Here is a 54,072-nt window from a genome sequence, read left to right as displayed (position 1 = left end):
GTCTATACTTCCATCTATACACTACGTCTATACTTCCATCTATACACTACGTCTATACTTCCATCTACAGACTACATAATATACTTCCATCTATACACTACGTCTATATTTCCATCTATACACTACGTCTATACTTCAATCTATACACTACGTCTATACTTCAATCTTTATATAAACGACGTCTATACTTCCATTAATACACTACGTCTATACTTCCATCTACACACTACATCATATACTTCCAGCTATACACTACTTCTATACTTCGATCTATACACTACGTCTATACTTTCATCTATACACTACGTGCATACTTCCATCTATACACTACGTCCATACTTCCATCTATACACTACGTCCATACTTCTATCTACACACTACGTCTATACTCCCATATATACACTACGTCTATACATTCATCTATACACTACGTCTATACTTCCATCTTTACACTACGTCTATACTTCCATCTATAAACTACGTCCATAATTCCATCTATACACTAGGTCCATGCTTCCATATATACACTACATAATATACTCCCATCTATACACTACGTCTATACTTCCATCTGTACACTACGTCTATACTTCCACCTATACACTACGTCTATACTTCCATCTATACGCTACGTCGATACTTATATATATACACTACATCATATACCCCCATCTATACACTACGTCTATACTTCCATCTATACACTACGTCTATACTTCCATCTATACACTACGTCTATACTTCCATCTATACACTACGTCTATACTTCCATCTATACACTACGTCTATACTTCCATCTATACACTACGTCTATACTTCCATCTATACACTACGTCTATACTTCCATCTGTACACTACGTCTATACTTCCACCTATACACTACGTCTATACTTCCATCTATACGCTACGTCCATACTTATATCTATACACTACATCATATACCCCCATCTATACACTACGTCCATACTTCCATCTATACACTACGTCTATACTTCCATCTATACACTACGTCTATACTTCCATCTATACACTACGTCTATACTTCCATCTATACACTTCGTCTATACTTCCATCTATACACTACGTCTATAATTCCATCTATAAACTACATCAAATACCCCCATCTATACACTACGTCAATATTTCCATCTGTACACTAAGTCTATATTTCCATATATACACTACATCCATACTTCCAAATATACACTACATCATATACTCCCATCTATACACTACGTCTATATTTCCATCTATACACTACGTCTATACTTCAATCTATACACTACGTCTATACTTTTATCTACACACTACGTCCATACTTCCATCTAACACAACGTCTATACTTCCATCTATACACTACGTGCATACTTCCATCTATACACTACGTCCATACATCCATCTATACACTATGTCCATACGTCTATCTATACACTACGTCTATACTTCCATATATACACTTCGTATATACTTTCATCTATACACTACGTCTATACTTCCATCTTTACACTACGTCTATACTTCCATCTATACACTACGTCCATACTTCCATCTATACACTATGTCCATGCTTCCGTATATACACTACATCATATACTCCCATCTATACACTACGTCTATACTTCCGTCTGTATACTACGTCTATACTTCCATCTATGCACTACGTCTATACTTCCATCTACACACTACGTCTATACTTCCATCTATACGCTACGTCCTATACACTACATCATATACCCCCATGTATACACTACGTCTATACTTCCATCTGTACACTAAATCTATATTTCCAGCTATACACTACGTCCATACTTCCATGTATACACTACATCATATACTCCCATCTATATACTACGTCTATACTTCCATCTATACACTACGTCTATACTTTCATCTACAAACTACGTCCATACTTCCATCTATATACTACGTGCATACTTCCATCTATACACTACGTCCGTACTTCCATCTATACACTACGTCCATACTTCTATCTACACACTACGTCTATACTTCCATCTGTACACTAAATCTATATTTCCATCTATACACTACGTCCATACTTCCATGTATACACTACATCATATACTCCCATCTATACACTACGTCTATACTTCCATCTATACACTACGTCTATACTTCCATCTATACACTACGTCTATACTTCCATCTGTACACTAAGTCTATATTTTCATTTATACACTACGTCTATACTTCCATCTATACACATCATATACTCCCATCTATACACTACGTCTATACGTCCATCTATACACTACGTCCATACTTCCATCTATACACTACGTATATACATCAATCTATTCACTGCGTCTATACTTTCATCTATACACTGCGTCTATACTTCCGTCTATACACTACGTCTATACTTCCATCTATACACTACGTCCATACTTCCATCTACAAACTACGTCTATACTTCCATCTATATACTTCGTCTATACTTTCATCTATACACTACGTCTATAGTTCCATCTTTACACTACGTCCATACTTCCATCTACACACTACATCCATACTTCCATCTATACACTACGTCCATGCTTCCATATGTACACTACATCATATACTTGCATCTATACACTACGTCTATACTTCAATCTTTATATAAACGACGTCTATACTTCCATTAATACACTACGTCTATACTTCCATCTACACACTACATCATATACTTCCAGCTATACACTACGTCTATACTTCGATCTATACACTACGTCTATACTTTCATCTACACACTACGTCTATACTTCCATATATACACTACGTATATACTTCCATCTATACACTACGTGCATACTTCCATCTATACACTACGTCCATACTTCCATCTAAACACTACGTCCATACTTCTATCTACACACTACGTCTATACTCCCATATATACACTACGTCTATACATTCATCTATACACTACGTCTATACTTCCATCTTTACACTACGTCTATACTTCCATCTATAAACTACGTCCATAATTCCATCTATACACTAGGTCCATGCTTCCATATATACACTACATAATATACTCCCATCTATACACTACGTCTATACTTCCATCTATACACTACGTCTATACTTCCATCTATACACTACGTCTATACTTCCATCTATACACTACGTCTATACTTGCATCTATACACTACGTCTATACTTCCATCTGTACACTACGTCTATACTTCCACCTATACACTACGTCTATACTTCCATCTATACGCTACGTCCATACTTATATCTATACACTACATCATATACCCCCATATATACACTACGTCTATACTTCCATCTATACACTACGTCTATACTTCCATCTATACACTACGTCTATACTTCCATCTACAGACTACATAATATACTTCCATCTATACACTACGTCTATATTTCCATCTATACACTACGTCTATACTTCAATCTATACACTACGTCTATACTTCAATCTTTATATAAACGACGTCTATACTTCCATTAATACACTACGTCTATACTTCCATCTATACACTACGTCTATACTTTCATCTACACACTACGTCTATACTTCCATATATACACTACGTATATACTTCCATCTATACACTACGTGCATACTTCCATCTATACACTACGTCCATACTTCCATCTATACACTACGTCCATACTTCTATCTACACACTACGTCTATACTCCCATATATACACTACGTCTATACATTCATCTATACACTACGTCTATACTTCCATCTTTACACTACGTCTATACTTCCATCTATAAACTACGTCCATAATTCCATCTATACACTAGGTCCATGCTTCCATATATACACTACATAATATACTCCCATCTATACACTACGTCTATACTTCCATCTGTACACTACGTCTATACTTCCACCTATACACTACGTCTATACTTCCATCTATACGCTACGTCCATACTTATATCTATACACTACATCATATACCCCCATCTATACACTACGTCTATACTTCCATCTATACACTACGTCTATACTTCCATCTATACACTACGTCTATACTTCCATCTATACACTACGTCTATACTTCCATCTATACACTACGTCTATACTTCCATCTATACACTACGTCTATACTTCCATCTATACACTACGTCTATACTTCCATCTATACGCTACGTCCATACTTATATCTATACACTACATCATATACCCCCATCTATACACTACGTCTATACTTCCATCTATACACTACGTCTATACTTCCATCTATACACTACGTCTATACTTCCATCTATACACTACGTCTATACTTCCATCTATACACTTCGTCTATACTTCCATCTATACACTACGTCTATAATTCCATCTATAAACTACATCATATACCCCCATCTATACACTACGTCAATATTTACATCTGTACACTAAGTCTATATTTCCATATATACACTACATCCATACTTCCAAATATACACTACATCATATACTCCCATCTATACACTACGTCTATATTTCCATCTATACACTACGTCTATACTTCAATCTATACACTACGTCTATACTTTTATCTACACACTACGTCCATACTTCCATCTATACACAACGTCTATACTTCCATCTATACACTACGTGCATACTTCCATCTATACACTACGTCCATACATCCATCTATACACTATGTCCATACTTCTATCTATACACTACGTCTATACTTCCATATATACACTTCGTATATACTTTCATCTATACACTACGTCTATACTTCCATCTTTACACTACGTCTATACTTCCATCTATACACTACGTCCATACTTCCATCTATACACTATGTCCATGCTTCCGTATATACACTACATCATATACTCCCATCTATACACTACGTCTATACTTCCATCTGTATACTACGTCTATACTTCCATCTATGCACTACGTCTATACTTCCATCTACACACTACGTCTATACTTCCATCTATACGCTACGTCCTATACACTACATCATATACCCCCATGTATACACTACGTCTATACTTCCATCTGTACACTAAATCTATATTTCCATCTATACACTACGTCCATACTTCCATGTATACACTACATCATATACTCCCATCTATACACTACGTCTATACTTCCATCTATACACTACGTCTATACTTTCATCTACAAACTACGTCTATACTTCCATCTATATACTACGTGCATACTTCCATCTATACACTACGTCCGTACTTCCATCTATACACTACGTCCATACTTCTATCTACACACTACGTCTATACTTCCATCTGTACACTAAATCTATATTTCCATCTATACACTACGTCCATACTTCCATGTATACACTACATCATATACTCCCATCTATACACTACGTCTATACTTCCATCTATACACTACGTCTATACTTTCATCTACACACTACGTCTATACTTCCATCTATATACTACGTGCATACTTCCATCTATACACTACGTCCGTACTTCCATCTATACACTACGTCCATACTTCTATCTACACACTACGTCTATACTTCCATCTATACACTACGCCTATCCTTCCATCAATACACTACGTCTATACTTTCATATATACACTGCATCTATACTTCCATCTTTACACTACGTCTATACTTCCATCTATACACTACGTCCATACTTCCATCTAAGGACTACGTCCATGCTTCCATATATACACTACATCATATACTCCCATCTATACACTACGTCTATACTTCCATCTGTACACTACGTCTATACTTCCATCTATACACTACGTCTATACTTCCATCTATACACTACGTCTATACTTCCATCTATACGCTACGTCCATACTTCCATCTATACACTACATCATATACCCCCATCTATACACTACGGCTATACTTCCATCTATACGCTACGTCCATACTTCCATCTATTCACTACATCATATACCCCCATCTATACACTACGTCTATACTTCCATCTGTACACTAAGTCTATATTTTCATTTATACACTACGTCTATACTTCCATCTATACACATCATATACTCCCATCTATACACTACGTCTATACGTCCATCTATACACTACGTCCATACTTCCATCTATACACTACGTATATACATCAATCTATTCACTGCGTCTATACTTTCATCTATACACTGCGTCTATACTTCCGTCTATACACTACGTCTATACTTCCATCTATACACTACGTCCATACTTCCATCTACAAACTACATCTATACTTCCATCTATATACTTCGTCTATACTTTCATCTATACACTACGTCTATAGTTCCATCTTTACACTACGTCCATACTTCCATCTACACACTACATCCATACTTCCATCTATACACTACGTCCATGCTTCCATATGTACACTACATCATATACTTGCATCTATACACTACGTCTATACTTCAATCTTTATATAAACGACGTCTATACTTCCATTAATACACTACGTCTATACTTCCATCTACACACTACATCATATACTTCCAGCTATACACTACGTCTATACTTCGATCTATACACTACGTCTATACTTTCATCTACACACTACGTCTATACTTCCATATATACACTACGTATATACTTCCATCTATACACTACGTGCATACTTCCATCTATACACTACGTCCATACTTCCATCTATACACTACGTCCATTCTTCTATCTACACACTACGTCTATACTCCCATATATACACTACGTCTATACATTCATCTATACACTACGTCTATACTTCCATCTTTACACTACGTCTATACTTCCATCTATAAACTACGTCCATAATTCCATCTATACACTAGGTCCATGCTTCCATATATACACTACATAATATACTCCCATCTATACACTACGTCTATACTTCCATCTGTACACTACGTCTATACTTCCACCTATACACTACGTCTATACTTCCATCTATACGCTACGTCCATACTTATATCTATACACTACATCATATACCCCCATCTATACACTACGTCTATACTTCCATCTATACACTACGTCTATACTTCCATCTATACACTACGTCTATACTTCCATCTATACACTACGTCTATACTTCCATCTATACACTACGTCTATACTTCCATCTATACACTACGTCTATACTTCCATCTGTACACTACGTCTATACTTCCACCTATACACTACGTCTATACTTCCATCTATACGCTACGTCCATACTTATATCTATACACTACATCATATACCCCCATATATACACTACGTCTATACTTCCATCTATACACTACGTCTATACTTCCATCTACAGACTACATAATATACTTCCATCTATACACTACGTCTATATTTCCATCTATACACTACGTCTATACTTCAATCTATACACTACGTCTATACTTCAATCTTTATATAAACGACGTCTATACTTCCATTAATACACTACGTCTATACTTCGATCTATACACTACGTCTATACTTTCATCTACACACTACGTCTATACTTCCATATATACACTACGTATATACTTCCATCTATACTCTACGTGCATACTTCCATCTATACACTACGTCCATACTTCCATCTATACACTACGTCCATACTTCTATCTACACACTACGTCTATACTCCCATATATACACTACGTCTATACATTCATCTATACACTACGTCTATACTTCCATCTTTACACTACGTCTATACTTCCATCTATAAACTACGTCCATAATTCCATCTATACACTAGGTCCATGCTTCCATATATACACTACATAATATACTCCCATCTATACACTACGTCTATACTTCCATCTGTACACTACGTCTATACTTCCACCTATACACTACGTCTATACTTCCATCTATACGCTACGTCCATACTTATATCTATACACTACATCATATACCCCCATCTATACACTACGTCTATACTTCCATCTATACACTACGTCTATACTTCCATCTATACACTACGTCTATACTTCCATCTATACACTACGTCTATACTTCCATCTATACACTACGTCTATACTTCCATCTATACACTACGTCTATACTTCCATCTATACACTACGTCTATACTTCCATCTGTACACTACGTCTATACTTCCACCTATACACTACGTCTATACTTCCATCTATACGCTACGTCCATACTTATATCTATACACTACATCATATACCCCCATCTATACACTACGTCTATACTTCCATCTATACACTACGTCTATACTTCCATCTATACACTACGTCTATACTTCCATCTATACACTACGTCTATACTTCCATCTATACACTACGTCTATACTTCCATCTATACACTTCGTCTATACTTCCATCTATACACTACGTCTATAATTCCATCTATAAACTACATCATATACCCCCATCTATACACTACGTCAATATTTACATCTGTACACTAAGTCTATATTTCCATATATACACTACATCCATACTTCCAAATATACACTACATCATATACTCCCATATATACACTACGTCTATATTTCCATCTATACACTACGTCTATACTTCAATCTATACACTACGTCTATACTTTTATCTACACACTACGTCCATACTTCCATCTATACACAACGTCTATACTTCCATCTATACACTACGTGCATACTTCCATCTATACACTACGTCCATACATCCATCTATACACTATGTCCATACTTCTATCTATACACTACGTCTATACTTCCATATATACACTTCGTATATACTTTCATCTATACACTACGTCTATACTTCCATCTTTACACTACGTCTATACTTCCATCTATACACTACGTCCATACTTCCATCTATACACTATGTCCATGCTTCCGTATATACACTACATCATATACTCCCATCTATACACTACGTCTATACTTCCATCTGTATACTACGTCTATACTTCCATCTATGCACTACGTCTATACTTCCATCTACACACTACGTCTATACTTCCATCTATACGCTACGTCCTATACACTACATCATATACCCCAATGTATACACTACGTCTATACTTCCATCTGTACACTAAATCTATATTTCCATCTATACACTACGTCCATACTTCCATGTATACACTACATCATATACTCCCATCTATACACTACGTCTATACTTCCATCTATACACTACGTCTATACTTTCATCTACAAACTACGTCTATACTTCCATCTATATACTACGTGCATACTTCCATCTATACACTACGTCCGTACTTCCATCTATACACTACGTCCATACTTCTATCTACACACTACGTCTATACTTCCATCTGTACACTAAATCTATATTTCCATCTATACACTACGTCCATACTTCCATGTATACACTACATCATATACTCCCATCTATACACTACGTCTATACTTCCATCTATACACTACTTCTATACTTTCATCTACACACTACGTCTATACTTCCATCTATATACTACGTGCATACTTCCATCTATACACTACGTCCGTACTTCCATCTATACACTACGTCCATACTTCTATCTACACACTACGTCTATACTTCCATCTATACACTACGCCTATCCTTCCATCTATACACTACGTCTATACTTTCATATATACACTACATCTATACTTCCATCTTTACACTACGTCTATACTTCCATCTATACACTACGTCCATACTTCCATCTAAGGACTACGTCCATGCTTCCATATATACACTACATCATATACTCCCATCTATACACTACGTCTATACTTCCATCTGTACACTACGTCTATACTTCCATCTATACACAACGTCTATACTTCCATCTATACACTACGTCTATACTTCCATCTATAAGCTACGTCCATACTTCCATATATACACTACATCATATACCCCCATCTATACACTACGTCTATACTTCCATCTGTACACTACGTCTATACTTCCATCTATACACTACGTCTATACTTCCATCTATACACTATGTATATACTTCCATCTATACGCTACGTCCATACTTCCATCTATTCACTACATCATATACCCCCATCTATACACTACGTCTATACTTCCATCTGTACACTAAGTCTATATTTTCATTTATACACTACGTCTATACTTCCATCTATACACATCATATACTCCCATCTATACACTACGTCTATACGTCCATCTATACACTACGTCCATACTTCCATCTATACACTACGTATATACATCAATCTATTCACTGCGTCTATACTTTCATCTATACACTGCGTCTATACTTCCGTCTATACACTACGTCTATACTTCCATCTATACACTACGTCCATACTTCCATCTACAAACTACGTCTATACTTCCATCTATATACTTCGTCTATACTTTCATCTATACACTACGTCTATACTTCCGTCTTTACACTACGTCCATACTTCCATCTACACACTACATCCATACTTCCATCTATACACTACGTCCATGCTTCCATATGTACACTACATCATATACTTGCATCTATACACTACGTCTATACTTCCATCTTTACACTACATCCATACTTCCATCTACACACTACATCCATACTTCCATCTATACACTACGTCCATGCTTCCATATGTACACTACATCATATACTTGCATCTATACACTACGTCCATACTTCCATCTACACACTACATCCATACTTCCATCTATACACTACGTCCATGCTTCCATATGTACACTACATCATATACTTGCATCTATACACTACGTCTATACTTCCATCTGTACACTACGTATATACTTCCATCTATACATTACGTCCATACTTCCATTTATACACTACATCATATACTCCCGTCTATACACTACGTCTATACTTCCATATGTACTCTACGTCTATACTTCCATCTATACACTACGTCTATACTTCCGTCTCTACTCTACATCTATTCTTCCATGTATACACTACGTATATACTTCCATATATACACTACGTAATACTTCCATCTATACACTACGTCTATACTTCCATCTATACACTACGTCTATACTTCCATCTACACACTACGTCTATACTTCCATATATACGCTACGTCCATACTTCCATCTATACACTACGTCTATACTTCCATCTAAGGACTACGTCCATGCTTCCATATATACACTACATCATATACTCCCATCTATACACTACGTTTATACTTCCATCTGTACACAACGTCTATACTTCCATCTATACACTACGTCTATCCTTCCATCTATACGCTACGTCCATACTTCCATCTATACACTACATCATATACCGCCATCTATACACTACGTCTATACTTCCATCTGTACACTACGTCTATACTTCCATTTATACACTACGTCTATACTTCTATCTTTACACTACGTCTATACTTCCTTATATACGCTACGTCCATACTTCCATCTATACACTACGTCTATACTTCAATATATACACTGCGTCTATACTTTCATCTATACACTGCGTCTATACTTCCATCTATACTCTACGTCTATACTTCCATATATACACTACATATATACTTCCATATATACACCACGTCTATACTTCCATCTATACACTACGTCTATACTTACATCTATACACTACGTCTATACTTCCATATATACATTATGTCCATACTTCCATCTATAGACTACGTCTATACTTCCATCTATACACTACGTCTATACTTCCATGTGTACACTACGTCTATACTTCCATCTATACACTACGTCTATACTTCCATCTATACACTACGTCTATACTTCCATCTATACACTACGTCTATACTTCCATCTATACACTACGTCTATACTTCCATCTATACACTACGTCTATACTTCCGTCTATACACTACGTCTATACTTCCGTCTATACACTACGTCTATACTTCCATCTATACACTACGTCTATACTTCCATCTATACACTACGTCTATACTTCCATCTATACACTACGTCTATACTTCCATCTATACACCACGTCTATACTTCCATCTATAAACTACGTCTATACTTCCATCTATACACCACGTCTATACTTCCATCTATACACTACGTTCATACGTCCATCTGCACACTATGTGTTGCAGAAGCTATTGGCTGTCACCCATTTCTACATCCTGGAACTATGAGTTACCATCATTGCATACTTTCCTAGGCAATCCCCTATTTTCGTGACTCTGTTCATTGTATTTGTCTGTGCTTTGTTTATTGTAGTTATTTTAAGAGGTAATAAAGCTAAGAGCTTTAACTTGATATTTTGGTGTATGTGTATGTGTATTTCATTTCCAGTACTATTGTCTTGTCTACCCCATACTAGCAGTGAAAGAACCCCTGTCCAGTGTGGGTTATGCGGGTCCCCTTCACAATAGCAATAAGCAGGCATTCTATTCTGACAAACTTAAAGGTTTTAAATAGATGGATGTACAAGAAATGAGATTCAAAGAAACTGAGGTATCTAAATTGGTAAACGGTTAAAAAATAACTTCAATCCCAACGAGACTGTCACACGCAACGTAATATTACCGTAATTGGTATAGTACAGGTGTGATGGTTCAAATACCAAAATGGCAACAGTAACAGAAAGACTTCCCTGGCGGCGATGATAACATACGAACACGGAGCCAACAGATGAGGTTTCAACTGGTACTGGTATTATTATACTCTGCAGACATCAAGTACAAAAACGCGGTAAAACTCCACTACTCCAATAACTAGATACTTAAACTCCAATACAATTCAACGAGATCTCCGGTCTGATCTCAGTGCTGAACAACTCCCCTATATATACCCCCACTGTCTATAAATAGACCATTACATCAGCATACATAATGAGTCTGGAACTTACTACAATTTTCTAGAATGTTCCATTACATTATATTGCCTCCTACAGTGTTCTATTACCTATTCAACCAGTTTCTAAAAAAAATATATAGAATATTCCACCCAGACACAGTACGGTTCTAGAACATTCTCAGTGACGCGGAAGTGGTAAATAAGTCGTATGCGACAGAGACTCTTAACCTGAATAAGATTATGTTACTAATGGAAAGGAACTATGCAATTGATAGCAGATGGTAGTGGCACTCCAAAAAAGTAAGTAATTGTTGCTGAGTAGTGTCTCAATTTATTTTCTGCAGACACTACGTAGCATTGCCCTTTCCTTTCACTTCATCAGTCAGCGGTCGATGTTATTAAGAAAATGCGATGTTCTTCTTTATAAGCAGCAAACCAAGTTGCCCTAGCAATTGCATCCGTCAGTGTATGTAATCTTTTGAAACAGAAAACATGACTAAACTTTTAAAAAGTTATGTATTTATAAGATCTGTAATGAATAAGATCTGCAAATGACAAACATAATATTTTGCTATACTCGTCAACAGTATCTTTCAATGTATATTCAATTACAAAGTGCAATAAAAACTCACATTACCTTGGTGAGACCCAAATACAGATGCTATGGCACCCGAAGTACGATAATATAAACTTTAGACATGCGATCTTGTGGGAATTATCACGTCATTTACCACACTCATCATCCGAACAGACAATTTATGTTTACCTCGTCAGTTCTAATTTCTGAAATCGATTGTATTTGAAATGAACAGCTGACCCATACGTAGCCCTTATGGTGTCGCGGCTTTCTCATTCAGAGCATGCAGTTATTTCCGACTACAGATATGTCTTAACATTTTAGAAGATATAAATTGATACTGATTCAAAAAATGCAATTACGTCGTGATTTGTTCTGCAAATTTCAAAAACTCATTTGATATTCTCGTCAGCGGTATCTTTCAATATATGTCCAATATGCATTGATAGATAGAGTGTACTAAACGAATTTAGTGAAATAAGACGCAAAACACGTGACATCATGGTAAGGGCTAACATGTTTAAATGTACTCCGTGACCACGACCCTGGATTTTGTAACTGTTATTCCTATCACGCATTTTAGCAAAACGTCTGAAGTTAATAATATTTGACTTGACCAAGCTAACCAGAAATAAAATGTCCAAGTGTCTACTAATGAAGTATACATATCTTATTTAGCTTTTTTATATAATGATGCTTGGTTCATTATTTGTGGGTTTTATGATGCTTAAAGCGGGTGAGTCGTCATCTGCGCATGTGTCAGATGGTCATAGCGTGTCATTGTTTACAAACGAGCGTCTACCCATGAGCCTTTGCGTTTTTAGCGTGTGTTGCTATCGTCGCTGGGACTCAATTCCCGCGCGTGCGCAGGTGACGACCCTCCCGCTTTAAAGTATTCGTCGTTGACGACGCCAAAAACAACTTTCCATGTGGTATTGTTATGATGCGCATATTTTATATTGGTTGAAGTGGGCACTATAATATTATACTGTAGTCATACGTTTGCCAAGATTATAATCGACAGAGTGTGACTTGAATATTTAATTTTTATTTCACAAACGAATTTTGGTCAGATGATCAACGTCACCATGACAACTTATTTATACACTGAAATAAACATATTCCAATTCTATTCAAAATCAGCAAAAATAACCAATTATTGAATTCTACAAACAAAACAATCAAGTGTTAACCTTGACTTTTTAAGTGTGGTTATGTTCAACAATAACCTACAATACGCGAAAGACAATATTTAGTCTGTCTGGGATTGCGCAATAATACTTGGGGGTTGATTTTTGTAAAAATGTTACAAGCATAATTTCATGAAACAGATATGTAAAAAAATAAGATACACATTTCATGAAAGAAAATGCAACGTTAAAGCAATGTCATTCTGAAAAGTAGTCTGGCTCAGAGCTGAACAAGATAATTTAAATCCGTGCCCAATCGCGGCAATCGCAAAAATGTCGGGAAGATTAATTATCGCCTAACGCACCCTTCACCCCTTTCAGTGTTTTGAACATCAGTTAAACAAATATCAATACGCGCCCGATTACTCGTTCTGTAAATGTCTGTTCTAATTAGGACATCGCAAACTATCGGCTTGTATCTGTTATATGAACAATAAACAACGTCCACTAATGTGCATTGTAGGCCTATGGGTGAACAATTTCAGTTGTCGAAAGAATCGATATTACGTATATCACAGCATAAGCCCTTGACGCCTTCGAGTCTTCAAGCTTTCAAGCATGGTTTATGCGCCCTCGCCGACAAAACCAGACACAACCTGGGACTGACACCGTTTGTACTCTGATTGCTGATGCAAATACGTATTCCATGTCCCAGAATGTATTTTGTCTGAGCGTCGGGAAATAATAACGATAATATAAAACTGAGGTATGTCCAATTATTTACTCAAATATCAATCCGAAACAACAACAAATATACGTTTGGTAGAAATAAGTGAAGGCACTACTTATCGATAATATATGATGGTTGAGGGTATGTCACTTAAGATTCAGAAATGAAATTAAACCCGAATCCTTAGAGTTGCACGACAAAGTTGTTACAGGTGACAGACCATCCGTCCAAATTGACCAATATATTTTGAAAAATTATTCGTAAACCTGAAAAGTACCGAATGTTTTTATTAGTAGCGTTAGTTGTAATTTTGTGAATATCAATTACCAATTTTTTTATATTAGCACAACAATCATGGTAGATAATCAATCGGTACAATGGTCAACAACAGATGAAATACACAACAGAAATGATATCCTACTTTTTTTCAAAATGTTCTTCTAGTCGGCACCATCATGAGTTAGTGAATTGCGAGTAATTTGTGTTATCGAGATAGAAATAGCAATAACGTAGCAATAAAAACGGCACCGTCGCACGATTCGTACCTCTTGCTTAGATGTATCTTATGTAGAGTGTACACATATGAATGAGTGGAACACACCAATTTATCAAGTTGGATAATATTTTATCTCGAGAAGCCCAATGCGTGAGTACTAAGTTAATGCAATAAAGGGATAGTCACTGACAAGGGAATATATAATATTACACTTGAACAAGTTCCAACATTAACAATTCAATTTCATTTTCCCCGCATACCGATTTTTTAATTGTTATTGACTTGATCTATTATTGCTAATGGATTAATTTATTATATTGTGAAACGGCATACCATTCGTGAATCTCAATAGTCACATTTTTCAAAGTCGTAAGTGCTATTTGGCAGTTGATGGGATTAGGGGTTTATTTATGATCTATGGACCATCCAACTCAATTCACTTATGGCGTTACAGAATACAGTATTGCAAAGTAATTCGCGTGTTTTACGTGCTTGTGTGACCAATTATTTTTGCCAGTTTTCCATTTCATTAAGCAATTCCATTCGTTTACAGGAATGAGCGCATTGAATTATTTTGAATAGTCGGAACACAGTGAACGAAGTGATCAATTAACAGAATCTGCCCAAAATCAGGTATATTTCACATTAGAAGCGCTCGCTGTTCCGTTTCTATATATATATATATTTAATATGCACATTTCTTAAAACTCAGACCACAGTGATAATTACTATCATACATCTGTCACCGTAACGCCATAAGTTACAGCGTGCCGTAATTTTGCGGTATTTTACGAGGTATTTTCATTCTACCATGCGAATTCCAAACATGGCTGCCACCAGGGTTTGACCGGACTCCACACAAAGTAGTTCGCTGATTCTGTTCAAAACATTTTGAATTTTGGCATTCTCATGGTGTAAAGACCGTTAGTATTGTGATCACGTTTTCTAGTCTTTGTAATTCGTCGAATAGGTGTATTTGTTGCAAGAGCACGTATATATATATATATATATATATGACGTCGCTGTGGCATGAATAGCTCTAAAAGTACCTATCAGTATATCACAGGTGTAGTCAAAACATCAATAAACTAGGAAATAACGCAGTCTCGTCGTAATAAAAAGGGTAATAAAATAAAATAGTAACTGCTGTGTGCACTATAAGTAAGATTGAGTCTTACAAGCTGACACGACTATGGTGCAAATCAAGCGTTTTATGTGGATCTGATGATAAGGACAAATATGTGATGACATTTCGCCAGTCATTCATTTTGAATCCGATCTGAAAGACAAAATGACGTGCATCAAGGTCCCATAATGTCCAATTTATGTACCAAGTAAACATCCGAGATCCAATTCCGGAATGCCAGAAATGATTGATTTCGACGATTTTTCAGCACAAAAATGGCCGTCATTCGGACATCTTGAATTACATCGTGAAACAAATTGATTTGCATATGTATAATATTATAAAGACGTATGTGTGAAATTTGAATGTAATCGGTCCAGGCATGTTTAACACATAAGTTCGGACGCACACACACCCACACACACGCGCGCGGACACACGCACAGAGGTCAATCCGAACGGGGACTAAAACTCGCTCGGCATTTTTCGTTCTTTATACGAGATGACAACCGTTAATTATTATAATAAAAAACTGTAATTGAAACATATTGTGTTCGAGGCTCGCAATAACCGTGTGACATATCAATAAATTGGAACTGCTGTAATCAAATCCATTGTTATCAGTTTCACTTTCAAAACACAGATTAAAAAATATATAATGTCCCTCCCCCCATAATAAATTATAACCTTGTTACCTATGTATTTCGTCTAATTTTTATTATTTTATTCAAATTACTACTTGTAGTTTTGCTATTGTATTTTTGATGTTATTATGATGAATATATTATTTTTATCTTCAGTATATATTTTCTTTTTTTCTTTCTGGACCAGGGATGTAGACACGACAAACCTAACTTTTACTTTCCAGTCATATCTCCATTATATTATATATCTGTAATGTAAACTTTGATAATTGTATTTATTTAGATATATATATATAGAATTAAAGTTGCATAAACATTGTATGTTTAAGCACGTCATACAATAATGGAAACTTTGGAGGGGTGCTGCATGAACTTGTCATAGGGACACCAAACGGGACAGTGTCATGCTGAAACTAAATCATTAACAAAAGACTATTAAAAGATACAAATTCACTTGGCGTCAGGAAGGACAGTGTGGAGTCGTCACCGTATCTAGTGTACAATGGTCAGTAGCCGCCATCGTGTTTCATACTGCGTTGATGGAGAAGCGTACTATGAATACGGGTACTGAACGAGTAGTGGCTGTGCAAATACGGGCTTGGCAAGCAAATATCCAGCTGGGACATTCTCAACTCGGTTATAAAGAACACTTAATTCAATTCCCCACAACAGCGGTTGTATTTTACTACCTATTCTCACGGTCCATGATATAATGGATTGGAAGTCTGAATGCATTCTTTGGTTTCCGATTAAAAAGTTGTGTTATAAAAAAGTAAATTATGTTGGCTACAATGATTTTTATTTCAATGTTAGGACGCATACTACTTTCACATATTTTACAGATTCCGTTTTAGCGGGGTTGTATAAACGATAAATGTATGATGAATGTAATATGTCATGTTATAGCGTTTTAATGTTATATTATTATTTTATAGCGTATTCTCAGCCCATTGTCGGGTATCCTGTTATCATGACTACGTAATAAGACGGTTTTGTTGGAAAACATTCAATAAATCAACCGCTTCGTATTATAAAAGCTACTATAACAAACAGGAACTGCTAAGTGTTAACTACAAATAATATTTAGTCTGACAAGCTGATGAGTCCATTAATGCATTTTAAGAAGCTAAAATATTACAATAGATTGGAGTTTATATATCTGAAAGGATTTACCGCCAGTTTCGTTTCAGTGGCTGGAATTAGAACGCCACATATCGTTGAAAATATTATTTTGTTTGACACATTAATGATCTAATACACATAGCAATTTCCATGGTTACACTGTCAGATTCTGTTCAAATGGTGTATAAAATGATCCATTAATCTCAAATTAATTGGATTCTTCATATACAAATACTTTAATTTGATTATAAATTCACTGGTGTTCTCGTATATTATTGACAGTATCCTTAAATAATATACATTCATATCAATTTCCGCCCGGTACTGTTTCCATAACGATATTTGCCAGAATAATCAATAGCCGACCATTAAAGTATATACTTTAAATTGGTATATATCTACGCATATCGCTAATGTATGTATATAAGTGCCATGATAACTAACAGGTGGCGAGTTTATCCGAAATCGAGAAAAATGCAAACATTTTGATATGTTAGGAATGTAAATCTGTTACACCAAACCATTTAATTATGTAAGTTTAGTTTATATTTAACCACAGCGTAGCTAGTAATACAAACCAATATAGTTGTTATAAATATATGTAGAGATATTGACCCTAGTGTTACAACCTCTAATTGAATTGATCAATATGACTATAGTTTCACCCTGGTTTAAGAACAAAAATATAATGAATACTTTTATCGTATTCTTTCTTAAAAGCCTGTGCAAAAAAAAATATCACAATAATATATACAATTGTCTCAATCGAAATAATTTGTTATGCATTAAGTAATCTGGGGTTTTGTTTTAGTACTAGACACTCCTCATACCATAGTGCATTTTCACACAGAGTGACAACGTTCAGTGAGAAATATCACTAGCATTATATATTATATATACTCGCCGAATGTTACCAGTTTCTGTATGCTCGAACTTTACGTTGATAGAAACACATTGCACGACAATTACATTATTACTGCTGCGATTTAAAACAAACAATAACCAATCGCATGGTTCAATGATAATCAATCAAAATAATAAAGACTGAAAGTTTATTTAGAATAAAATAAAGCTCTACTATATGAACTGCCTGACCGACATCAAGAAGCGAAGTTGTTCATGCATTTCCCTTATCCGGTAATAAACGTGGCTACGTGCGTGGGTGGAATAATATAATAGCTCAAACGCAAAAATAATTAATATCATTACTATATCAAGCTGCACTATATATAGTTTCCCTGCTGTATGTCATTTGCATACAGTACCCTTTTCCTTTTATAGAAAATGTAATCACGTTGTATTACCGTTCATTTTCCCATCGCGTAGTGGAGGCGGCAATGACGATGACATACCTATACCATTGGGAGTTGTTTATTGAGTGATTTCATTATTTAGTTCGACAAAACAGCCTTGAACACACTACTGATGAGATGAGACGTGATTAGATGACTATTCATCTATTCATCGGTAGTCTCTTCTAGCATATATAGACACGATATCAAACGAATATGCTTTGGGTGATTACGTGTATATTTATACCGCCTTGTGCAACAATGTAAGTTATTTATTTGCATTGATTCACCCAACAAAGACGATACTTACCCTGGATGTGCTACATATTAATAGAAAGGCCAATTTCACTGGCCTAGATTGAGTTATGTTAATATTGGAGAACCATGGTTAAGATTCATAACTGCCTTGGACCGGACCTGGTTGACGAAAGGATAGCGCATTAAATTGCTATTTTATAGAAAGCCCTGATATTGCACTGTATGTAGTACTCGTATTCGCAAGTTGCAAATAAAGTCAGAACAACAGTGACGTTCAATGTTCGAAACTGTCGCCTGTGGAAACAACTTTATCAGAAACTAGACAACACTCCCAACTCAGAGGACAGAAAAGATTGCAGTGGGCGAGATGATTTTGCTAATATTGGAAATTAGTCTTGCAAATGTGGATTATTACTAATTCAGTGCAATCGTCTTCAGCGCCAGAAAAACTCTGGTTAGGTAAATATACTTTCAAAATACCGCACTACCCGTGTTTGTGGTGAAAATAAGCATAAACCCATTGGACAAATATAAAAGTGAAAGATGAATAAAATAGAATAAATGGGAATGGAATATAGTAAATGTATTTCTAGGGACCATGTTTCTCTAAAATTAATGATTTTTTTATTTGTTCCACTTTTTTACAGGAATTTGATGTGCTCGGGGGACTGCATTCGTGATAGCAATACATCACGGGGGAAGAGATTGGATACATCAATGAAGAATGAGTTTAAAGATGATATTGTTTTTATTTAAGTTCATCACTCATTAGTTTTTAAGTGTCAATGTCACCGTCTATCGGGTATTGTTTCTACAGTTCCACGACAGTTTTGAATTTTAATAAACACACTTATTCAGCTGCACATAAGTCGAGGACTCAATTAGTTTTAAAACACTTCTTCATACGATTGTTATTACTTTTTACAAAGCTCATATGTGCGTTATTTTCTTAAATACAAACTTACCTCATTAATTTATATATTTAGTAATAAATAAATAAATAAATAAATAAATAAATAAATAAATAAATAAATAAATAAATAAATAAATAAATAAATAAATAAATAAATAAACAAACAAACAAATAAATAAATAAATAAATAAATAAATAAATAAATAAATAAATAAATAAATAAATAAATAAATAAATAAATAAATAAATAAATAAATAAATAAATAAATAAATGTGATATTTGTTATAGCGCATCATTTGGTACATTTTGCTCATTAACACTTTCCAAAATGATAATGATACTGATTTTTGTTATTTTTTGTTACCAGGTTATCATTTGGAAACATATTTTAAAATGTTACTCGTTCACAAGCACAATAATCAATAATTTCAATAATCTTTATTCAGATTGTGTTTTGCATAACATAAAACACTTTTCAAAGTTTTGCGATGATAAACACTTCTTCAATAAATATTTCTAATAGAATCATTTAACAAAATGTGTGTCTATTCAAATCAGTGTTGCTAAGTCAATGCAATTGGCTTTGAATACCATATCTTATTAAACATTAATGAATCCCCAGTTCCGTGGTAAACATGGGGACACGGGGGACTTCCTTGTTAAATTATCGATGATACTGAATTAAATTATTGACGATACACTGCGTCAACCCCTCCGGGCTGATTCTAAAAAAACGCATCGCATTGGAATGATATTTTTGTTATTTGCCTCGGTCTTGGCATGGAATAAGCGAAGAAAATGTGTATAGTGTATCAGAACCAGTACACTAAAATTAAACATTAAAGCACAATAGTTGATACATAAAACACTACATAACTGTATCTTCAAGATAATTGACTTTGTGACAACATTCTAATTACTCAATCTTACGTGTTTTATTTGAACAATCATGTGACAATTGTATGAATAAATCAATTGTAGTGACTGTTAAACCATTGTACTCATACTGGTGTATTATAAAATCACTACGAAAGGCAGTTCAAGAACAAATGTTACATCAAATACTCATTATTATAAATACTCAGTTTTCGGCATTAACCAAATGTCTGGGTCGAATCTAAGCAATTAATAAAATTGACAGCAGAATTAATAGCAAATATGTTGCAGTTGCGTCATTTACAAATCACATACATAGCACTCGGCATGCGGTTACCCATAAACATATCAGAGTCATGCGTTAACGATTTACGAAGTATTATTAGCCGAACATTAGATTGGAATTTTGATCTCAATGGTTTCAATATATGTGCTACTTGTTCTTATTTACCTCGTCAGCTCAATGATATGTACATTCATAATCTCTCTGCCCTAGACTGCTGGCCGATCAATCGTTGGCGAGGTCACTGACCTACTCTCTTGTGAACTCTACCAGACCCCAAATCCTTTTAATCCGTAAATCACATTATTATTATTTTACATGATATTGGTTATTCTCTGTTACACTCTCCTATAAGTAATAGCGAGAAATAATAAAATATGTTATTCGAGATAAAGGCTACAAAATTTAAGCACTGCTATACCGTTGTCTCACTATGTCATATTGACATGTCATACGTCACCCACTTTATCACGTGGTGTGCCGGTTATATTCAAGTAATTCATTTCAATCCTATTTTTTTACAGATCAACACACTGATATTTGATATTTAATATATTTGATGAAAAAAATATGAAAGTTCACGACATTCATTTCACCACGACGAGACGGCTCATTCCATACGGAATAAGTCGAATGAATAGTGTATGTTTTAATCTTTAGAATCTACTTGTCTTCCAGGAACCGTTGAAATTGAAAAGTTGTTTCTTGTTATTTCACAAATTCGAGGTTTTTGATTACCAGACCACAGATTCACACACTTCTGCGCTTGGCGTACCGTACAGCAGTGTTACCCAATAAGATCGTAACCAATATGACGTCACATACTATACGAGGATAATACAAATGCGTAGACGGGTGTACAGAATATATTCTTCGATTGAGTAAAATGTTTCAAAAACGACATTGTCCTCAACCTACTTACAATATGGGATATATATATTCTTAGATATATAGGCTCAAAAGCTTGACTGATACAAAACACATTCTCTAATTGTACCAGGCCATTCAAAGTTGCATTCAATATTGTAAGACATTCTTTCCTCTGTGCTATTTTATAAATTGCTCGATATTGATGTATTGTCGACATGTACAACTAGTATGTTTCATAGGTTTCATGTTTTCTCTAGAGAAAACGACTATTGCTGGCCTTGTAAAATCCATGAGTGTGATAACTGAGTTGGTTACATCTAGTTTTGAATCGCATCATATCAATCAAAGGTAATCAACGTTGAACGTAACGTTACGTGTGAATACAAACAATTACGGTAGTAGTTTTTTGCGTGTGACTGTATGACATAAATGACAATTATAATTCTACTGTCATCAATTCATCCCTTTACAGCATTATTCAATTCTCCTACATGTAAGGTATATATACATATGCAGCCTTCATAAAGTACATTGTAATTTCTTGCAGATAAAATGAGTTGTTGCTAAATACAATTACTCTGTAACAAAAATGATCTCAGATGACAACAATGCCAATTGTCCAATATAAACAGCAGGGTTTGCACTCAAAAGAAACAAAACATTTGACTGGGATTCAGACTGACACATAGCGGGTGACACACGCAGAAAAAGATGTGTTCACTGTTTTTTTGAAGCGCCTGATAATACGTCATGTATTTCCTGTTACTGATTTGATGTTTAGTTCACGCGTTCACAACTAGGTGGGTTCTTGTCACTTTACAATGCTATAAACATCGCTAACGACGGTGAGAGAACGAAAAAGCGTGATTTAAACAAGGGGGAGACAAGAAAGAGATTTAATTTTATGTTACATAACACAAGGTACACATCAACTTTCAATGCAAAATTCGAAATATTATTGCATCTTTACAGAATATCTCATTACCGATTTTAACATGTGTGATTAATTGCTGATTTACCAGAAGGTAGTTGCAGGTCTATACCGACAACCCTGAATGCTAGTGTAATGTATGCTTTCACCACGACCAATAGGCTTTATTATACATCTGTAACCGTAACCCCATAAGTTACAGCGTGACGTAATTTTGCGGTATTTGATGGGGTATTTTCATTCTACCATATTAGGAAACGCGAATTCCAATTATGGAACGATTACGCGAGTAGGCGTTCTCTAATAATAAAAAGCAAACATGGCTACCCCAATGGTTTTACCGGACCACACACAGTAAAGGTTCGCTGCATCTGTTCTAAACGTTTTGGATTTCGCCATTCCCGTGATGTAATTCCTGTAATAGATGTATAATAATAACGTTATTATGAGGATACTGCAAAGTATGTACCCAGATAGTACGCATGGGCATTAACCTCCGCTGTGCATCGGTCGAAAGTCCCGCTGTACTGTCCTCGTGAATACTTTGCAGTATCCTCGTACTAACCTCATATTATTCTTAGATTTGAAAATACATTTTACTGTTATGTGCGGTGATATTTGTTTAGATTTGAAGAGCTATGTATTCTAATTTACAATAAAAATACATTACTACTGATATTAGCAGTGATTTCTATACTGATATGATTGGTGCCACGCAAATAGGTTCAATTACATTGCGTTTATTTATTTATTTATTTTATTTCAACAATCATGTTTCTACAGCCACCAAATGTAAGTTATAACGAGCCTTTTCAAAATGCGCAAAGAAATATCAACATTTATGCAATACTCGATAACAATCAAAATGGGTGTGTGAATAACGTCAATTAAAGTAATAGTACTTTGTTCCTTCACTAACATAACAAATTTATTTTTTGCTGTTCCAAATTATTAGAATAAAAACGTTACTAGCAATTCTCTCTTCATAATCATGACATCCCGCTCAAATTGTACTTCAATATCCAAGTCAACACAAGGACGAATATCATAAAATGACATTCCGTATCTCAGAAATGCAGATTGATACCATTGAATCAATATTTAGACATACCAAACACTGACAGATGTGTCATTAATAATCGGATAAAAAACTCTGCACGACAACCCGCTCATTAAAATATATGATACACGGGAATATGCAAATCCATTCGCGGTCCACCGAAACATGCCATGCCTATTCGAACGTAGCCACGTTATACTCTCATTCAATTTGTACGAGTCGTGATGAATAATGCACCAACTGGTAGTTGCAGATTACACACATAATATCAAAAATATGATTGCTTATAGATAAACCACCTAGTGTACCCTATTTAAGAGTAATTGTAAGTAATACATTGCAGTGAACAAAGCAAAGAGTGGCAAGATAAAAAGAACCCTGTAATATATTCAGTGGTGCGGAAACATTAATTAGTAATTAGATGACGCATACATGTGAGCAATGAATCTAAAGGAGTAGAAGATGACATATTCTTGACCAACATATGGTATATTAATGTCATGTATACACTGAGCCACGCAAAGTATGCGAATCAGTCACTATTGAGGTAATTTAATTCCGGTGCACATACTACTTAAATAACCCCAACTCCAATGAAGACAAGCCCAATGTATACATTTTTTCACTGGGAGAATTGGTATATATAAGAAACATATATAACAGATTTAATATTACAGTACAGCACGGCAACAATTATCTCTATATATTTTCGATATTTTGAATTGTATATAATAATTATAGCCATATATGTCGGCATTTGTAGCCAAATACTCTCCCTGGTGTAAATCATGCATTATTCTGGTTAAAGGGCGGCGGTCGTACGTTGCGCCGCGCATGTGCGACAATTGTGTGAAAAAATATTGATTTTTCCATAATCCCATGCGCTTTTCTAATTAAATCATGAGTACGAGTTTGGCCCTGGCCACCACTTGCACTAATTACCGCCGGCTACTCCTTCCATACCTTCCAATCACCATAAACGTACCTTGGGAAACTTTCACTTTGTACTAGTTGGGGCGCGCAACAGTCAAAATCGCCATTTTTGTTGATATGAGACCCATATCTCGCGCATGCGCGGAGCGACGACTACGGCCTTTTAAAACTAGGTTATACAAGTACGCGCTTACAACTTTCTCTGAACATCGAGTTATTGGTTGCTAGCTGCGCATATCTACACGTATCTTGCTGATGAGAGTAACGACCTGATTTATATCAAGTTGAAGAATCACCGCAGCTATAAATCGAAAGTTTAAGAGTGTATTTCATTGAAAGGAACCCGTGAGTTAGACTTCAATTTGTAGGTCGTTTCAGTTGTGCTCGAACTTCGTGTGGTGGTACAAGTGGTGACAGATGTCATCATGTAATCCTGCTGTTTGTCCTTCTCGTGACAATTGTCGCAGCATCCAAGAGTGTTGATAAACGCCCGTCTGTATTGTTTGTTCAATATTCCATAAACAATGGGATTCACTGAGGAATTCACCATCGGCAGCCACCGAGCCAGCTCTTCCCATGCCTGGGGCATAATGATTACACTGTTAGGATGTGTTGTGTTGTATAAGTACCCGATGATCAGATCTAAATGATACGGCAATAGGCAAACGAATAACACACCCGCCGTCACCGCTAACATAACCACTATCTGCCGTTGTTGATGAAGCCTCTGTTTCAAATCATGGGCACTAACTGAATATCTCCGCACACTTTTTTGCAGCTCTCTTGTCGTTAACACATTGAGCACAATAATTATTGTGATTACTAAAACGAATGCAATTATCGGCGTCAAACTGTGTAATATGCCATCAAGTGGTGTCCAGACGCCGGCGAAGCAATTGGAATACGACATCTGTAGAGAAATTGTCTCGTTACTTTTCGGCCATATAATACATACAGTGTACCACTTAATATAAAATTTGAAGATCGGAGCGGAGAACACAAGGCCAACAATCCATGTAAGTAAAATAAGTACGAATGTGCGAGACTTAGAACTAATTCTCTCATAAGTAAACGGTTTACAAATTGCCATGTATCGTTCGAAGGTCACCAACACGATGTTAAACTCAGAGACGAAGAGACAAATATCTAGAGCAATGTTCACAATAAAACATCCAACCGGTCCTAGGAAACTTTTATCGTGTACGACATCAGTTGACAACGGTTCACCGACCTGCACTATATAGTATAAGCTTAGAAACATACAGTCTACGATGGCTTGGTTCGATAGATACATATTAGTCAATGTACGCATGGCTGACACTTTGAATACTACGTAGAGAAACAGACAGTTGAGTATGATACCAAACGGACATGTTATCGTAGCTGGAATGATACGGGTTAGCAATATATGCTCGGAATCGTAGAGAAGCTCTGGTGTACCCGGTGCTGTGTAGATATCCGTGAGATTTTTACTTCGTGCATCGATGACACACTGGTTAGTGTCGATCAGATCATTATAATCGCTGCTGGTATTCATTGTCTTTCACATATGATGACCCGAATGGTTATACTGCTGATTTTATCTAGGATAGACAAGAAACAGAAATGAGCAAGTACATATACTGGGTGAGACAACGCGATAACACGGACCGAGCATAACATAACATTTCACGTATAACTGACCGACGCCGTTATATGAACACAGTAACAGAGTGAAAGTCAAGAGTCGTGACTGAGTTTGTCGCCCACCTACCTATACAGCGCCCTCAGATATCACGCGTAATGACAATTATGCCTAACAACAGGGATGCGTTTAAATCAACGCGAAACGCAGCATGCATATGACAATTTTATGCTCCCCGATATATGTGAACCATCTGCGTTTAGTTTTCTACTACAAACATTCACAAGGCAATGAAACCTTAAACATATTATTTTAAGTTGTTTTTCGTGATTATCTTTCCGCCACCCAACGGCACAGCTTATAGTGAATGTAGTTTCCGTTTCCAAATAAAAGTGTGAAGTTGCATCAACTGAAAAGAAGAATGATAATCAACCTGCATCTATGTATGTTATATTTAACAATCTATAAGTAAGGAGTTTTAATGAATATACAAAATACATTAGTAAATTTATAATTATGCTTATGATATTTTTATTAAGCGTGGAACGCGTGTAATGTTGTGAAAACAACCGCCTGATGGCGCTCTGTTAACTACAGTCGGCAGTAATGGCATTTACCATATCACCATATGACCGCATAGATTGATTGGCCTTGTATAATGTTTCCAAAGCCTAGCTCACCACCATTTTAATTTTTATATAATTTGCATTAGAATATTAAGTACTGCAAAACAAATGTCATGATTCACTGGTTACATTGATGTCCGCTATCTAGTGTTACAATGTTGTGTCTTGTCCTTAGTCCAAAACAGACCTCAAATTTAGAAAGCATATAATTGTTGTTCAGCATTTACTAGGACAAATACTCTTTTTTCGTTCCAAACAGTGTCCGCTAATAGGTTTCTTTGATTTCAAAATTGTTGTGTACTAGGTAAGTACTCTTTCTTTATTTCATAATATAACATAATATTTTTTTTACAATCTTACTCACACAAACACATTGACGCATATTCACAAAGTTATCATAATACAATATATTACAGCTTTGTTATTTACGACCTTCAGGCTCTTTTAATAATATTTACCCAATTGCCGTTAATAATGAATGCGAACTTTAAAACATATATCAAACTATTTTCGCCTCACAAAGAGTAAAAAGATCATACCATTCCGGACCGTGACAACTTATCCCGGATGATGAAATCTATTCACACTATCAGCAGGTTACATCATAGCAAGTTGTTGATATCTCAGCAGGGGTGTTTTATTTAAAGAAAAAAAGCACACTATTGTTCTACAAAACAAAGCATATATTACTTAAGTATATATACTTGTTTTGCACAAATTTTCCCAATCACAGAATTGCCCACAAAACGTAATGCAAACTATTGAATATGACGTCATATTGTCAAGTACGTCGTGTACATAGCGCACAGTGTTGCGATAGTGCGGCAGCAAAAGCGTTCATTCGGTTCGTTATTAAGCTATATGTTATAAAATCATCGTAAAATGTGGATCGATGTACTCTTTGAAAGACAATTTTGCTTCATAGTTAGGGATTGGTACCGGGATAGTTTATTATGACAGATCTTGAGTAATATTCAGAGTGCAAAGGTCAATCCATTGACGATAAGCACGGTAACGCAGATACATAATTAGTGAGTTAGGAATCAGAGTGCGCAATTAGCCGTTTAAGTTTCCAGACAGACTGCGTCACGGCGGATATGCCGCCTCCGGAGTCAATAACCTTTACCAATTAGAATATATATTACTTTGTTCAGATCGTGATTTTTTTTTGGAAATAATTACAATTTAAATGAATTCTTACTTGTGTAAACGTAATGAGCTCAATACATTCACCAAGTCTATACAACGCTTTAAGTGAATTTTGTCGCATAAAAATCAATCTCCCCGTCCTTCCGATCCATGATCAAAATTATTAGCAGATTGATCGAGACTGAAAAAGTCTAAGCACAGCGTGACAAACGTTACTTCTTTTAAAATATAGTAGACTGCAAAACCGAATAGCGTGTGTGTGGACGGTTAGGCAATCTATGATTGGATTCATATAAACAGTGCGGACATACGCATGCGCCGTTATACAATTGCTGAGGTACTACGTGCTTAAGTTGCCGCTAAACTTTCACAGAATGTATCTCTATTCATCTGTACGACGGTTACACAGCTACTAGATAAACCTGTATTTTATATAAGTACTGTACAGCTAGACAATATTAATTGACGTCCATTTAGCAAATGTTTAATTCTGTCAGTGTAATAAGGCAAATAGATCTTTTTATCAATCGTTCATTGTCAGTATAATTGTGTTGGTCACGATTGTACATGTTTAATTCCCCTCGCTCAGAGACTGTAAAAAGTATATGAAACCAACATTTATATGAAAATCATTATTTGATATAAAGCACACATAAAAATGTGTCTTACTATTAGAGAGGCAGTTGTCACGTCAAATTAAGATTAATGTTTTCGATCAAAATGTAGACGTTTTATTCAGCGTAAGAAATTAAATATGAGAAAAAAGAACTTTGAACACAAACAAATCATACAATTCCTTTTCATATCACGATAATAATGCATAAACACAAATAAGTCTTATCTAGAAGTCATTGTACCCGAATTATATAACAGCACGAAATAGGTACTTTGAATAAGCATTTAAAAGGTACAAACCAACCAGGCGTGCGTAGTGAGATATATACAATTTTCCAGCACGGTAAGTCCATCATTATGACTTACAACATGTTAAATTATTTACACATTGAAGTGCTGTTAATTGATTGTTAAATATGCCGCGTTATGCGTGAAATCGAACAGGACAACAAAGGTCATAGCGTTATAGTGGCGACAAACATTGCGTCGGGTTCAACAACGCGAAATTAGTTTGGGGATATATTTCCATGCTTAATTAATAATGTGCTGTACACATTTGATGATGGTCAATTTCGTTGAAGTAAGGGTGTTCAGACGCAATATTCCCCTGTCAAAGATCGGCCTTCCGATGTGAGCTAAATAAAGAAAGAGTTCAAAATCAAATAGTTTTGTGGCAGACGTTCGGCGCGCGTCTTTCACGCAACTCAAAAACGCAACGAAAAATCATATTGGTTAGTCTATGAGTGGTTGCTAAAACCATGGCAAATAGAATAAAACGTATTTTACTTTCAGTGATAAGTGATTACAAGACACAAAGACTATTGTTCTGGAGTTTTATAGACATCCAGCTGTCAGTTGTAACAAAAACAAGATTAAAATAATCAAACTAGAAAAAGATTTAAAAGCAATTAAAATGAAAGTTATTGTTACGCGGTACGTTTGGAACAAATGCGATTAACGATATGGTGTGCCAGCTGATGGTGTTTTCAATAGCTTAACTTATTCACTCATTATCGACACGTGTATATCCAATGTCTTCGATTCTTGGGTATGTTGATGGTCTTATGATAGTACATTTTTTCTAGGATTAATATACAATATTGTCATCCGAAATACATTCAGAGCTTGTTTTAGTAGTAATAGTAATATTAGTAATCGTGTACAAATATAATCAAACAATGTCTAATATTAATGCAAATCTTCTTTAAAACTTATGATGTTTCAAATAGCATGGTAAACATCATCGTAATAATTGCTGTGTATTGAATACATATATATAGTACCATGCTCGTTCATATAGTATGATAACAGTTCGTATTTCATGTACACGGATACGATTATCAACCTACTCGAAAAATGTCTCACGGCATTTTGAATGAAATGAATCTTAAAAAAGAATTAATTTCTAATATATGCATATTGACAATATAAGATAAATTAGCCAGCGCTTTGAAACCTGACGCACAATTCCGGTCTCTGATACAAAAACTCAAGATTAATACAATCACCAAATACACTGTCAAGTTATACGCATTTAAAATATTTGCAATTACTCGGTACTCTGACAGTCAGCCTAAATACAAAAAAAATGTTTTTCTTTGTGACTTTGTGAGTTTATATTCATTTATTTTGTGTTCTAAATGCATAAATACTGCCAAACCACCGCTGCAGATGTAGGAAACTGAGAATTGTACGTGCCAACAAACACACAACATAGAACTCGAGATTTGAACTCGCAATCAAGGCTTGCCTCGACACAGCATGCGTTGAGAATGAGAACATTGATGACAAATTATCCCAGGTCAAATGAAAACTGACATACAAATGATTCTAGTTGCATATGTGCTCCTTTGTGTGATTTATGTCACCCGGGTAGTCCGACAACGTGGTGCCAATTGTCAGTAAGCCACTAGTACATTTATCTTCTACCAATAACACTGGCGGTAATATTACGTTAATTTCGATCCACTGTATGTAAACAGTCACCCAACCATCATCAATAATATTAACGACAAAATGGCAGTTATCTCCTTCATTTTTTTTTATATTGCATTGCAGTGTTTTGCTCATATAAGTATCATATCTGCTATGCAAATCACCTATGCAATTTCGAAAAAAGCCCCAAAACAACAATCACAAATGAAATTGAAATTACCTGTATATTGATTTATGTTTCTAATTATGACTATTAATCTCATGTTTATTGTTGTTGTATAATCCAACGTTCTATTCCATTCAAGCTGATATGTGGGATCAAGCTTATATGTGGGATCTTCGTTTCCCTGGTCTCAAATTAGCGAAATCATATATAATTTTGACAATTATATAGATCATTTGTATTACCCGGGCCCTTTTAAGCTAATGAACTTAATTACCTCTGCCGAAAAGGTTATGTTTTTGGTGGCATTGGTTTGTTGGCTGGTTTATTGGATTGTGTGTTAGCAAGACAATTCTCATGAAATCATTAAGAGGGATTGCCCTTGACACAAACAAAAATTTCATTAAATTTGTGTACAGTACAATGAGTACGCCTACCACAAAAACAGAATTTCGGGAATGATTTTTTCAATTATAACTATATTATTGAAGGAATTTCATGAAAACATCTTAAAAGGTGTCATTCACATGGGGAGAACTTTGTTACATGTATAGGTACATTTTTTTATTCATATTTATATACTTTATATTTATATGATGTGAGAATGAATTCTCAAGATATTCTCAGCAGGGGCACCAATCGGTAAAAGGTTCGTAGCCAAATAACTGATAAGGTTAATAAAACTATCCTGTATTTTAAAGAAGAGGTTGTTTTTCAATAGAAATAGATTAGATAAATAGAGTAGATTTCAGGAAATAAATGGTTCGTAATTTTAAGTGATTCTCCTTCATTGTCTGATAAGTTAATTTCTTGAGTTAACAAACATATTGATAATGGTATACGACAGAACAGAGGTTGGGTAGTTCGGTATGCAATTATCATTTATGGTGGAGAATTGCGCTCTCCGAGTTTCTCCTAATTTGTCCGCCACATTCACCTATATCTTAGAATGAAACGAATGCCAATCCACAAAAAAATAGTTACTGCATTAAAAACAATGCTGCTTGTCTATCTGCAATGTGCATTTTTAGAAAAACAATTTTGAAACTTCCAATATCACAGTAATCTACTCCTGCAAATGATTGAATGATGTGTAATGTGCTAAATACGAAACACGAAACATGAAGTCGATTACTCAAAATGCTGCAGTGTGATCATAATATATCAACAAATTCGATTCATGCACATTGAAAATAAACAAATCATTGTTTAAGTCTTTTTATTTTTATTTTTGTATCGGAATCCTCAACTAATCTTAGTACGTTTTTTTTCAGAATGTCAGAAAACACCTAGTCTTTTGACACAAGTTTTAAAATAACTGAACGCCAATGCAATGTAAACAATTAAACGAGTACAATTCAAATACATCGATATATTACAGGGATCGTTTTCGCTGAATATATATTCTAATCAATACCAATACTCTAATGTATTTATAAGAAGCTATTGCAATCAACATACCTTCATCGACATTACGTTGTCTATTCCATGAGATGTCTGGAATGTCTGGTTTCTGGCTGATACGGACAATTTATTATATTCATTTTCCCCGAGCATGCGTACAAGCTAAATGGGCTGCGGGAGTACAAAACTACAGAGACAGGTACTCGTGGGAAAACGAGCACTGACTACTATATTAACGATATAATATTTTGCATCTACAGAAATTAGAACCGCAAAATTATGCTAGTAATTTTCATATGTTCCAAGATTAATTACACTCACGAATTTTTATATTCTGCTTATCACATGTTCATACATCAATGCGTTTTGTCAATGCGCGCGTCATAGGCTTCTTCTTAACGCGTTCTATTTAATTATATGCGCGCACGCGCGTTTCTTGGTCGTATGTTTCGGCCAGTTTGTCGGCTGCGATTATAGATTTATTATTAGAAACTCTAGTCCACTCTTTTTAACCTATTACTGTATTTACCGTTATATAATTACATTGATAAACTTTTATCTAAATTGCGGACTAGTTTTATCAGCGATCTACGTGCATTTAGAGGCGGTTCAGCGAAGAAAACGAATCCTGTGCCAAACCACTGTAAGGTTTGGAGAATTGGAGACGGCGAATCTTTGAGAAACGATAGAACACGAAATATCATATTGATGAATACTTGCAACTATTGGTATACAGTGGTACATTTATGTTGGTCGCATTTCAAAAAGTTACCACACACTATTTTGGATAATATCTAAACAATCTTCCTGCGTCTGCATGGTTGGTGGCGCCAACATTTAAATTTGCGTGCAAGGACCACGTAATTTTACTGCTTAGGTGTGTGTAATATACAAATGCTTTTCCATCGATCTGCAATGTCTATATCATCAGATATGTTTGAGTTAGTTCATAAGTGAGTATGTGCCAAATATCAGCCAGATTAACTAGATATATAACAATGATATTATTGACAACTTTAAGATTACTTGTTTGTATAGTGACAAACCGAATGATAAACCTAGGAACAATTAAGATGAGATAACACATACAAATAAAGGCAATGATATATAACACATTTTTCATGCAAATCAAATTTACAAATATAATATTGCATATTTACTGCGTGCTTAGGGACAGCCTCGTGGCAGATATCTCGCAATAACATGTAACAAATGATAGTACATGTTGTTACGTTGTTTTATTTTGAGACGTTTACGTTTGCCACTGCCTCACCACTGGGGGTGGTAGATAAAATACAAATGAACAGACATTGCATCACAAAAGTTATATTCCTGATTGGGAACGCATTAAAACGTTCTGTGTCAGATATATTTTCAAACTTTTACTATGATTCGTCAATATATAAAACGTAGTTCTGACTAGTTATTAAACATTATATATCCATATATCTTATCATTACTACAACAAGCAACCAATGTTGAAAAACTGGCGAATTCAATGTTCACATATTCTAATATAATTTTCCCCACGGTTTGCTAATGAATAAACTTCCATAACGTCCGGCTAGTGCGTGTTATTTAATATTGTACCTAAATTCAAGTAGAAAATTGTTGGTCAAGATAATTTTTTAATGAATATATGAAATTACCGCTAATTGGTGTTAGAAATATTTCGTATCAGCAATGATTCCACATTTGACACGTTCAGAGATTTATACGTGCGATTGTCACGTGTGATTACTCAAGGGATGTTTGCAGTGAAGTTTATGTCGTAAAACATTACATCCCAGGTTGTCATATTACCAAGCGATAATTGCAACATAAAAAATGTGAGTAAACAAATAAAACAATTTTGTCTTGTCATTAGGCAAACACCCAATGCCAATTACCACAATCAATGTTGCGGTCAGCAATAAATATAAAAAATAATATCACTCTCTGTGCGTTATTTTTACGTATATTAAATAGCACCTTGTCGGATACTTTCCTGATTAATGCTTGGTGATATGTTCTCTACATTGTCGTTATGAAAAGAACATGCAATGGAAATTGATTCAATGTAGATACAGAATCACGCATTTCATCAGGGATACCTAGAATCAAAGCTACAGTCTCATATAGGCTATATAACAATTGTATCAATATTATTTAGAATATATACTGTATGATTAGTATCAGATAAATATATATTATCATATAATCAGAAAGAAGATTGTAAAATGTAAATTGCTAATTAATTCAAATGAGACAGTTTGTATGTCAGACGTCTACTGTATTCATGAATAATAGTTTACAAACACTCAGATTCGAGTTTTTTTCGTTAAAATACTCTTAAAATCAACAGAAGTAGGAATACGTGAAACAAGTCATACACATATATGACTGGTTAAATCAGAAAAAATGTCAGATGTTTACTCAATCTAAGAATAATTTTGGTTATGATACACTCGTGATTTGTATGCGGTACATTACTATTGAGAACACATTTTATCAAGATATGTTTCTCAAAATAATTAAGTAGTGATACGTCCTACATATGCAAGAAGACTTTTTAAATTGCCATTTTACACCCAGGATTTATCAAGCCTAGTTTTAAAGATGCTGCCCAGAGCATTTGGGAAATGCAGTGTATATAAGCGGAAATAAAACATGCTCTTTCTGTCTCTTAATAAACCCCATCACATAAATTACTGAGCAAAAAGGATTGTTCATCTACCAACAGGGAACGTGAGCTGGATTTAGACCGTCGTGAGACAGGTTAGTTTACTCTATTGATAAGGTTTTATGCAGGGTGCATGACAGGCGGATCATAATTATACTCCGCCAATATATCACATATGGATTTATTGCAATATGATGATATTTGTGCTATATTTACCGAAGTCGGTTTAAATAACGCTATATACTCATTTAAATTGCATTGGTATCAAGGCATTTTAAATTTTAAGTCAAGTGAACTATTGCCACATGGTATGAATCTAGAATACGAATGATATGTGCTGCACCAGCGTCTTGTAAGGAAATGAACACGGTGAGTTGCATTTACCTTGCGTTGAAAATAAATGAATGTATTAAGAAAAATTTACATTCTAAATTACACTATTGCCAACCGATTGGTTGGGTAATGAATTATGTTACTAGACGTCGTTGTTATCCTTGCGGACGCTCTATTTATGTGCCAGTCGTGACGTATGTAGTCAAATTGGTGATACAATACTTCAAATAGAACGACAGTGTCACATGCATTAATTTCGACGCAAATAAGCGAAACACAAAAACATATCCAATTATTTTTGTTTTAACTTTTATAATGTTAATATTAAACTTATAGCAGGTTCTAGCACGATTAAATCCGATTCAACTATCACATGAGAAGTTACTCTTGCCAACAGATTTGCACGTCTCAACAGTTATTGAGTACTTTACACAATTCGTAAATTGTAGTCTTTCATGCTCGTGTTAAGTGCCTCAGTGGTGTTATTGCATTGGCATACTTAAATCGCGTATTCACTCCTATCGGATATGTTGTTTGTACGGAAAAACATATAAACTATTCTATTTGAATTGAGGACTTTTATAAGCTTTTTGTAAACTCTGCGATTCGTGCACAAATTACACAATTGACCGAGTAACAAAGGTTGCCGATATTTTACCAGTTATTGACTGAGATAGAATCTATCACCCGAAAAATCGCTTTTATTTTGTTATTCTGTAATACCTTCTCATAGAGAACATCAAACCATTTACTCGGTCCTCGGATTGTACACTATGTCACCATCTATCAGTAGTCTGTCTGAATAATTTAGCGAAAACGAAAATTACCCAACTAAATTACATAATTAATTAATATTTAGAAACTTTGGTTGGATGAACCCAGGCACGGAGTTTGACTTGTACGTTAAGTGGTATCTCGAGAGCACATTGTTTAAAAAAACTATTACCGACATTACAGCGTAAACAATAAACATACTTAAGTTCCCAAAATATACAATCATTAAGTGCGCCTAACCGATATGTAGTGTACGTCTTGAAATATATTCTATTGTAATATACGCTATGAGTATGTTTGTTTCCTACTACCTCTAACAAAGAAATAGTAAAAAAATGGCCGCAATCAGAGCTGGAAATCCGGCAATAGTAGGAATAAAATGGACACGGGTACAATCATTTTACAGATGAAAATTTCTGCTTACAACTCTTTCAAGGGAATTTGCATTATAAAACTATCTAAATCATACATTAAGCCAATAAACCTTTGCGTCTAGTCCTGGAATCCTTTGTTAGGTACACCAGCAAATATTCGCACTGGTGTCCAGAGATGGAACAGCCAACAAGCCTTTACGAGTAAATCGTGAAAACGTGATGGATATTACATGTGATATTTTGTTTTGAAGGCTGCTGAATCCAAACAAAGTACACTAAATGAATCGTGCGCTAGAGACATATCTATGCAGAATTTGATTTGCCAGTATTGAATCCAATTTTAACATCTTGGCTCGTCAACTGGCATTGACTGTTTAGCCTATTGATTTAGCTCTTGAGCTGACTGATAACAGACTTACAAAACGCGCACGTTCTATAAAGAATTAAAGAAGAGATGATGCAAGCAGAGATGTTCATAAGTAGCATTTTTAAATTTCATCCCATACAGTTTGACGATCATGATTGGCATTTTGAAAAAGGCGTGTTTTTTTTTTTATCAACACCATCGTCATATTGGATTTCATCTCGATTTTGATATATTGATATAACGTATTTACTGTAATAACTACGTTATGAAATACATTTTTTTAATGCACCGTTCATAATTGCAGCCTCACGGCGAATTTGTCGCAATGCCATGATAATAGTACGTGTTGAAACGTTGTTAATTCTTGACTACTAGATTAATCAATCAATGAGCACCATCTGCAAATGTCATTCCTGTAATCGGTCAGTTTTTAAAATCAATGAAAATGTTGAAAAACTTTCGAAAATTGGATTTTCCCACATTCGATAAAATTATTATTGACAAATCATATATTCATACTATTAGTAATCATATAATGTACACATACATTAAACTAGACTATTCCCGAACGTCCTGCTAGTGCGGGATAATTGACATGGATCCGAATCAAAGAAAGCAGGTGTTAGGTCGACTATAAACTTATCAATGTAAACACACAAATAAAGCTAAGCGGTGTTAGAATCATTTCCTAAAGCAACATAACAAATCTTTCTACTTGTGATTGTCACGTGCGATTACCACCGGGATGATGACAGTAAGATTCATGTAGTGAAAGACAGAGTCTCTTGCCACATTAACAAAGTATAATTGCAACATAAAAAAAGCAATTCCTATTTTCAGAAAATAAATCACGGCATATCGTCGTGTCATTATGTAAACGTCGAATACAGATTATAACAATTACATTTCCAATCGGCAATAAATCACAAAAGTAATATCACTCTCTGTCATATGCGCGTATATTTTACATAAATTAAATATAACCTTGCCGAAATTCTACAGATTAATTTAGAGTTGACATGTTTTCTTATTTGTTAATATGAAAAGAACACGTAAGAGTGATACATTACATCAGTGGTACCTAGAATTCGTAGCTACAGTCATATATATAATATTATACACTATATATCATATAGAATGTTTTGATGTTGTCTCATTATTATAGATATTTTCTTTGATTTATTAGAACAATCATATCAGTAATCTTTGGAATATATACTGTATGCCTAATTTTCAATAAATAGACACTGAAATCACCTCATTAGGAAGACGTTTATAAAATGTAAAATGCTAATAATTTCAATTGAGCCAGTTTGTATGCCAGACGCCCACTTTATGCACGATTAATTTAAGTTATCACACACTCACGATTGAGATTATGTGGCGTTACAATACAATATAAAAATTTAATCAAAATTTGTTTTGAAAAAGTATTTTTAAAAAGTAGATCCATGTGAAGTAATTTATTACCAAGAAGACGTTGTTAGATTTTGTTGAATTTTCTTTAAGATGACAGATTGATTTTATCGAAATAATAATAACCTAGGGCATTGGGAAATATAGTTTATATAAACGGCGGAAATTAACACGTTCTTATTGTACTCTCTACGAAACAAGTAACCGAATAAAAATGATCAAAAGGCGGTAGTCGTTGCGCCACGCATGCGCGAGATATATGGGTCTCATATAATCAAAGATGGCGACTTTGACTGTTGCGAAGAACAACGAGTACAAACTGAGACGTTACCAAGCTTTAATATTTTATTAGATGTTTAGAGGGCATCGAAGGAGCTATGAGCGGTAATTAGTGCTAGTCGCGCACAGGTCGAACCTCGTACCATTAGAAGAGCGCATTGGATTGTGGGAAAATCAACACAAAAATGTCGCATATGCGCAGCGCGACGACTACCGCCCTTACGCTATTATATGTTGTTACTAGATTCAATGTAATATGGTGAAATGTATGCTATATTTATCGAAGCCCCACTAAATACTATGAGTTAAAGGCCATGGATTTTCCAATATGAAGCATGTATACAAATGATTAACACAAGTATGTTGACCATAAATGGAGCCGGTGAGTTGCATTAACCTTGCGTTAGTGACCTTGATAAAAAAATAAGTTACAAATGTGACGATTTTGAATTATACCACAGAAATCTTTTGATTAGGTATATAGTTATATTACTTATTGTTACTCCAAGTCGCTTGTTATCCTTGGACACATTGCTCTCAAATGTGTCCGTCGTTACGCATGTTGCTAAGCTCGTCAATACTGTAAAACTGTCAAGACCGTTAGATTGAACCATAACTTGAAAAGTAATTCTTGCTCACAGATTTGCAAGTCTCAACCGTCATGGAGTACGTACTTTACACAGATTTTAAACTGTAGACTTATATGTTCGTATATTAAGTGGATAAGTGGTTAAATTGTCTTGGCATAGCAAAACCGCTCGTGCACATTTATCTCATATGTTATGTGAACAGCAAAACAAATAGACTATTCTAATGTACTTTCAATGAAGGACTCTGATAAGCTTATGTAAACTCTAAGATACGTGCAAGAATTACACAATTGTCCGAGTTACAAAGGTTGCCGATATATCACAATTCATTGACTGAGGTAGAATCCATCACAAGAAGAAGTGCATATGAAATAGTAAAATAGGGAACAATAAATAAACTGGCGTCTCATTGATGATTTAATCTAAATAATTTGGCGGAGAACGTATTAAGGTAGCGAGAAGGGAAATTTTCACTTTTTTCTTGATTTTTCAAAAATTGATAAAACGGTTACTTTAGACCTTGATACATCACCCCAGGTTTACAAAAGATCGAAATTGCGAAATAACGTTGCTCAAATTAGTGTTTTTAAAACACTAGCAGAAAAGACTACAACTGGCGTTTCGTGGATATTTGCATAATGTTTATCTTTGAAAGGGTTTAAATGATAATATCTTATCTGTATACTCTGTTGTTGACGATTCTGATATAACGGGTGATAAGCTTCCAGTTGCAAACAATGCGTGTTTATCTAACGTCCATTGTCAGCATTATTGTCAGTCGAGACTTCGTCCGAGAAACATGGTCATACAGTACTCATTTCGCCCAACCTTCCGCTTTTACATCGACCACTTATCGCTTAATTTCCGACCAAGCGACCTTGTCCGACCGGAAACCGACCGCATTTTAATCGCGTTTTGTTTTTCGCTCGCTCGCTCATTAAAAACATTGACTGAGTTAAATTAAATGCAATTATTTGTTAGATTTATTTGTTATTAACCTCGATAAAACGGACATGTAAGTTAAACTGAATCTCGCGCCCACGTGTTCAAACAACTAATACTGACATTACAGTGTAAAACGGAAATACATTTGTTTTTCCAAAATCCATAATTGTTTAATAACGCTTAACCTACATGTGTGTTGTAAGTCTCCCAATATATCCTTTAGTAATGTACATTATACGTTATCAATGGACGTTTTTTTTTTATTTCTACGACAGATGTTACCAAAGGGATATCGGCATTTTTGTATAATAGGAAAGTCGACCACATTAGCATAACATGTATATATACATACTCTATTAACGCACTATGTCTAAACATGCCACTTAATCTAGCTAACATCTGGACGGAATTAATAATTGTCTTGATTCAGTCGGGTTGGGGATTTGTTAATAGCAGATACCTAAAGACCTAGCCCATTGGTTTGGTTCTTTCCCGCACCATCCTGAGAGGTAAATATGTATGTAGCCTTGAGTCACTTTTGAAAACACATCATTTTAGTATAATCGGTATTTAAGCAGTGAATGTTTAACAAAATGGTGACAATAACGTATCGTGTAATTAGAACTCTGATGACAACGCATAGCAGAAAAAAAAACAGCTCCGTTTCAATAACATAGTTAAACCCTGTTTATCTTACCATGTGCTGGTATTCCTCGACGGTGTGGCAGACGTCGTCACTCATACAACTATTCCCCTCGTTTTATTTTGGGCAAAACTACAATCATATAATAAACGAACTTGGAAAGATACAATGTAAGCACCAAATGTCTAATATGTAATAACCCTGGTTATTTGATTGGATAAGAAAATGAAAGGTTTATATAAAAAAGGAAAACATATTAGACGGAAGCTGACCGTGTTTATTCAAAATGATCTATAACAACATTGAAAAGATAATAAATATAGAATTTTAAAACAAATTCAAATAACAAACAATGTTAATATTGTTGATTTACAAAATTCATTTAATTAGAATAGTATTTTTTTGAATGAACAAATATAATTGTTTATCAAAAAAGACATAAATATTTACTTCAAGTAACTTGTCGAATCTAGAGATAAATATGACTTCTAGTTTTTGTTATTAAAACAAAAAATAGAGTCTAAAACGAGTAATTTTGTTTTGACAGAAACATAAGATCAATGAACTATTTAAAATACTAATATACAACACTATGTAAGGATTAGTTTACTACGGTATTATATTATCATCCTTTTTAAACAATATTATTATGTATGCCTGAGCATTTTTACAGATTAAAAGTATGCCGAGTCACAAAATGAATACTGAAGCTCACAAAAATGAATATAAAATATTACAATTGAATTATCTCAAAAACTGTTGATAGAATATGCACAGGAATTTGTCACTTTACATTTGGGGGAACTCACGTTAAAGTAAATCATGCTAGATATGACAACTCTTTTAACAAAAAAATTAGGAATATACTTGGACCATGTCTTTGTAAACTACTTGCATATGGTTTGCAGGAATGGAAACATATGAATTTTTTTCTCTTAAAGCGGGCTACATCCAGGCGGAAAAAACAGACTCATTGTACAAATGCGACCGACCAGCATTGATATTGTATCATTCCCAAGAACGCCAAAGACAGAAAAAATGCATTTTTGTATAGTGCCACCGTTTGCATTGTTTAAATGTGTCAAAATAAAATAAATATACGATGCTTCAGCAAAGATCGAATGAAAGATACAAGTTCTAATCACTATGTTCTGTTGAAGATCTTGGATTTCGCTTTAAGAGTTATCATCGAAGATAATGTGCGTACATATTTAAAATTAGAAAAAGCAGAAAAAAAGATTAGATTATGTGAAATTCGTCAGTACAATCGTGTCATTCAATCCGGACCTGCTCGCCGACTAGTGCTCATCGAATTTGCATATTTATTTCAAAGGTTGTTTTTTTCTAGGGTTGATGAATCAAGAATCAATTGGGTATTAGTACTTTATTTTAGAATGATTTTTGTTTGGTTTCATGTGATAGTTGGTCTACCATTATCATATAGCAATACAAACATGAAGTCCACGCATGAGTCAGATTGTACCACAGACCACTCGTATTTGAAACCGAATAGCCATCTAAACTGTAAGGCCGTCGCTGGTTGGCTCCAAGTGTTCTATGTTTTTCTTGTAATTAGAAAAAATGTGTTTCTTGTTTTCCAAACAAAAACTGAATTTTATTGACGTTATTGAGAATTTCTAAAACACGTTTCCCAACTTGGTTATTTATTTAGTTTCGTGCCGTATACAAGATGGCGGCCCCTATAAAGTAAATATTAATTTCATTATCTGTACTCCAGTGAATGGTCTGTGGTGTTGCTTGTGGTAAGAAAGCAAAATGACCGATGACGTTGTAATTAATTTGTGTTTTGACGACGTATCTTTACTATTGAGATGACGTCTACAGAACAACAGGTTGACCTTTAATGGATGCGATGCTTTAAGAACATAACACTTTCTCATAGCCTTGCGTACACCGTTACAACAAAGCATTTCTTCCCAACACAGATCTCATTAGGTATTGACGCTGCATGTCGGAGAAGGTGTGAAGCACTGTAATTTTATAGAGCGGCTGTGTCAGAGGCTCACTGGACATGTTTATACCTCGCTGCTATTTTATATATTTACTTCATTCTTTTTATTGAATTCGGTTCAGACGACGAAGCGAATCAATAAAGTTCACCATAAGTATTATAATGAGTAATTCGAAATTGTTGATAGGTTTGTAACGGATATAATATATTTGTCGGTAATAAATGCACTTTTTTATAGGGCAAATTTGTATCATTTCAAACCTTTTAAATAATCCGCCGAACTGAAACAAATTTCCCATTCTTCTATATCACGGCATAGTAAATTGATGAATATGTAGAAAACCATTCCAGAATCCTAGATCCGCCCCTGAAAACCGCTCACTGTAATCGATACATCGTTATGCTGTTGTACTTAACAAAGGAGCATAGCACTAAACACAAAAGAACGTTTTATAGGCTTAAAGTAGGATTTAGATCGTGTTAGAATCCAATAGTTGTAAGCAGAAATTTCTATATGAATAGAAACATGTAAATTGTCGTCAGGGTCACAATCACCTTTGGCAAAATATCGTATTGTGTTTGGTAAATTGTCATTCAAGTTGAGTTCGGCGACACGTACTGAATCGCACTCCTAAAATGCTAACTTGCATTAAACTGCTGGAGGCACGGCGAAGTGTCAAAGATTGATATGAAATACGTCATTCCAATATAAATGGATGGGGTAAATTAAGTATTTGTTTTCTTATAGAGTAAACTTTAAATAAGTTGATTTACTAGTGCTGTATTTATCATAACAGTATTTCTCGTAAATTCTAAACTTACTAATACGATATTCCTTACAAGGTCATGACGATTGTTTATAGTTGAACACGATTTTAGCTGCCTATTTGAATTTAACATTATGTGGGATCGAATCCAACAAAACAACAAAATATTTTTTCTGATACATAAAGCTAGTCACTTGACTAACCTCTTTTACAACTTTTACAATTTTCATGTAAAAATAGACAAGGGATGAATTTGAAGGCGTGGCCTATTCAGAATTTGTCATGTGCCAATCACAAGACTTCTTAAGAAGCAGGATGCGAATCGCTGGAGCCTTCATCGCTTATCTATTTTTGTACTTAGACAAGCCGATACCCCAAACCTATAGGCGTAAAGTTTACGTTGTTTTGAGACTTGATGTTGTCATACTCAAATTATCATTCTAATCGATGAGTACATGGTACTTTGAAAAGTGACACAGCGATTGCGGTAGCATTTTTATTTTGGTCCAGGCAGTTTCAGAAATGACATACAGTCTGAGAGAACAATGGATCATGCAATGAATCGTGTCTACGCTGGAGGTCTCGGTCGGTAGATGTTCATTCGTGAGGAATCACACTGAGTTGGCACTCATATATACTGGCTGACAACCTGGTTGACCAAATGACGGCTTCGTGTTTAAATTGTTTTGCACGCAGAGTACAGTTCATTGTGATACAAAATACGGTACAACGGCTATTACCTCTATCATCTATCGTATGTCTAAATATAGACAGTCCTGAAAAAGTCATGGGCTACATCGTCCAAATGACGTAGGTTTCGTAGGAGTGTATAGAATGGAAAACGTTTCTCGGCACTTTCTCGAAACATAGGCATACCATGCCCATTTATTCGTGATATATGTTCTCTGAATATCACAGAACGAATAACTATTTAGTTCGAATATACATAATCTCAGACATGCCCCGTCCCTGCAGTTTATTTGTTTAAGCGAACACCGTCCACGCCTAGTAATCCGGTAGTATCGCCCATTCCATTGTTTGAGCACTATATAATTTACGACCGCTTTCAGGCGTTCGTAAATTATATATCCCTAAACGATGTTTGTATACAAAAGACCTGGTAATAAAAGGATAATGGTTGTCAAATAAAAGAACACCAACAAGGCAATTAAATTACAGTTCAGCCACAAGAACTAGTTAGGTACTGGTTGTTAAGAAATAATGCTCACCTTATCTTTATCATGAAAATTGTTCTAATATAATTGTTACCACAGCCATGAGAACAAATGTTCTACGTGCTTACATTCCTAACCAAAACTATGTATCAATTTTACTAAAAATATCAAAGCAATCAGGCGGCTGGTTTTACAGAAGGAGTTGAAATATCATATCGTTTTATCAACAATGACAAAAATATTTGCTAAAACTATTGACATTGTCACAAATTGACAACAAAATCCCCTTGCCTAGTGTACCTAGATTTGAATAATGGCCGATGATCACCTTCGGCGTAATGGCCTGAACAAATCGGACACTCGTAGTCATGTCGCCTATTTCGACGAAATTCGATACATGAATTGTATTCACTCGTGTGAAAGAAGACTGAGGCTTGGGTACATTTAACATGCTTGGTTGACGACAGGAAGTCATATTAAATGAGTCCGTACACATGAAGTATACAGATATTCATGCAATCTTGCCTTAAAATTTTAAACGAATCATGTCACTTCAAATATTAACACCAAGAAAAACATGTTATATATTTGTCGTATAGCGTATTGGTATTATTTCTATAAATCATAACAAATGCATGCATATTTAGAATAAAAAATAATAAACAGTATTAACCTCCGATGACCTTACCCAGTCATGTCAATAAAAAAATAAAAAATCTACATGTGTACCAGTTTTCATTTCACACTTTTAATGAAAACGAAAATATTTTAGATTTGCCAACTACGTTACAAAATGTGTAGTTTGAGCAATGTAACGTAATGTAATCTATAAGTACAATTAATATTTGTTAAAATAAATATGAATTATTTTGTTTTTAAGACTCGTAATTATATACCGTTTGTCACAATTAGAGCGACAAATCATTATTCTTGGCAGGTTATTGAAAGAGAGATGTAATCGGAAGATTATCAAAACTACAGATTTCGCATATGCAAATTTGATGGCAATTTCATGTTAACCTCAATATTTGACCTGCGATCTTAATCTTCTGATTGTAGTACCTTTCTTCAAATTATCAATGGTTAGAGATAAAGGGGTATGTTGATACTACGCTGAACGAGTTATGTTATGTACGGTATTTAGACATATGAAAAAATAAATCGCGACTTATATATAAGCCACATTGGGCACCCAAAGCTAAAATCACTCAACCTAATTCACATCTCGCATCTGCAAAGTATGGTACTTTGATCCGGCATGTAACGATTTTTTGAGTTATGCCATTGAACTATGGGTGTTTCAAATTTAATGAGGACGTCGTCGTAGTGTTCATTGTGTGAACCCTTGGTTTTAGAATTAAAGCGAACACCTAGTCATTTGTGTTTTGAATTACGCTATTCAAAACAACTGGACAAAGTTGTTCTATTGCCAATGTACGAAACCGTCCGTGCGTTTAAAGTTTGACAATACAAGTTTGATGAATTGTTCCATTGAGAGAGCGTGATGTTTTTTTTTTAAGTAGAACTAACGATTTGTATTATCATCACGTCAATCGCATCGATGTCAGAGGTTCCTGTGTGGCATAACATTGTCTATGTATGACTGGCTATTTAAGTCGTTTAGCTTACAGTTAAGTAAACACATTCGTCTACAAAGCTAGTCTCGCCGTTCATTCCCGAACATTAATTGGGTGGTGTATACAGTAATTTAAAGTATACAGTTAACAGTCTTACATAAATGAGAGCATGAATCAATGTAATGTCACGGAGTTGTATCAGGCGATACATCCAGGCATTAACTACAAGGCGTGTAATGATGAGGCGTACCAACACAATCCTCCCCGCACGCAAACGCCTAACTAGCCAGCCATGTTGCTCAAATTATATTGAAAATATACTGATGAAATAACCTTTTTTTAAAGGCGTCTACCTATGTGCCTTTGCATTCTTAGCGTGTGTTGTTATAATCGCTTGGGACTCAATTCCCGCGCGTGCGCAGGTGACGATCCTCCCGCTTTAAGTGTTGGCCATAGAAAACGAGTACAGGAATGTGCTATCTAACTGGGTGTCTTATGCCACTTGATATATAGTTGGCAGTTGACAGTTGGTTTATATTTTTTTATTCTGCTCTCTATAAGTAGGTTGCTAATTTGTGGCCCAAGAATTTAGAATTCATAAGCAAAACGTTTGAGCCAAATGGCCAGAAAATTCAAGTTCAGTACATAGATTGTGAACCCGTCCACGTAATTAGTGACTGTGATGTGGGTGGTACAATTATTCATTCGCTGAACTCAAATACATTTTTAGATTTACTTCAGGGCGTCCCTTTGCGAATTTCCCATTTTTCAACTTCTAAATTCGTCAAACGACGTAACAGAGTTGTGAGGGTGGTTCAGATACGAACAATTAAAAGTGGTCAATGTAATCAATCCTGTATCCTGCAGGTATATATAGTATTACCCAACCTAGGTATCTAAATACATGAGTTACAATTTAGTGCTGTCATGGGGGTAGCACTGTTATGGACATATATGCGTTTGGCAAATATAGCAAATACTCAACAAACAAACTAGGCGTGGCTGCAGCAAGCAAACATAGTTTAGTAACACCATGACACTGTCCCATTGAGGTTTGATAGCATTTCGGTTAAGAAGTCGAATATACGTGAGACACCATTTCTCATTAATACAACCTCAACTTGATCTTGCAGTATTTTTTACCGATTTTCAGTGAACATTGTTCTCATAACTGTGTATTATTCACGTAAATTTCGTAATTGTTTTCAAGATCGTGTAGTAAAAATCAAGTACATTCTTATCGGTGGTATATGATTGGCTATGAAAGATACCACGGAAGACGTGTGATATCTAAGTTATATCGGACGTTTATATATGCTACAAAACATAACATACAGACATCATCAGTTCATTGGTTGTAAACAAACTAAATTACGAGTAATTTTAAGTATATATCATAGATTGTACAGTCCTATATACTAGTATTATATTGCTCTTTTGAAATACAAGATTTAATAACGAAAGTAAATAACCCACCCGAACTAAATAGCGAGGCTCAGCTTTTATATTTCCATGTTGATTTCAACGCTAGGAGTTCGTAACTACTTTATTAATGCATGTTTTGTACTGCTGGATGATATAATGCCAACTGAAGTGATTGTTCAACAGTCTTTTCAAATGACGAGTCTGCGCAATTGCAGTACCGTACCTACCTCGTAGACGAAAGTTGACGCGAACAGACTAAAGTCTATCCGATTATGTTTCTCGTCAACTTTTCAAAGTACACAGAATCCTCCAAATTAAACTATCAACATACATGGCAATAATGAACACATGTACTTACCAATTCCTCCACCGTTTAATAGCACGTCATTTTACTCAAATGCACGTGTTGATCAAACACTGAGCCGCGAGCAGCTCCCCTGGAGAGCTTAACCGTAAAAGTGAGTTTACGACTTTCTGAGAAATAGATACCGCCGTGGCACGACTGCCAAATCACTCACCAAGGTGTAATAGCAACCAAGTTAGGTGATCACATCAAAGTATAGGAGCCCATGTATGGGTACGAGTTACCGTTGACGACACGTATACACTCATGTGTGTACGACCTGCAATCAGTCCCTGAATTCACAGCTAGTTCCTTTGCTAAAAACATATACTAGTACACTAATCACTGTAGAACAACTGTTCACACGTGTAAACGTACATAACAGCTTAGCCACCCGATACACGAGTGGATGCACACACAACAGTGTCAGTTTGTAATATGATACGGGCAGTTTAAAATACAACACAATTGACCCCCGTGTCACCATCCCACCGATTGTATTACAATGGCCCATTTGTTATTCAATGTTCAATGAATTATAGCCAAAATAACTCGATATGATATTGTGGTTAGGTTGACAGCTGCGCGATGAACACAGAGCATAATTATCTACGAGTTAGTCACAACATGTGTGCGCAGTGTATGTGATCTATATCGGTATTGTGGGCAGATTACGATAAAAACTAAGTGTACACGCATTTAAAGCGCGGTGGTCGTCGCGCAGCGCGTGTTCGAATTTCATGTAAATAAACAATGTATTTTACACGCGTTGTATGCGTCGCTATGAGTCCCATACCGAACGGGACGCGGCGCGACGACTGCCGCCTTTTAAAGCGCGGTGGTCGTCGCGCAGCGCGTGTTAGAATGTAATGTAAATAAACAATGTATTTTACACGTGTTGTATACGTCGCTACGAGTCCCATATCGAAACAGGACGCGGCGCGACGTGTGACCATGTGTCGTCATAAAGCCCAGCGTATGACCATTGAGGAAAGAAAATATCTATAATGTCGTACTGTATTATAATAACAAAGTTTTTGTGTTAATTTCAACGGAAATGGTCTCATATTATATGTGTCAAAACTGATACAATAAGTTCGACAGTTCAGTCATTTATAATTAGATTGGTCACGCCATCTCCCTTATATCCTTATCCCCCATTCGCTTGATCAATTTTGAGAAAAAAAAATGTTTCAACACAGCTGTTTTTCGCAGTACGCTTACCCAACACATGTTTAGTAATTATGGTCACGTTTTTACACTGTATTGTAATTACTCGTTATAGTGTGGTTAGAAGTGGAAGTATTTTAATAGATTCTTCCACATGATTGCAACTGTCACAGGATGCAATCTAACAGCACAGCCCTTGTTGATATGGTACCTAATCAAAGAGCAATGTCAGGTCACGCATATTAATATGACACGACATAACAATATGATGCACCTTGACAACAATACACACTTGTAGATGTGTATGAATGTATGGCCAGTTTTAGTTCAGTCCAGGATACAGCTAACACGAATATATTCTGTTACTTTACACATGGCCACTCCCAGATACATCTAAAATTACAATGAAACCAATGAGTTTAAGAAAACATATAATAAATATAGCTGCATTGCAGCAATGGCGGGTTTCGATCCCAGCGTGGCCTATGAGCTACGTTTTAGCTTTTGTTTTTTATGAAGAAAAATATAGTAAGTGATATTATAATTATTTATGTTATTGTTCATACACGAGTTTTTAAACACGTTACATATTTTGTAAACTCATTCAGCAGGTTTCAGTCATAAAACAAATGGAATATGTAAATGTAACAAATTACAATTTTTCCTAATCATTCACGTGTAATCGGTGATCATGTTTTTTTTTCAGTTTTATATTTGATATTAGATATTTATCCAATTTTCAATGTCTTTATTGGAAATGACCTAGATGTCATCCGCCGCCAGTGATTGACGCGGACTCGATTCGGTTGATTGCTTGCACCGCACAAGTGAAATATAGTTGTATATTCCGCAACCAGGTCGAGAAAGATATTCTGATTTGTCGTAGTAATCGACTTCGCCGAACCTGTCCTTATCCAGACTTCCAAAATATTGAATTATTGTAATATTGTCCAAACTCCCTTGTGTGAGCTTGCTGACTAAAAGTGTGTGTTAGCGTGGGCTCGTCCTGCACGCGAACGCGATCAGAGTAGAATGGCGATGTGATTTTCTTAAATTAGAGGGTATATTGTGATTTATTTCGGGTTTTTTTCGGATAAGAGAGAAGACAATTAATATTTGTAATATCGGTATAATTTCCTCAACATCATGGGAGCTCCCACTGGGCTTATGTAATGGTTTATACAGATTCCTCTGTTAATGGCTCGATTTTCACACTGTAATATATGAATAACATCCACAACAGCGAACGAAAAACATTGAGAATTATAAACCAATAAATCACTATGATGTATTACATAATAACAAAATTGTTGACAAATATTTCATTTATTCTCATCAACTTTTGTCAGATTACACAGTCACAAGACAAATACCAATCATAGAAACACGTCCAAGCGTCGCTGTGTTCTCTTGGTAATGACGCCGAGGGTGATAGATGGTGATTTAACAGCCTGCTCACTGGGGCATCGCAATTTAATTGGTTGTGTTAACCCTGGTGAATTCGATTGTTATCACGCCAGAATTACAACACGGATGTTGTACGTGATTTGACAAACACATACATATACGCGTGGGGCGGTTAGATACCATGCCTTGCCGTTACGTTATTTGTTTATATAAGCCCTGGCAAACGCGTACAAACGATGATAAGCGTTTGTTGTATCCACCCGCGTGTGTACAAAACGATTATTACAATCCAACACCGCAAATCCGGTGGTAAATGCACTTGTCATGACACATATCCCATGACATAAACTACTCGGTAATGTATTGAGTAATTATGTTTCGCTTGAGAGTTCCCATAAGTTGGTTTTACAATGAGAGGCCACTTCCTCTCTATCCATATAATGATACAGTCATTCATTCATTTTCGTGTGTCAGTGTAATTTTGGTCCAGTTACGTCGCCAAATCGTTTATCTTATTTTATAGTAAGACGTAGTGTTATATATATATATATATATATATATATATATATATATATATATATATTAGTCATCACAGTTTTAATCTTTGGATAAAAACTTAAATACTAACTAATTTACGCCCTGTATATGTCGCGCATCAATTTCAAATGAATGAGAGTTGCTAATGTGTTAGAAAATAATATCATCGCGCATACCAAAGACCCGTATACAAGGGTAGCGTAAGCTCTTCGACAGGGTTCATTTAGACCACGTGACCTATTCACGAGCATGCCTATTATATGTATAACGTGTGAAAGGAACGACGTAATTCATTCAGTCGGTCAATATGTAGAAAGATTATAGAGACGGTGAAGTCGGATTTCTGAATACGTAATGTTGATCGTTATTTCTTTATGTACACAATTCGAGTATACCAGTACACCGTGTCTGCCATGTGTTCTATTCCGCATACCTTAGCACACAACATCATTTTTTATTTGTGGCGACCCCGTTCACTGGCATAATTGTCGAGCTGCTTATTTGCTTGAAGCAGGAGGGTCGTCACCTGCGCACGCGCGGGATTTGAGGCCCAAGCGACGAGGACAACACACATTAAAAAAGCAAAGGCTCGTGGGTAGACGCTTGTTTGTATACAATGACACGCTATTGCCATCTGACGCATGCGCATGTGGCGACTTCCCCGCTTTAACGCAATCCGGTGAAGCCTCGGGGCTTTTGCTTTTCTCGTTTAGTGATTTAAATGTCGGGACTTTTAGTTTCTCAAATAAGCCTATGTTTAGTTCAGTCACGAATGGAACTTGAGGCAACGGTAGAGAGAACCTTTCATAATATATGGGCCATTATTGCCAGTATTCATTCTCTTGGCAACGAGCTTTGTTTTTTTTACTTTGCACTAATGCTAGACATCCCCTTACCCCGTCACACAATAAGACATACTGCTGAACGCGAGCGAATGTTCTTCACCTGTCTGTGTTGAATGTTGTTAAGACTTAATTAATTATACGCATTTTTGAAGGGAAAACGTACGATCAAATTTGACCTGTGACGTTTACCATACACCTCAGATAACATGTTTTCTAAGGTCTATGAGTTGACCTATGTACATTTCAGCTTTTGAATTATCAATATTGATATCATGCAAATTTGTTAAGCATAATGTGACGTAGTGCGTTTTTTTTTTCTCAGCAAGTGTTAGTCAGCTTTAATTTGTTTACGTTATGTGTATTGTTTTGTTACAGCATTGAATGTTTTTTATGTTAGTCGTCATATTTCAGAATTATGGCTTGCCAAAACAACGAACGAACACTATTTTGGCGGGTTTTTTTTATCTGCGTAAGAGGCTGGTGGTGCAGACAAACTTGCTTGATGTACTCAAACGCAAGCGGTTCTTTCTCATAACACGCGATAAAATTTACCATTTAGGTCAAAGTTGAAATAAGCTCAACATTGGCGTTACCGTAAGGTCGATGGCACGTTATAGTTAACATTTAACTTAGCGTAGGAGACGAAACTACCAGAGCAGGCGGAACGTTAATAGAAACTCTTAAATGACGAAGTTCGCCCCACAGGAAGTGTCGGTATTGAAAGTTAAGAAAAAACGAACATTTCAAGATAAGACGATTACCTCTTGGGAGTATCGTCAATGTATTACAATGGTTCTCTCGCCTGCAGAAATAATGTATTGTTTGGCAGAAAATCTCTCATGGTATTTTTGCCGTCAGTTTTGCTTTTCAGCCGCTAGAGTAAATCTATGCGTGTCAGCGATTCTCAGTAAAGCATGATCACAATGCCTTTTAGGTGTATAGTTTAGCTCTGTATATTCCCATCAAATGTCGGTAGGAGGTGTTTATTACAGGTCAAGTTGATTTATTTGGGTCAGTGAGTATGGGTCGGTGCTTTAATGACT

The 54,072-nt window shown here is 35.3% G+C and overlaps 1 protein-coding gene across 1 annotated transcript; it reads right to left on the bottom strand.

Annotated features, from left to right (window-relative positions):
• Window positions 1-24,643: 24,643 nt before the first annotated feature.
• LOC102806505 (growth hormone secretagogue receptor type 1-like) lies at window positions 24,644-49,412 on the bottom strand. The gene is made up of 2 exons (XM_085493230.1): window positions 49,086-49,412; window positions 24,644-27,495 (listed from the first exon to the last, which is right to left on the bottom strand). The coding sequence occupies exon 2, from the start codon at window positions 27,447-27,449 to the stop codon at window positions 26,229-26,231; it is 1,221 nt and encodes a 406-aa protein (XP_085349356.1). The 5' UTR covers window positions 27,450-27,495; window positions 49,086-49,412; the 3' UTR covers window positions 24,644-26,228.
• Window positions 49,413-54,072: the final 4,660 nt, after the last annotated feature.

The sequence above is a fragment of the Saccoglossus kowalevskii genome, chromosome 18 (genome assembly GCF_978046115.1).
Source record: "Saccoglossus kowalevskii chromosome 18, keSacKowa6.1, whole genome shotgun sequence".
Taxonomy (NCBI): Eukaryota; Metazoa; Hemichordata; class Enteropneusta; family Harrimaniidae; genus Saccoglossus; species Saccoglossus kowalevskii.
This window is presented reverse-complemented; position numbering and strand designations above follow the sequence as displayed.

Excerpts from the sequence above, each read along its gene's own strand:
- LOC102806505 (XM_085493230.1), bottom strand. The coding sequence starts at position 27,449 with ATGAATACCAGCAGCGATTATAATGATCTGATCGACACTAACCAGTGT.